The sequence below is a fragment of the Apium graveolens genome, chromosome 7 (genome assembly GCF_009905375.1).
Source record: "Apium graveolens cultivar Ventura chromosome 7, ASM990537v1, whole genome shotgun sequence".
NCBI lineage: Eukaryota > Viridiplantae > Streptophyta > Magnoliopsida > Apiales > Apiaceae > Apium > Apium graveolens.
The window spans coordinates 80,016,678-80,088,766 of record NC_133653.1 but is presented as its reverse complement, the minus strand read 5'-3'; the positions used below and the strand labels follow the sequence as shown (position 1 = coordinate 80,088,766).

Sequence of the window (72,089 nt, the reverse complement as noted above, 5' to 3'; positions counted from 1 at the left end):
GATTAAAGATGTAAAAGCTTAAAAGTTGAGTTCCATGTGTGTTTTCTTGAGGAAAGGCCGAATGGCCCTTGCTATTTTTTTTTAGAAAATCATGTTGATTTTGTTAAAATGAATGAGTTGTTGATTTGATGTTTGATTATGGGTTGATGTGTGATTTAAGGATTAAGAAGATCATTTGCATGTGTTGTTTATGAAAAACTCGAATGGAATCTTGGTTTTAAAAGATCAAAAATGATTTTAATGGTCATGACTTGTTAATGTTCATTCTTGGAAATTAGTAAAGATTGGATGATAAAAATTTCTTAATGTTTGCATGTACCAAAAAGGGCTATGTTCTTTTATGATTTAAGTATGATTCTATGATAATTGGACTTGTACATTTGTTTGGATGCAAAATTTGGGAATGCATGGTGAAGGTTTTGGTTCGACCTTGTGTTAGTAAAAAAAAATTTGACTTTTGTGACTTGATTTTTTGTATAATTAAGGTTTAACTAGAAAGTAATAAGATTGCATGTTGATTTAGAAAAGGACTTGTTAATGCATGATTTGATTTGATTGTGATTGTGGTTAAGGCTGAATAGGCCAAAGAAATTCAAAGTCAAAAATCTGATTTTTGGTAAATGATAGAATGATAGAATGTTTATGTGTGAAAACCTTTGAATTTTGCTTGTTGGATTGTGTTTTGGTTCGAATTATGGATAAAAGAAAAGGGAATTGAGTTAATAGAGGTTAAAAGCTATAAGTAATAGCCGTGCATATCATTGTGTGTTTATGCGAGTTATAAATATTTGATTTGGGGAAAATAGTCAAGGTTTGGCGAGTATATGTAAAGTGATATAAGGCTATGAGTAAAGAATGTGCTATGTGCTGTGGTTATATAAGCTATACTCATATAGTTCGAGTCAAAAGTATAATCGAGTTATCGTATTGAGTGATCGTTCTGGGAACGAGAGTTGAGAAACTGATTAAGGTTTTGGTTTTATTGTAGATTCGGAGCGTGAGGGCATTCAGGCTAGGAAAGGAAAGGATATACTAGGTGGCAGTAGTTCAACCTTCAGGAAAGCAAATTCAGGCAAGTAACTTTGATTACTTGTGTAAATAGTTATAAAGAGAATGTTGTTCATGCCATGTAGAGTATTGAACTGTTGAATTGTGAAACCTTGATATTGATTTGAGATACCCTGCCTTTGTTCTTGATAAACTGTTATTGATAAGCATAATGATTCAACCCTTTGATAATCTGTCCTTTCTGTTCCATTTATTTATTAAGCCATGAATTGTATTGAACCCTCTAATTATCCTTGTGAACCATGTTTAATGATACTTTATTTTCTGATCACCCTATTGATCCCTAAACAAATGTTGATCCTTTTAACTTAAATGCCTTGTTATCCTTGATCAAGAATCCTTAAGAATTGTTCCTTGTTTATCCTTGAATCATTCCCTGAACTTTGTTTTTCTTAAAATCTGACTTAAGAATGAGTTTCGACTCGAAAGAGTCTGAATGATTTCATATTCTTGGTAATGATAAAATGGATTTTAGAAAACCTATTTGTTTTTCCAACTCGAGGTTTTCCAAACGAATTCCTGATGAATTGGATTGGGACGTAAGAGGCTAGTGGGACTAGTCCAGTCATGGTAAGAGGCTAGCGGGGCTAGTCCAATTTAAGGCTGAAATTATGCCGATTGGTACCTTAAAGACAGGAATGGAGGTCGGTACGGGCTGATCACCCGTATTATAATAAAATGGAAAGATAAAGTGATCCAATCAAGGGTTCTAAATGATTATTTAAAAGGAAACTGAAACTTCTTGTTCAGTAAATTGATTCTTGAAAATGAGAATGGTTTATATTGTTTTGAAAAGAGTTGATATGAAGCTTAAAGCTCAAGAACCCTGATTCTTAAATCTGTTGATCATATGATTGATTCCATATATTGAAATACTGTTGTTTTCCTCTTTTTGAAAGATCTATTCTGATCCTTTGATGATTTGTGATGAATGTCGGCTTTCGACCTACGTTGAGCCTTGTTCCTTAAAAGCTCCATATTGTTCCTTCAAAACCTTTCCTTAACCCAAAAGCTGGAAATCTGCCACCTAGAACAAATAAAGTAGAATGCCCTGAGTTTGGTAAAGTATATTGTGAAATGACTGCTTTATAGTTACTTACTGAGTTTTATACTCATATGTTTTGTTTTAATCTAACCGTGGCAATTAAGCAAGAAGATGGCCAGGCTTAGGTGCACTGCTCGTAAGAGCGTACCTAGTGGTCCCTACCGTGTTGAGGGCTTCCGGTTGCCAGAGCAGGTAGTGGTATTTTTGGGTGAGCACGCGCCTAGAAGGAAATGTTTAAAGATACAATGGGTTATCTTTCGGTTCCCAGCCGGAATCGATATTGTTTATTTAATAATATTTTGGGTTTGTAAGTTATATTTTATGATTGGTAGTTGTAATCTTGTCTCATACTTTGTCCTGTTGATCCTGTTAGTAGTTAATAGGGGTTTATGCATATTTAATTATTAGATTAGAGGTGTGTGAGTCCTCATTTCCTAACCCTGAGATTGAGGGAGTCACACCCAATCAGCATCTTGAAGAGCTTCTTCCACTTTCTTTGGTTCAATCTAAGATAGAAAAGAATGATAGAGACATTCATTTGATTTAGCTGTTCTAGTTCTGACACCTGCATCAGGATTTCCAATAATTAAGTCAGGTGTATGTGCTTTAGTCCACTTCCTTGCAGATGGAAGGTTATCTCTAGAACTGGATGCTCCCCCATGATCCATGTTGTCTCCATCAACATTTTCTGATGTTCCCCCTGAAATTATGCTCTCTGAGTTGGATCCTTCAGAATTTGAGTTTCCAAAAATATCAGAACATGAGTTTCCAGAATTATCAGAACTTGGCCCATCAGAACTTGAAGAGCCTGTTGTAGGTTCTGATGCTTCTTGAGACGTGGTTGGATCTTCAATATGCTCCCCCTGCACAGGTGAATTTTCCTTAGGCGTAGTCACCACAGTTTCAATAACATCAGAGTTTAATCCATCAGAGTTTGCAGTATCAGGATTTACAGAATCAGAATTTAAAACTTCGTTTTCGAATCTCAGCTGATCATGTTCATTGAAATCTTCAAGTCCAGTAATTTTCTTATCATCAAAAGAGACATTGATAGATTCCATGACAACCCTTGTTCTTAAATTGTAGACTCTGAAGGCTTTTTTGGAAAGTGGATATCCAACAAAAATTCCTTCATCAGCTTTTAGATCAAATTTGGATAGCTGTTTAGGATCAATCTTAAGGACAAAATACTTGCATCCAAATACATGAAAATACTTCAGATTTGGCTTCTTTTTCTTCACCATCTTATATGGTGTTTTTCCATGCTTGTTAATGAGTGTAGCATTCTGAGTAAAATAAGCAGTCTGTACAGCTTCAGCCCAAAAGTAGGTTGGTAACTTTGCTTCATCAAGCATAGTTCATGCAGCTTCAATAAGAGTTCTATTCTTTCTTTCAACAACTCCATTTTGCTGTGGAGTTCCAGGAGCAGAGAATTCCTGCTTTATTCCATGGTTTTTGCAGAATTCTTCCATAATCAAATTCTTGAACTCAGTGTCATTATCACTCCTTATGATTTTCACAGAGTCTTTGACCAATTTATCCAGTTGTTTGACATGATCAATCAAGATAGATGCAGTTTCACTTTTTATGTGCAAGAAATACACCTATGTGTATCTGGTGAACTCATCCACTATGACCATAGCATATTTCTTCTTTGCAATAGACATGACATTTGATAAGTGGCATTTTATACCACTTAGAACGTCTTAAAATGGCTTAAATTGGTGTCTTGAAATCAAGTATTTTGTGTATTTGATGCGTTTTTCTAGTGTTTATGCATTTCAGGGTATTAGTTGCATTTCGGGGGAGGAATCATCAAGAATAAGCCTTGGCATGTGTTCACCATTGCGAGAGGAAAGGAATGGGCAGATTACGGCGAAGAAACGGAGCAAGCTTGGAATTTTTCCAGTAGGGTCCTGCGCGCCCGCGCAGCAATGCTGAGCGGCCGCGCAGCAGCCTGCGCGCCCGCGCAGAAATGCTGAGCGGCTGCGCAAGGTCGGGGAAAAAGCTGAATTATTTTAGACTTCTACTTCTGTGTAGCTTCCAACTTCTATGTAATCTGAGTTTTATGGGACTATTATATAGGTAGATTTGAGACGTTTTCATAGAGATTATTAAGGGGATTATGTTTTAGATTGTGTTTTACGCAAGAAGCAAAGGAGATAAGGAAGAAGACCGATTTAGCACACTGTAACGAAGAGGAAGCATATATTCTTGTGATTCTTGTTTCGTTGTAACGTTGGATGCTAGTTTTCTTGCTTTGACTTATTTACTCTTGTGACGTACTCTGTTTTAATATAATTAGTGTAGTTATTATTTTCTTGTGTTGATTGTCATGATTTCATATGAACCCATGATGGCGATAAGTTCTATTATGGGCTAATCGTGATCATGGGGTTACAACGGATTTATTATGGAATTCTTTAGTTAATTGTTTAATACTTTAGTGTGTGATGATTGCATGATATCTAGTATTGGTTGTGCGTATTCGTCTTATGTGCGTCGCGAACATATAAGATAGGGTGTTAATCTCTTGTGAAGCGACGGTGGATCTTGAGATTTAGAACTTGCCATGCTAGCATAGGTTCATGTACATTGTGCATGATTAGTGGGTAACTCTAACAGTTTTATTTGCCCTATGTAATCAAAAGGGATAACTTGTGCTTAAATCGTTGTGTTGTCAATTTCTGTAGACATATAGGAACTCAACATAATTGATGACTATTCAACTTCTATCTTAATTATGGATGTTTGGTAGAATGGTATTAGTACAATGAAAGTTGGCTTTTATCAGTTTTGTGTTATTCGATTAATATCATCACTGTCACATGCTAAAGGTAATAACAATGGCTATAGAAGGAAGTAATAATGAAGTTGTGATCTCATGAGTGTTTTATTATTGATAAATTGAAGTGTTAGTTAAGTGGTTAATTGAGTAGTTAATTATAGTTAATATTTAATCAACAATTTTAAGTGTTATTATCTTAACATTGAGAAGTAATCATACATTGGTGAGTGAGTTTAATTAGACAATAAATTAGTCTGAGTCTCTGAGGGAACGAACTAGAAAGTATTCTATATTACTTGCGAACGCGTATACTTGCGTGAATATTAGTGCGTGTTTTTGCCCTAACAAGTTTTTGGCGCCGCTGCCGGGGAACTCGGCGTATTTGTTTAGTTTATGTACTTACCATCATTGGTCATTAGGACTCAGTGATTAGGACGTAGTAGTTACTTACTCTTTTCGGTTGTGTTTCAGGTACTTTAGCAAGCGTTTATGCAAACTCGTTCTCATGCTCGTAAGAGGACTTTAGATACAGCTGAGGATACAGACGAAGTTCTTGATATTCCGGAGAAGTTAGATTTTGAGGATTCGGATTCAGAAGCTAAGCAGAAAGAACCAGTAAACATGGGAGATCGTATTGTTCAAGCTGATCCAGCTCTTATGGATTTTTCTCGGCCTAAAATTGATGATATTCAGTCAAGCATCCTTCATCCGGCTATTCAAGCTAACACCTTTGAAATCAAGCCGGGCACTATTCAGATGGTGCAGAATTCTGTTTCTTTTGGAGGAGCGGCAACTGAAGACCCCAACATGCACATAAGAAATTTTGTCGACATCTGCAGCACTTTTAAGTATAATGGCGTGACTGATGAGGCTATCAAGTTGAGGCTTTTCCCATTCTCACTGAGGGATAAGGCTAAAGACTGGTTACATTCTGAACCAGCTGGGTCCATCACTACGTGGCAAGATCTTGCGCAAAAGTTTCTGGTGAAGTTTTATCCAATGGCAAAGACTGCTGCTATGAGGAGTGCTCTTACTCAGTTTGCGCAGCAACCTACAGAATCTATGTGCGAGGCTTGGGAACGCTACAAGGAAATGTTGAGAAAATGTCCACATCATGGAATGCCGGATTGGATGGTGATCACTGGTTTTTATAATGGTTTGGGGGCCCAATCTCGGCCCATGCTCGATGCAGCAGCTGGAGGAGCCTTATGGGCTAAAAGCTATACTGAGGCGTATAATCTTATAGAGACGATGGTTGCAAATGAGCATCAAAACCCAACTCAGAGGATGACGTCAGGCAAGGTAGCAGGTATTCTGGAAGTTGATGCAGCCACTGCTATTGCAGCCCAGCTCCAAGCGCTATCAATGAAGGTCGATTCTCTGGCTACGTATGGAGTTAATCAAATAGCTATGGTTTGTGAGCTTTGTGCAGGTTCTCATGCTACGGATCAGTGTTCTCTTGTCAACGAATCTGTTCAGTATGTGAATAATTATCAGCGACAACAGCAGCCTGTGCCAGCGACCTATCATCCTAATAACAGAAATCATCCAAATTTCAGCTGGGGGAATAATCAGAATGCGATTCAGCCAACATATCAGCAAGGAGTGAGTAAACAGTTTAACCCACCTGGATTCCAGCAACCACAGCAGTATGCTACAAGGCAATCATATCCTCAACAGGGAAGTGCAGCTGCACCTACTAGTGCTAATTTTGAGGAACTTAAGCTGTTGTGCAAGAGTCAGGCGGTTTCTATCAAGACCTTGGAAAATCAAATCGGTCAATTAGCCAATGCAGTGCTCAATCGTCAACCTGGCACTCTTCCCAGTGACACGGAAGTACCAGGCAGGAAGGAAGCTAAAGAGCAAGTCAAGGCTATTACCTTAAGGTCTGGAAAAGTAGCTGATGCTGAAAAGGCAAAAGAAGTCGAAGCTGAAGTTAGAGATGAAGAATCTAAGCAAAAGGAGAAAGCGGCAGAACCAAGGAAGACTACTGTTGAACACACTCTGCCTGAGGCTAATACAGGGGAGAAACAGCTCTATCCTCCACCACCTTTTCCTAAGAGACTGCAGCAACAAAAGCTGGATAGACAGTTTGGGAAGTTTCTGGAGGTGTTCAAGAAACTTCACATCAATATACCTTTCGCTGAGGCTCTGGAACAAATGCCTAGTTATGCGAAGTTCATGAAGACTATTCTTTCAAGGAAGGTGAAACTGGATGACCTTGAAACCGTTGCTCTCACGGAAGAATGCAGCGCTGTTCTGCAGTAAAAGTTACCGCCAAAACTGAAAGATCCAGGATGCTTCACCATTCCTTGCACCATTGGCAATCTAACTTTTGACAAGTGCCTTTGTGATTTGGGAGCAAGCATTAATCTAATGCCTTTGTCGATCTTTAAAAAACTGGATCTGCCTGATCCAAAACCCACATACATGTCGCTACAATTGGTAGACCGTTCCATTACTTACCCAAGGGGCATAGTTGAGGATGTGCTCGTCAAGGTGGATAAGCTCTTCTTTCCTGCAGATTTTGTTATTCTGGATTTTGAGGAAGATAAGAAGATTCCCATAATCTTGGGGAGGCCTTTCTTGGCTACTGGCCGTACCTTGATAGATGTGCAAAAAGGGGAACTTACTATACGGGTCCAAGATCAGGATGTGACCTTCAACGTATTCAAGGCAATGAAATTCCCTACAGAAGATGAGGAGTGCTTAAAAGTGGATGTGATTGATTCCGCGGTTACTTCGGAACTCGAGCACATGCTAATGTCTGATGCATTAGAAAAGGCCTTAGTGGGGGAATTTGACAGTGATGATAAAGATAGCAACGAACAATTATAATATCTGAACGCTTCTCCCTGGAAGCGAAAGCTGGACATACCATTTGAATCTCTTGGTACTTCTGACCTCAAGAACGCTGAAGGGAAGCTCAAACCATCAATAGAGGAAGCACCTACCTTGGAGCTCAAACCATTACCTGAACACTTGAGGTATGCTTTTTTAGGTGATTCATCTACGTTACCTGTTATTATTTCAGCTGACCTTTCAGGTAGTGAGGAAGACAAGCTCTTAAGGATTTTGAGAGAATTCAAATCGGCTATAGGATGGACCATAGCAGACATCAAGGGGATAAGTCCTTCATATTGTATGCATAAAATTCTGTTAGAGGAAGGTAGTAAGCCAACTGTGGAACAGCAGCGAAGACTGAACCCGATCATGAAGGAGGTGGTAAAGAAAGAAATTCTGAAATGGCTAGATGCAGGCATCATTTATCCTATTTCTGACAGCTCGTGGGTGAGCCCCGTACAATGTGTACCTAAGAAAGGAGGTATCACTGTGGTCGCAAATGAAAAGAATGAGCTCATCCCTACTCGAACAGTTACAGGATGGAGAGTATGCATGGATTATAGGAAATTGAACAAAGCCACAAGGAAGGATCACTTTCCTCTTCCATTTATTGATCAAATGCTTGACAGATTGGCAGGACATGAGTATTTTTGTCTTCTGGATGGTTATTCCGGGTATAATCAGATTTGTATTGCACCAGAGGATCAGGAAAAGACTACCTTCACTTGTCCATTTGGCACATTTGCTTTTCGTAGAGTTTCGTTTGGGTTATGTGGTGCCCCGGCCACCTTTCAGAGATGTATGATGGTTATATTCTCTGACATGATTGGAAATAATGTCGAAGTGTTCATGGATGACTTCTCCGTCTTTGGACACTCATATGATGAATGTTTGAATAATCTGCGCGCCGTACTCAAAAGATGCGTGGAAACTAATTTGGTGCTTAATTGGGAGAAATGTCATTTTATGGTGCGTGAAGGCATTATCCTTGGGCATAAGGTCTCTAGCAAGGGTCTGGAGGTGGACAAGGCCAAGGTGGGAGTCATTGAAAATCTTCCCCCACCCAATTCTGTGAAAGGAATCCGTAGTTTTCTTGGTCATGCGGGTTTTTATCGGCGATTCATCAAGGACTTTTCAAAGATATCTAAGCCGTTGTGCAATTTGCTTGAGAAAGATGTGCCTTTCAAATTTGATGATGAATGTTTGGCAGCATTCGAGACTCTCAAGAAGAGTTTGATCACTGCACCAGTTATTACAGCACCAGATTGGACAGTACCGTTTGAGATGATGTGTGATGCAAGTGATTATGCGGTAGGTGCAGTTCTGGGACAGCGCAAGAAAAATATCTTCCATGTGGTCTACTATGCGAGTAAGACTTTAAATGGGGCCCAATTGAACTACACCACTACTGAGAAGGAGCTTTTGACTATAGTCTTTGGCTTTGAGAAATTTCGATCTTATCTGCTTGGTACGAAAGTAACAGTATTCACTGATCATGCAGCTATTCGCTATCTGGTTTCTAAGAAGGATTCGAAGCCGAGACTCATTCGTTGGGTGCTTTTACTTCAGGAATTTGAGTTAGAGATCAAAGATTGAAAAGGTACTGAGAATCAAGTAGCTGACCATCTCTCTAGGTTGGAGAATCCCGATTCTACTTCACAAGATAGGACGTTAATCAATGACTCTTTTCCGGATGAGCAGTTGTTTGCAATTCAGGAGGAAGAACCATGGTTTGCAGATATTGTAAACTATCTTATCAGCAATATAATGCCTCTTAATTTGACATCCGCTCAAAAGAAGAAGTTTCTGCATGAGGTGAAGTGGTATATGTGGGATGAACCATATTTGTTTAGACAGGGAGCTGACCAGATCATCAGGAGATGTATCCCGTTCTGTGAGACGGAGGGGATATTACGAGACTGCCATTCCACGGTTTATGGTGGACACTATGGAGGTGAGAAGACGGCAGCTCGTATTCTGCAAGCAGGTTTTTTCTGGCCTACTTTGTTCAAGGATGCTCACCAGTTTGTTTTAAGGTGTGATCGTTGCCAAAGAGTGGGAAATTTTTCAAGGAAGGATGAGATGCCATTAAATGTGATGCTTGAAGTCGAGGTCTTTGATGTGTGGGGAATCGATTTCATGGGGCCTTTTATCGTGTCTTGCAATAATCAGTACATCTTGCTGGCAGTTGATTATGTCTCAAAATGGGTCGAAGTTAAAGCTTTACCGACAAATGATGCAAAGGTAGTGCTAAATTTTCTTCATAAGCAAATTTTCACAAGGTTTGGAACACCTCGGGTAATCATAAGTGATGAAGGATCGCATTTTTGCAACCGTAAGTTCACTTCTATGATGCAGCGTTATAATGTGAATCATCGAGTAGCTACTGCTTATCATCCGCAAACAAATGGTCAAGCGGAAGTGTCTAACAGAGAGATAAAGCGCATTCTAGAGAAGGTTGTTTGTCCGTTAAGGAAGGATTGGTCTTTAAAGCTCGATGAAGCTGTTTGGGCTTACAGAACAGCATACAAAACTCCACTAGGGATGTCACCGTTTCAGTTGGTGTACGGTAAGGGATGTCATCTACCAGCGGAGCTTGAGCATAAGGCCTACTGGGCATTGAAGAAATTGAACCTGGATTTAGATGCAGCTGGTAAGAAAAGAATGTTTCAGCTTAATGAACTTGATGAATTTCGACTTCAAGCGTACGAGAATAACAAAATGTATAAGGAAAAGGTGAAGAGGTGGCACGATAGGAAGCTACATCCTAAGTTATTTGTGCCAGGGCAACAAGTTCTTTTGTTCAACTCTCGGCTCCGACTTTTTCCTGGGAAGTTAAAATCAAGGTGGTCTGGACCTTTTATTGTCAAAACTGTGTTTCCACATGGAGCGGTGGAAATTTTTGAGAATCATTCGGACAAAGCATTCAAGGTTAACGGTCAGCGGTTGAAGCACTACTATGGGGACATGGCAAACCGAGAGGTGGTTAGTGCCATTTTATTGACTACTTGAGAAAGGTACGGAACGTCAAGCTAATGACGAAAAAGAAGCGCTGAGTGGGAGGCAACCCATGAATTGTTGTTACAGGAACCCTTAGAAGTTAATAACCTATCCAAAAACACAAAAAAATCAGAAAACAGGGGCTGAAAAAAAAAATTCCATAGAAATGCTGAGCGGCCGCGCAGGGGTCGAGTTCCAGAAAAATTTTACAGTTCAGAAAAAAAAAAAACAAACAAAAACACAAAAACAGTTTTAGCCCATAAACCCACGAATTATTCCCACTACCCCATCATTTTATCCCTTAATTCCCAAACCCTAATCTAATCCACACCCTATATATACATACACCTATCCTACATATCTCTCACAAAACTTCCTACACTTAAACCCTCTCACAAACATCAAAAATCAGTTCTTACACACTTTTATTCACGAATCAATGGCACCCAAGAGAGCACGCACTATTGACAGCAGCAGCACAGTTCCTACTGCTGATTCATCGAGGGGTACTGCTGCAAGACCTCGGTTAACTGACAGAGCTGCAGAGGAGGAGTACACTAGGCTGTTGGGGAAGCCGATTCTGAAAGAGAGGGGGTTTTTACCATCAGGGAGGGATGGTGAGTTGTTGCCCATGATTGCAGAGAAGGGGTGGATAGCTTTTTGTGAGTCACCCGAAGCAGTACCGATGAGCGTTGTTCGCGAGTTCTACGCGAACGCGAAGGCTGAAAAGAATGGGTTTTCTGTAGTCCGTGGGCTGACGGTTGATTATCATCCTGCGGCGATTCGCCGTGTGATTGGACAGCGAGAGAGGAAGCCCGAGGAGGAGAACTGGAATGAAAAGACTGCTGAGGATTTTGACTTGGATTTGATTTGTGCGACTCTCTGTCGACCGGGCACAGTTTGGAACCGCAGTCCAGCCAATAATGAGTATCGTCACTTTCCGGTGATCACCATGAACAGGTATGCCCGTGCATGGAATGCATTTATATGTGCTAATATTTTGCCTTCTTCACATGCACACGAGGTCACAGTTGAGAGAGCACAGCTATTGTGGGGAATTCTGAATGAGGAATACTATGTGGACCTTGGTGAGTTTATCTACCAAGGAATTCTGAAGTTTTTGAGGGGAGCAAAGCATATGAACATCCCTTATGCATCCACGGTTACGAAGCTATGCCGAGCAGTGGGAGTTAACTGGCTGGCTCATGAGCAGTTGCAGTTGCCAGCAGCTCCGATAGATTCTGGCACTCTGAATGGGATGCAGGAGTGGACCGGTGGTGAGCCTGAGGAGCATGGGCTGGGTTATCGTCTTCCAGGAGGACGTCCAGCACGAGGTGCTACTATGGCTAGGCCAGGGCGTGGTGAGGCTGGTTCGTCGAGAGCTCAGGAGGGTGCTGGGATGGGTGATGCCCAGTATAGGAGGCTTTCACGGCGAATGGATGCCATGTATGAGACGCAGAGCAGGTTTGCTCAGGAGCTCACCCTTGCGTTAGGGACTGCTTTTCGAGGCCTTGGAGCTGATATCCAGTGGCCAGTTTTTGGTGAGGACTCTGCATATCCACCGCCTGATACTCCACCCACTGAGGGTGATAATGATGATGACTCCGAGTAGGTATACCCTGTGTTCCTTTCTACTACTTTCACTGAGGACAGTGAAGATTTTTAGTTTGGGGGTGGTAGTTAAGGAATATTGTGTGTGTGTCATTTAGTTGCATATTCATGATAGTTTAGTTCATATAGTTGCATAATTTATGCCATATAGTTTTTTTTATGAATGTCATGTAGCTCATGCATTTACTATGGTCCTTTTTGCAATGATTTATCGACTGAATTGTGATATTGATGCGAGTGTAGTGATAGCATTAAAGTGATATTAAGTTGTGTAGGTTGATATGCATGCTAGAAATAATTGTAAGTCCACTAAGTCTTAAAGAATGCGTAAGGGCTAGATTGTTGTTATGATTTGGTTGTTTTCAAGGTCAATCTATTTATTATGCTTAGAATTCGATTATAGGTTCTTAGTGATAAAAACATGAAAAGAAAAATTTTTGGAGAAAAAAATATGGAAGTTGTTGCTAGTTGTGGCTAGGCGTCAAATGGCTAGTAGCCGGCTCGCTTATGTTGCGAGTAGTCTAGGGTTGAGTAAGATGGAGCGAAACGCACTTGCTCAGAAGTTATAAAAAAAAAAAAAATTGCATAATTGATTAAGAGTGGGCTCTTTGGTATTCGAGTTATTAAGTTCTTAGGGGACTTTGTGCCTAGTGACCTAAGGCTTTTAGAGTCTGGGATCCGCTAACCTAACGCTCGTTACATGGATACCATTGTATAAGTCTTTTGTGGACCTCACTCATTGCACGGTCAAATAAGCATTTGAGTTGTAAATAAAAAGCACGATTCCGTAGTAAGCTCCAGAGTTCTTGTAGTGTTGTATATCATTTTGTGCCTAGAATTTTTATTCTTTGTATAATCGTAGGATTGCCTTAAGGATAGTCTAGTCATAGTAATTGGTCTAGTTCTGAAGCATATCTGTTAAGCATTTGCACACACCACGTTTCTGGCTGTATGTCCGGTTGCATGAGTTTATTGATCTTTAGTTGTCTAACTGCATTCGTTGAGATGTGACAATTTGGTTGGTTAATTGTAATAAGGGGGATCGTTGCATTTTCATATAGATTGCATTCATGCATATTTTTATTTGTTTTGAGTCTGTGACGCTTGAGGACAAGCATCGATTTAAGTTTGGGGGTGTGATAAGTGGCATTTTATACCACTTAGAACGTCTTAAAATGGCTTAAATTGGTGTCTTGAAATCAAGTATTTTGTGTATTTGATGCGTTTTTCTAGTGTTTATGCATTTCAGGGTATTAGTTGCATTTCGGGGGAGGAATCATCAAGAATAAGCCTTGGCATGTGTTCACCATTGCGAGAGGAAAGGAATGGGCAGATTACGGTGAAGAAACGGAGCAAGCTTGGAATTTTTCCAGTAGAGTCCTGCGCGCCCGCGCAACAATGCTGAGCGGCCGCGCAGCAGCCTGCGCGCCCGCGCAGAAATGCTGAGCGGCCGCGCAAGGTCGGGGAAAAAGCTGAATTATTTTAGACTTCTACTTCTGTGTGGCTTCCAACTTCTATGTAATCTGAGTTTTATGGGACTATTATATAGGTAGATTTGAGACGTTTTCATAGAGATTATTAAGGGGATTATGTTTTAGATTGTGTTTTACGCAAGAAGCGAAGGAGATAAGGAAGAAGATCGATTTAGCACACCGCAACGAAGAGGAAGCATATATTCTTGTGATTCTTGTTTCGTTGTAACGTTGGATGCTAGTTTTCTTGCTTTGACTTATTTACTCTTGTGACGTACTCTGTTTTAATATAATTAGTGTAGTTATTATTTTCTTGTGTTGATTGTCATGATTTCATATGAACCCATGATGGCGATAAGTTCTATTATGGGCTAATCGTGATCATGGGGTTACAACGGATTTATTATGGAATTCTTTAGTTAATTGTTTAATACTTTAGTGTGTGATGATTGCATGATATCTAGTATTGGTTGTGCGTATTCGTCTTATGTGCGTCGCGAACATATAAGATAGGGTGTTAATCTCTTGTGAAGCGACGGTGGATCTTGAGATTTAGAACTTGCCATGCTAGCATAGGTTCATGTACGTTGTGCATGATTAGTGGGTAACTCTAACAGTTTTATTTGCCCTATGTAATCAAAAGGGATAACTTGTACTTAAATCGTTGTGTTGTCAATTTCTGTAGACATATAGGAACTCAACATAATTGATGACTATTCAACTTCTATCTTAATTATGGATGTTTGGTAGAATGGTATTAGTACAATGAAAGTTGGCTTTTATCAGTTTTATGTTATTCGATTAATATTATCACTGTCACATGCTAAAGGTAATAACAATGGCTATAGAAGGAAGTAATAATGAAGTTGTGATCTCATGAGTGTTTTATTATTGATAAATTGAAGTGTTAGTTAAGTGGTTAATTGAGTAGTTAATTATAGTTAATATTTAATCAACAATTTTAAGTGTTATTATCTTAACATTGAGAAGTAATCATAAATTGGTGAGTGAGTTTAATTAGACAATAAATTAGTCTGAGTCTCTGAGGGAACGAACTAGAAAGTATTCTATATTACTTGCGAACGCGTATACTTGCGTGAATATTAGTGCGTGTTTTTGCCCTAACAACATTCACTGGACCCAATAGATCAACATGTAGTAGGTGATAAGGCTCAAGAATTGATAATTCAGTCTTGCTCTTGAATGAAGATTTTCTTTGTTTTGCCTTCTGACAAGAATCACAAAGGCCATCAGGAGCAAATACTGATTTTGGCAGTCATCTCACAAGATCTTTCTTGACTAGTTCATTTATATTGTTGAAATTTAAATGAGAGAGTTTCTTGTGCCAATTCCAGCTTTCTTCAATTGATGCTCTACTTAACAGACAAATTGCATAACCATCAGTACTTGTTGAAAGCTTGGCTTCATAAATGTTACCATGCCTGTATCCTTTCAGAACAACTTTGCATGTAGATTTGCTTACAACTTCACAGTGTTCTTCAAAGAAATCCACATGATAACCTCTGTCACAGATTTGACTCACACTCAGCAGATTGTGTTTAAGTCCTGAGACCAGAGCTACTTTTTCAATGATGACATTCCCAAGATTGATATTGCCATATCCCAAAGTTTTTCCCATATTTCCATCTCCATAAGAAACACCTGGGCCAGCTTTCTCCACAAAGTCTGATAGCAGGGCTTTATTTCCAGTCATATGTCCTGAACATCCACTGTCCAGAACTAGGATGTTCTTCCTGTTGCCCTGCAATTATAAAGATCACTAATGATTAGTTTTAAGGACCCGGACTTGCTTGGATCCTTTGGCCTTATTAAGTTTGTTAACATTTGCAGCGGATTTAGCATCAGAGTTTATGTTAACAGTTTTCTTATCAGAATTTGCAATATCAGACTTTGCATCAGAACTTACACTAGAAGGAATAATGCTAAATTTCTTTAAAGAAGGTTTTATTTGATAATAATCATAGTACAAACTATGATATTCCTTACAAGTATAAATGGAATGCCATAAACTACCACAATGAAAACAAGGATTTTGTGGCTTATATCTAACAGACTGACTCTTAACTCCTGACTTTGAGGGTAAGGTGTTTATGTTCTTATTCTTCCTGCAAAAAGAAGCCAGATGGTTAGAAATTCCACAGTTATGACATATTTTTCTAGGAGCATTAGGAACAGGCTTATAATTGTTACTTTTGTTCACACCTTCATTTTCATTCCTACTTTTCCTAGGTGGCTTTACCTTGTTTACATTTTTAACCTGTTTCAGCTTATGCTTAAACAGCTTTTTAGTCATTAAGCTTATGTTAACTTTAGTTGGCTTATCCTGTTTAGGTTTGTCAGAAGTTAATTTCTCCTTAACTTCTGATTTCTCAATATCAGACTTTGCAGTTACAAACTTAACAGGATTTATCTTTGGTTTTTGTTTAACAACTATAGACTCAGTTTCTACAGTTCCCTTACTGTTCTTATCATCTCCATAACCCAAGCCCTCTTTCCAGTTTCCACTACTAAGAATATCCTGAGTTGCTTTACCAGAGTTAGTCCAAGTCCTGATAATCTCTCTTTCCTTTTCTAACTCAGTTTTTAGAGACTCATTCATTTTTAGCACTTCATCCCTAACATAAAAGGCATCATCTCTATCTTTCTGAGTTTGATGGAACATGACTAACTCTTTTTCCAAATAATCATTCCTCTTTTTATAAGCAAGATTTTCAGAAGTTAATCTTTCACATGTTAAAGTTTGATCTTTATAACTAATGAACCTGGTTTTAAGATATCTTCTCAACTCAGTAATATCATCAGTATGTAAGGCATAAGTAGTTTGAGGTACCTTTATGTCAGCAGTATCAGAACTGCTATCATCATTTGCCATCAAGGCATAGTTTTCCTCATCCTTAGAATCTGAAGCATCTGACCAGCTTTTCTTCTTTGTGACAAGAGCCTTGCCTTTGTCACTTTTCCCTTTTCTGCAATCAGGAGATATGTGGCCTTTCTCACCACCGTTGTAGCATTTAATATTTGAGTAATCTCCTATGTCAGACTTTCCTCCTTTGCCTTCAGATTTTCTGAAACCTTTCTTATCAGAACTTGCACCTTTCCTGAAGATTTCTTTCCTCTCCTGAATTTCCTGTATGCAATCTTTGTGATTCCTTTCACCATGAGAGCACACAGCTTCATCATCTCTTCATCAGGGTCCATCTCAGGTATACCTTCAGTTTCTGAGTCATCATCATTATCCGAACTTGATGACTCGGTATCAGATTTTGTGATGAGAGCCTTTCCACTGCATTTCCTTGAGGCAGCTTCTTTGAGAATTTCCTCCTCAGCCACAAAAGCAATTGTCCTTGACTTTCTTCCATTCCTCTTGCTTCTTTGTTCCATCTCAAGTTCATGAGTCTTGAGCATCCCATAAATTTCATCAAGAGTTGTTTCTTCAAGATTATAGTTGTCTCTTATTATTGTGGCCTTCAAATCCCATCTTTCAGGAAGAGGTAACAGGAATTTAAGATTTGAATCTTCAATATCATATTCCTTGTCCACTAGTGACAAGTCATTCAAGAGTTTGACAAATCTGTCATATAAATCAGTTAATGACTCATCAGGTTTTGAGTCAAAGTGCTCATACTCTTGAGTGAGTATAGTCTTCATGTTCTTCTTGATTGAATCAGTTCCCTGACACCTTATTTCCAAAGCATCCCATATCTCATTTGCAGTCTTGCATTGAATTATCCTGTTTGACATGACATTATCAAGGGCACTATGCAGCAAATGTCTTACCTTTGCATCCTTTGCAATCGATGAGATATCTTCAGCAGTGTAATCACTTTTCTCCTTTGGTACAGACTTTGCTGGCTGACCTGCAACTTCCACAGAGAGTTTGGTTGGCATATGGGGTCCTTCATTAACCCTGTCTATATATTCTGGATTTGTAGCTTCCAGAAACATAGCCATTTTCACTTTCCATATGGGATACTCAGAAGGTTTCAACATGGGAACTCTTATAGTCTCATATCGACTATGGGTTATGGTTTTTGGAGGTTCTTCAGTTTTGGTGGGCTTGGTTGGAGTTTCCGTTTCAGACATGATTGTTTTTGGATCTTACACTGTATGTGTGTTAACAGATCGGCTCTGATACCACTTGTTAGGTCACACACACTATAGAAGGGGGTTGAATACAGTGTTTACTACAATCAAATAGAATTAAAGAACACAAGTAACAGAACACAGATTTTATTCAATATAATAAACTATGTTACAATATGGAACTGTCCTCTCTCAGTGATGAACAAATTATCACGAGAGCTGCTAGGGTTACAAAGAATAATAACTTCGATTAAGATAACACATATAGTGTAAACCCTATGTCTGTATTTATAAATGGGATATATTTATAAATACAATTATGAATGGGATATATCTATAAATGAGTTTTTAGAATGGGACATGTCACTAGAAAAACCCAAAAAATAAAGAAAAGTGGTTACTTTTGTGGGGTCCCTAGATTGATAGACAACGTTGAAAATCCATGAACTAATTGATGAATTGAGGGAGGGGGGATAATTGATTGAGTGAAAAAGGATTAAGTGCATACTATTTTATCAAAATAAAATGGAAAGAGCCCTTGAATCAATTTTTTTTGCTCGTGCATATGCTCTTATAAATCGTAATTTAAAAAATAAAACTAATTATACCGATACGAAAGAAGAGCAAATAGCCACCACGGGAAAGCGTGGACAGTCGCTGTCTCTAATATACTAATTTAATCTATTATTCCAATTATCTTATCTATTTATTATCTAATATATTGATTCTAAGCAGAGTTCTCTTGTTCTCATTTTAAGTGTTCTCCATAGAGACCGACTAACGTCATATAAGTTGTAGATATGATTGTTCCTAGCTTTTTCCAAAAAGGTGGGCTCATTCTCGTTTATCATTTAAGCTAAATGGAGATCCTTCTAAAACGAAGCTCACCTCCGTTTATAATTTAAGAAGACCCCTTTTAAGACGGATCAAGCATACACTTTATAAAATTTATTTTTTATGAAACTTTATCATAAAAGTACAATGTTACCTAAACTTATTGATCTCAAAATCAGACAATAAATTGATGTCTATAGGTGACGTTAAGCGATGTTAAACAATCTATATTTTGTGAAACTCGATCATAGAATATTTTTGTAAAAATTCATTGTAAAATATTTTTGTTGAAATTGTTGATTAACCGGATTTAGACGAGTTCAGGTGGTCTAAACGAAATTATTTTGTCAATTTTAAGTGGGTTTAATCAGTAAAACCTGGAAAAATGGTGAAATCAAGAATAAAAATGTTGTGCAGGACATGTTTGTACATAACAACACTAAGTCACTTTAACAACCCTAAGAATAGGTTGTAAGATAATCTAATTTTGTATTTTGTAATTGTATTCCTTGAGTCTGTAAAAATGTTAAGTGGATTAGACTGGAGGATTTTTCTGTGAACAGCCTTCAAACTAAGGAATAAACTTTGGAATAAAATAAATCTTGATCATGCCTCAGAGAGAAGTGTAGCAGCTTGGATGTGAATAATATTGTTCGAAAAAAAATGTTCTAAGTCAGATATCGACAAGTCACAGATCAAGGGATATCGAGAAGTATGTCGAGAAGTCCAAAATGACTTGTAGAGAAGTCCCAACAGATATCGATAAGTCAACAAGCATGTAGAGATCTCAGATATCGACAATTCAAAAAAACATGTAGAGAACAGAAGATATCGACAAGTTATTTCTTCATGTAGAGATCTATAAATATTGACAAGCCAAATCTTCATTTAGAGAACTAGAGATATCAACAAGTTAAAAGCCTATGTAGAAAACTGGAGATATCGACAAGTCATTATGCATGTAAAGAACTGGAGACCTCGATAAGTCAAAAATACATGTAGAGAACTCGAGATATCGATAAGTCATTATACTTATCGATATGTGACATCTCTACAGAACAAAAGAAATCTCAACAAATCATCTCATAATTCAGAATGCAGACAAATTCAAATATTCAAGATTATCAGTCAACAAATAATATCACTGAATTGAAAAGACTACAAATGCAGTTTGAAGAATTCAAGATCAAGGGTCAAGATTCACTGGACAAAGGAGGGTCATAGACCTACAAGATTTTGCACAGATTTGCTAACACTGGAAATGGAAATAGACAAGATAATTTTAGAAATTTTGTTACTACATTTTAGTGCAAATTTTGTAAACCCGTGTTGTTAGTCTATAAAACATGCCGGGTACTTAGTTTAGCAGTATCAAACAAATTTAGAAAAATATCTTAAATTTTCTCTCTAGAATTGTAACTGAGTTCTTATTTCTAAGAACACGGATTTATAGCAAAACAAATTTGATTAATACAATCAAATGAGTTTTTGATAATTTGTTTGTGTGCTTGCAGTTAAATATTTTATCACTACAAGTTCATACCCCACTATGTGTTATATTTCAATGCACTCAATATCTAATAAAAAATTAATATACATAGAATGAAATTTCTTTAAATATTGTGAGCAATATATATATAATGAACATAAATTGGGTGAGGTGTAAAACGGTTACAAAAAGGAAATAACTGCATATATTCATTTCTAAGCACTTGCAGAATTATGTACAAATTTGTCATAAAAGGCTCATCTGCAGCTTAAATAAGAATGTTTTACACTTCGAAATGAAAAGATTGACCGGAGAGATTGGAGATGAGTTGCGTGAACAGCTTGTAATACATACCATGATTCCAATTTTCCATGAACATCATCCATGCAAGCAAGAGCGTGCAAGCATGCATCCCAATTACTGTTGCAACATTATGGTAACTTGATCTCGGTAAGTGGTAACATTGGATATATTGCATGATTTTGATGCACCATTTCCCTGCCCTAGCCAACAATGTATGTATTCAATTTAATTGCACCCATCCCCCGAGACGCGCAAAAAAGCAAAATCCGGATTTTAAAAAATCTAATTTTTCTTTAAACATATCAGGCCGGGTTTTTCTAAAAAACGAACCAAATTGGACCGGATTTTGACAAAAATTTGAGATCCGTTTTAGGCCCGCGGGCCGGGCCAGATCAGAACAACCGGGTTTTTTTATTTATGTATTAAATATTACTTTATATTGTAAATTGACTTAGGATTAGTTTAAAAATCGACAAATTAATATCTATGATTAATATGGAAAATAAATTGACAAAATTTGCACAGGCGGCAGATAGCAAGCCAAAATATTATTGTCTTCCCTGTGATTGTCCTGAATTTGCATTACACGGTGATAGCACGCTATTTCAAAGATTTGTCTTTCCTGTGTGTATGTGCATAATTTATAAAAAGTGCAAAGATTTTAAGTGAAAAATAAAATTTGGTGACATAATTTAAAAAATTTAGGAGGAGACAAATCTGAGCCTATGGTATTATTAACATATGACTTACCTAATTTCAAATACATTTAACATTTTTCAAATACTTGGACATACATAACCGGATCAAGCGCTTTTTGTTGAAGGTAATGAGAAGCAGTTCCAAAAATCAAAACCAACTTTTATCAAAGCAACAGTATGTGTTAGAGAAGAAAATCAATCGAAATAAACTGTTATCTATCTTATTCCTAATAAATTTCCTGTTTTCTCTTCCGACTGTCACCACCCATGTTTCTTCTTCCACGATAAAAACAGCTCACTCCATCTTCTCCCGTAAGCCACCATTTTTATGGCCCTAATTTTCTCTACCCAAAAACGACTAAAAAACAAGGATATATAAGTGTAATATCACGAAGATTTACAATATCCCAGTTATTGATGATCCGATCTCACCTGTATCGATCAAAGGATATATACAGATGGATTTCTCTGCCAAATGATACTCAGGTGAGCCACGAGAGTGTTTTTATAAAATTTTGATAACGAAGTTGACTTAAAAATACAATAATAGTAGTAATAATTAGATCATCTCCTACTTATCACACTATTCTGATTGAAAAATGTTACTATAGATAACTATATATCTATAACGTCATTTTGATTCTTGGCACATTTAACTTAGACTTAAATAAAATAAGAGGTATTTGCAAAATGCATCCCCGTGATTTGGCCAAAATGCATTTTTTTACCTATATTTTAGATAACTGTACTTTGCATCCTCTTACTATTTCGGCGCGACAAATTGCACCTTTTTCGTTAAATTTGTTAAAATTCTCAGGGGCATTTTAGGAAATTAAAATATTTAATTATAATTAGATCATTATTTAAGTTTTTTGACCCTCTAAATGATATTTTTCGAAAAAAATTAAAGAACGGAAGTTGTAGAGAATAAAAAGATCTTCTCGAAATAAAAAGGTTCAAAATTGAAATATTTTTTTTATAATTGTTTTTAATAAATTCAATAAGTATATGTTTTTTTTAATTTTGGCTTCGTAAATTTTTTGATAATTTTGAATGTTATTGTTTTGAAAATATTTTTTCGTTCTTTATAATTTTCGTTCTTTAAATTTTTTCGAAAAGTATCATTTAGAGGGTCAAAAAACTTAAATAATGATCTAATTATAATTAAATATTTTAATTTCCTAAAATACCCCTGAGAATTTTAACAAATTTAACGAAAATGGTGCAATTTGTCGCGCCGAAATAGTAAGGGGATGCAAAGTGCAGTTATCTAAAGTATATGTAAAAAAATGCATTTTGGCCAAATCACGGGGATGCAATTTGCAAATAACTCATAAAACAATTACTAATGGATATTTATTATTAACCTAACATTTTAACTATTGTTATTCAATATATTAATTTTATAAATCAACTAAATATATCTTAATTACTTCTAATAATATAATATACTTTACAACAATTTATTAAAAATATTAAATATGTTCAAATTTAATATAAAAATTTGTATTTCTATCCGGAATTTATGAAAAACCCGGGGTTTTATCCGAATTTTTTCAAATTCGAGTTTTTTAAGATTTTAGGTTGGGCTCGATTTTCAAGAAAAAAGGAGGCCTGTGTAAGACAATTGGGGCGGGCAAAACCGAGCCGGGCTTTTCCCGGATCGGAGTTTTTAGGCTTTTTTTTCAAGATCAGATTTCGTGTGTCGGACTAATTACTTTTTCAATTTAAACAAAATAAATACGCCGTCCCCGGTACCCCAAATTACTCGGTCCCTTTTACCTTTGCATCATAGTTTTTTTAACTTTCTTTTCTAAATCAAAAACTGATAATAATTGGTAAAACAATCAATTTTGTTAACTTAATATACGCACAAAAAGCAGAAATTATGATTAATTAAATACACACAAAATATAAAAATTCTACAAAAAAAATACTTTAAAATTCAATTTATAGCATGAATAGTTAGCTTATTAAATTACTTTTAGTGTTTTAGGGAATCAAAAAACACTTCTGTAGCATTATTTTGTAGTAAATTTCCTAATTCTAATTTATAAACTCAAATAGGGAAGTTAATTATTTAAGAAACGAATAGTTATACATGTACTAAATTACTAATATCTAATATTTTATAAATTTTAAGGAATGTGGTATGAACAAACAATTCCAATAGATCTTTCAAACAAACTTTTAAATCAAAATATAAAAAGTATATCAAAAAATCAAGCTCCAACAAGGCTCCTAGTGGTTCTTAAAATTCTTAAAATTCTTAAAAATCTTAAAAATCTCTTCTCTCTACTCTCTTTTAGGAGCAAGAGACACTAGATAGCTCTTAATTTATTTTATTAATATAAAATTCACATTTACGTATATCATTTCAAACATTTGTCATGCACAATTTAAATATGAATAAAATAGAACTTAAAAGGAAAAATAAAAAATATTAATGGAGTTGACATAAAAATCTGTCATAACTTCTCAAAATCACATTGTTTATATTATATTTAAGTGTCTGCTAAAAAGACTGTTGGAGATGCTCTGATACTCTTATCTCAAATGAACAGGTTCTCTAATTTTGCTGAGAATGAAAATTAAAATACAATACTAAAGTATCCGACAGTATAATTGGCAATAACAGAGGATTACACCATACAACCTTGACCTAGGAATCCATCCAACCCACAAACTCCAATACATGGCCTCAACAAGTGCTTAGGCAAGCAACCGGTCGCCCCATTCCCGAAGTGTACACAGATAACTATGCTGTCAAAGTTTCTAACCATGACTGGATACCATGAAAACTTGTGCATGAACTAATACAATCTGTAACAAACTAACTTAGACGAGACGAGCATTTTTAGAGCACAAGGTAAGGAAAGCAGGTGACATAGCGAGGTATGGGGGATTTGGGATTTGTAGACTCAAACCAAACATGCTCTGCATAGATTCTCAGTTTCACATAAACTGGACATTTCTCAGCTTAATAAATCATACTTGGGAAATGAAAGTAGACTACAAAAAAAATCTGCTAGACTATGTTCTTAAATTTAACATCATCCAGGCATGACTGAGCTTAGTAAGAAAGTCAGATATAACAAGCAAATGTATCTGATACAAAACATATTTAGCCTTCTCATAGGAATTATACGGTAATGGTAATTTCAATCTTTCATTTTCAGTGATGATGGTTTCTCACTTTTTCCCACCACTAGTCACATTGAACTTGAAAAAGATGATGTCTCCATCTTGGACCACATACATCTTCCCTTCTTGTCTATACTTCCCAGCAGCCTGGAATGCAAAGAATTATGTTATGCAAAATTTCATAAAGAATGATCGAGGACGTGTGGGTGGAAGGTATAATGTAAGTATCACATTAACATTTATTCTTTCGTAAAATAATTCTAATAAAAGCAGCAAAAGATATATGAATTAATCCAGCCGTAAATTAATATTTTACCAGTAACTTTTACCAAGTGATATCTCGGATTTTTCAATGTTAAATGTCTTTTTTCGGATGCAGTATAAATCACAAGAAAAGATACCTTCACTGCCGCTTCACTACCAAGTTCTTTAAGATCGTCGAATTTCATAACCTGCCAACAGTTACCACATGTAGTCAGCAATGTAACATATGGTCATAACTTAATACTTGCGTACTTCTGTACAGAATTTGCTATGTTCTTCAAGATTAAAATAAGATCCACTTAAAAAAATAATATTGCTATGTTCTTCAAGACTAAAATAAAATCCACTTTAAAAAATGATATTTGGCAGATGATGATGATGCTCCAAAAACTGTTGCAAAAGAATTATAAACAAGAAGTTCTACGGTGGGAAAGAGACTTCAATCAAAGGGCAATGTCAGAATGTTACTCTGGTCTTTGGCAAATGCTATGAAGCAAGAACATAAATTTGAATTATCTTCATGTCACATCTCTTATTTCAGTTAAATTCAGATTCACAAAGAAAATCACACAAACACAACCATTTTACCTCAGCACATATAAAACCTCTCTCGAAATCTGTATGAATTGTTCCTGCAGCCTGAGGTGCCTTTGATAGACGCCGAATTTGCCAGCACTTTACCTGGAAAGATATTAATCATTTTCATTGTCATCATCCAATGAATAGATACAGTTGAGATTATATGAAACGCAAGAGAACTTGTCAATGTAAGTAATGGTCCGGTAAATCATTTACTAAATATCATTTGATAGAAACATTCAATTTGGTAGTATTTGCAAGAACGAAAACCAAAATATCAAATGCAAATATTTAACACAACAATTAATAAAATAAATTTCAAAATATCTGAACAATTATGGAGAGATGTCATACCTCATCGGGACCTGCTGTAAAAAAGTATATGAGATTGATAGCTGAGAATCCAGTCTTAATGATCTTTGGGAGCGCGCTGTATTCCAAATTGATGTCAATTTGACAATTCACAATCACGTTTATGGCTATTCCAATATTAAAATTCACAAGCCACTATAAATTCTCAATAGCGAGCAGCATGCTGAACTAACCTTTGCAACTCTTTCTCCTCACAGTATTTTGCAGCTTCATCTGCAGGCATATCAGCAAGATTCCTCTCTAGCACACAACTGAAAGGAATCAAACTTCCACCCCCATGCTCCTGCACCCTAAATTATTTACACAAAGAAGTTGTAACCGGACAGAAACCAGTATCAAACTAATTAAATATTTTTGTCCACCACAAGGACCTTATAATTTGATAGAACATGGTGATAACAAAAGTATAGAGAATCTGTTTAGACCGAGTTTCTATGTACATCCAAGGGATTCCACTCTCTCTCATAGTAACAATCCAAGCTTAAATATATTTACCAGGGAATCTTCTAATCTCAAGTCGTATTAAAGTTTAATATCTACAGATTGACACTCAGAAAACAAAATTAATTTAGCTTGACAACTAACACTTCTCCAAACACCTAACACAATCACATGAAAGATGAGATATAAGCAAAGTATTTATCCTATACATATATTATGAATGGCTGCTAAAAAAATAAGCCTAAACCTCGCACTGTGACAAACAAAACAAAATCATTTTTCAGAAGCGTTCTACCAAAAATTCATCTAAAATCAACGAAAACCAAACATCTTGGCCTTGTTCCCAATCAGTGGTCCCCGAGAAATAACAAAACAAGCCCACATCAGGATAGCAAGAAACTGTTATTCCTGCTACAAAATATGGGCCAACAAAAGAGGAAAATGTTTTCTATTCAATTCGATACTTTCTAATAACTTGTATTTATTGTAGAATAATAGTTAAACAGGTGAGTGACACATTGTAAAAGAGCACAACCATAATTGAAGAATTGTATGCCAAGAAATTAGACATACCAAGTATGAATCTTCGGAAGAAATTTGTTTTTCTTTCTCTGATAATCTCTCTCATTCATGTTTACCTGCAAATTAACTAGATTATTTTTGTTTGTGTGATCATAGAAAAGCAATAAAGCAAATTAGAACAAGAAATAATTTTTTTGAAATAACTTTAAATGATCTTGACGATTTTATTAGATAAGTGATTATCAGCTAATAAAAACTTCCAATACTGGCCTACTTGACATGCCTAATGCTTGCCAAAGCTATCATATATAAGTCTATATTCACGATACGTGTATACCAGAGTACAAAGGTAAACTATCAGCAAGCAGTATATACATAAGTCTACAGTAACAAAACATCTATACCAAACACAAACTATTAGCTAATCTGTATATATGAGCAACAACTCCAGCTCACTGCTAAAGTTACTCAGGTAATCTGGCAATAGAGAACTCACCAAGTAAACAACAGGTTTCGCAGTGAGCAACTGAAAAGTATTCAATATCTCTATTTCAGCCGCTTTCCATTCTCCTATTCTCACATCCTTTCCCTGATCAAGCCAGGCTTTGACCTGAAATATTATCGAATTCAAAATTTTAAGCTAAATCTGCATAATATAATCGAATAACATAAATCTGAACTAAATTAATGATTGATTATTGTTACAGAAATATCACTTGTATACACATCACGAAGTTGGGGGTTGGATTGCCGTGTTATAGATCTTAGCAGAGAAAGTACATAATAACTTAATAAAATGATGAGTAAATAATATTAAAGAGAAAGAATATGTCTGTACCGAGTTAACTAAACTGTACAAGTCAGATTTATCAGAAAGATAAAATTGCTTAAATATGACAATCATGAAGTAAAAGTACTATCACAGTAACATATCTAAAACTCAAATCGCAGATAATTCCAAAAACTTGTTAACTAAACATATGCTACCTATACGTAAATTAAACTTTTACAATAACAGAATAAAATCATTAGGACCATACGAAAAATAAATTATTAGGCATGTCACTAATAAACATTTTGACGAATGTCAGTTCTACATACCTTGACACACAACTCATGCTCTATCTTTAATTGCTTGTCATTGCTCCTCTTCATGCTCTTCTCAACATCCTCTATAGTTCTTGCCATGAACTCGAGATCCTAAGTTGCAAAAATAAGAAAATGTCAGGATCAACTTTTACATATGGAACACAAATGATATTCACAAGTATTTGAAAAAAAAAATCAATTAAGGATCCGGTATAACAATTTTAACAGATAGGTCGAAAATAAGTGCTTTGAGTCAACAAAGGTCGCCTGATGGAAATTTCAATTATCAAACTACCCTTTTCCGAAACAATAGAACAGTTTTAAAAAACAATTGTTAGAAGTGGGTCTGGACACAAGATTGGACCTTGTTTTGAGAGCATGCTATTGATTTAGATAAAAAATCTGGATGTAAGATCCATGTGAAATGAAAGTTTACGGCCCTGTTTGGTTAATTTTATATTCAGAAACAAAGAGCTGATCTTCCAAAAATAATACCTACCTAGTTAGTATGTGCCGAGATTCTATAAATGAAAAACAAAGAAAGCATTCTAATAAACACAAAATAAATCCTAACATCTTTATGAACATACACTTTTTGCCCAATATGAATGGTAATTCAGATTGAACTAGTCAGCAAAAATGTGGCAGTCAACTTAAATGGTTAAATTACAACCTAATTGTAATTTATGAATTAAAGAAAAAAAAATTAATATTTAATGCATAGTTACTCATCCTATAGATTTTTCTCACTCTTGTGTAATATCCAGTATCAAATTGTAGGTACTAATTAAAGTAAATAATATTAAAATAATTTTGCAATTAATTAAATTGAAACAGTACACACATTGATAATTTTGAAGGAAACAATTCTACTGTTTTGAAAAAGAGCTTGTTTCTGATAATTTAATCACCATAACTAATTCCTGACAACATCCATTAGTCTTTAAATAACATAAAAAGACCCATAGCACAATAACCGTTATAGAATATTTTCTTGTGTACTTCGGGCCATCTATAACAGGCTTCTGGGTAGAGCTTTATTTGGAAAAAAAACTAACTAGCACGTAACAAGTAAATGTAAGCATCAAAGTTTCTGACAATACAAACATACCTTGAGGCGCAGCTCTTCACTTATAGTCTCTAGATCCCTCACGGGATCCACAGTGTCATCAACATGGGTAATTTCAGGATCATCAAAAGCACCTAATACAAAAGTAACATAAATGTAGAGAAAAATACCAATTAGAAGCAGGGGTAAAAATTTGGCAAGTAGCCCAACTATAAGATTTATATAATTTTAATTATAGTTTTGTCAGTCTACCAATTTCCCTAATTGATCACCTCTTCTTTTCTTCCTTTTAGGTTACAATGCTGTTCTGTATCCACAGAAAAATTATTATCATTGTTCAGATTCCATATATCCATGTCATTTATGCAATAAATTATCTTTTACTTTTTACATATGCAGCTTCATTTGCACGATATATATCTTATTCATCGAGAGAAAATTAAGTAACCCAGTATAACAGTGTTGGCATAACGGCAATCAGTTAATTAAAGGGAGAACCAAAAGAGGAAAACCAAACACAAGAAGTGAGTTTCTACACGTGCAATTATCATACCTGAACAGAAATAACTAGATAATTATAACAATTGCATGCTACTTGTGAAAGCACAAACTCAAAAACAAAAAGGAACATAGAGTAATGTTGCTCATTAAAGTGAAGAGTGATTAAAAGAAGTTTGCATCTATTTTAAACCGATATCAGGCATGTAACTGGATAAATAACATATTCTAATTCGTATTGACCTGACAAAAGATACACTTGACGATTTCTGAATAATACTTTATTTATTACATACCTGATCCAGTCCACATCTTTCAATGCTTATTCTTTCAGATATGATCGTGAAGATATATAATTCTAACTGAAGGTCAATTAATAAAAAGGTTGGAATTATTTACATATTCCAAGTAGTGGCTAAAAGGGTAATGCTAAGAAAATAGCAATCTTACGTAAGACATGGAAAATGCCATCAACTGCACGGATGTGAGACAAAAAATTGTTTCCAAGTCCTTGACCTTCATGAGCACCTTTAACCAGTCCAGCAATATCATGGATTTCTAGAAAAGCAGCTACCTGACCAAACAAAAAAAAGTTAATTCAATGACCACATGGAACCTCTGCTACAATTACAGGCTAATAACACAGCTGACAAATAGGAATCTTGTTTGCATTTGAAAATTTTATTTGGTTGATTGGTTACAATCAAATCAAATGTAATTCAAATTCATCAACTAAACCATGATATATCATTGCATTACTGTATTTACATATTGCATTACATAATGCGCATTAAAATCACAAACCTCACTCTTTGGCTTAAACATTTGGCAAAGCCATTCAAAACGCTCATCTGGAATGTAAACTCGTGCCTCATTGGGTTCTATTGTACAGAAAGGGTAGTTCTCTGCTGGTAATGACAATTTTGTGAGCGTGTTAAAAAGAGTAGATTTGCCAACATTTGGCATTCCAACCTGAAATTCAAGCAAAATGATCACGACTCACAATTAACTTAAAAGAGCAATCAAGAAATAATGGATGATTATTACTACACATTAATAAGTCCAAATAGAATACGAGTTAGCATTGAAAGGAACCATGATAATTTGCTCAAATTTAATTAATATTAGTGTAACATTATCCGCAACGTTTTAGGGAACTAACTGCAATTCTTATGAAACTGGAAAATAAACCTAGTTGCCAGCTAAAATAATACTGATATCTGTACTGCCATTCAATTCAATCTAGTCAAAAAATCTAATCACACACATTTTCTTCAGCATTTTTTGTTCTATTAAGTGCAGCAAGTCATTGGTATCACATACTGAATTTTGGAAGGATATTCAATGTGTTAAAACTTAACAGTAATAAACTTTCCGGTTGAAAAGAAAATTCATTAAGTTACTCATGTTTCCAGAAACTACTAGTATTAGCAAAAAATTTCTGCAATGCCTTTATCAACTTCGAAATCCATAATTTTGGGGGGAAATTTATATAAATTGGCATACAGTCACATGATTTTATCTTCTTCCAATTTTCATTGATTAAGTATTGCAATAAAAATCAGAGACTATAATCATCACATATGCGTATCTAACTGACAAATCAAGAAATTTTAGATGTAACAGACAATCGACAGTTCCTTAGTAAAGCAAAGACTCCGAGTATTCTGCAAAAATCCAGATTGTTAAAACTTTATGTTCCTTTCAATATTAACAGCTACCAAGTTAAAGCAAAACTTTTTTTCATCAAAACTGAACCTTAAATAAAATAACAAGATTACAAACATCAATATCACCATGATAGGCATAGAAAAACATATGGCTATGAAACTGGGTTGGTCCAGAAGATGGTGAAATAATTGTTCAAATTCCATATATTAATTATGAGTCCAGTTTAGTATCAAATTTTTCATTTCAACATCAAATATCTTAAAAGTATAAATTGCATATGTTATCTGTTACATAAACACAGATCATAGCTAAATTATTTTATATAAAAATCAAACAGACTATTGAAGTTTTATGTTCGTTTCAACAGCCACCGAATACGAATAAGATTCCGAAACTAGTCTTGCATATCCCATAGCAACATTTAATTAAAAAAAAATGAGATTACAAACTTCAGCCAAAAATAAAAAAACACACATACACATCTAGCTCTAAACTATGTCACCAGCAACCAAATAAAATTATTGTCCAAATCTCCTAGATTAGTACAACCGAACAAGTGAAGAAAACAATGCATTCCAATCTTCACAGTTCACAGTTCACACAGTCACTTAGTTACAACGAGTAGAATCACATATATATAGCTATATAACCGAGCCAGTTATTGTAACTGAATTGAAATAATCGTTCGAGTTTCATATTAAACTAAATCAAAAGCGAACAAAGCCCGCGGTCGCAATCACTTCAGTCCACACAATTAAAGTCACAAATCTAGCTATAAGGCTACTGATTGTGTTACTTACAGTAATTGAATTAAAATGATAGTTGGAATCACTTATATATCTAAATCTATAAAATACACACAAATAAATCTACACATATTTAATCAAAACGAATTCATTTCAATCATACAAAGACATTTATATATGTAGAAATGTGCGAGACTGAGATGTGCACGACGGAGAGAGAGGGAGGAAGGGAGGGAGAGAGGGAGGGAAGGAGGGAGATAGAGAGAGAGAGAGAGAGGAGCATACGATTCCAATTTTGAGATGAGATGAGAAGCGACCGAGAATCGGCTTCTCGACAGGTGCAGATTTAGCTGCTTTAGGAGGCATCTTCAGATGATATTCAACGAAAATGAGATTTGAGAGAGAGAGAACTTCACTAGGGTTTTGGTGTTTGTGTTGATTAGCGTTGGGCTGGGGGTGAAGCTGAGTCTGACTCGACACAGACTCAATGTATTTATACCCGCTCATTTTTTAGGCCATCTATCGAAAAATTTATCTAATTAGTTTTCCTAAAACAAAGTATGATTATGAGCTCGGAGTTTCCAAATACCATAATCGAAAATTTTTATATTAGTGTCGTTTAAAATTATATTTATCGAAACTTTTTACATGATTTAATCGCACAAATGTTAAAATATATTTAAGTTATAAATTTTAAATAATTTAAATATTAATAAAATTAATATTTTAATTATTTTTGAGTTATTAATTTAATTTGTATTTAAAAATTTCACTTAATTGTGTAGTAAATGAAATTTATATTTGATTATTGGTACCTAAGTTTCATATTCACCTCCCCGTGGGTATCAAGAATCCATTCTTGGTGGGTTTTGTTAAGTAAGATTGAAAGTGTACATATAACTCAATAATACTGGTTTGGATAACTCAATACGGAACAAAGAATTTTGAATTAATCTATGTTTCACTAGAATTAGTACAAACTGTTTATTGGGCATATATACAATGGTTTTGGTAGCTACAGTGAAAAAGACATCAAGAGAGATTCGTATAAAATTCATTAATATGTTCAGGCAACAGAATAATAAAATTGTAGTCATTCGAAACAGTTATTGAGATCAGTGTGAAGACCTCAAGAATTCTTAGTGAAGTTGTTTATATATGGTAAAAGACTTGACAATAATTTGAGAAGATATAGTACGAAGGCCCTATGAATCAGACCATTGCACTAGGTGTCAGTGATTCGTGAAAGGAAACTGAGTATTATCATTAGGAAAATTGTCAAGTGAGAATTCGTATCGGGTAATAAAGGTTTTATGGTTCATACAAAAACTCAAGAAAGAAGACTTGAAGATAGGACAACTGTGGGATTGTAGTGTTCTACAGAAATTAAGTCGAAGTGATCACTACCTTGTAGGGGTCACCATGATCGGTACATTGATTATCAGAAGCAACATCTTGGAAATATAATTCAAATTATTAGTACAAGAACTGGTCTTGACTTGATACGAGCCTCAGGGAATAAACTAAGGCAAATATCAATACATTTTGTTGAAATAATATATTATTTATTTAAGGTAATGAGGCAGATCTTATTGGACGTGATTGATTATTCTTAATCACCAATTTATGATTTTGTTCAACATGAAGAAAAGTTCAAAGAAAATTCTAGAACTTGGTAAATGTGTGCTCCATATACATCTATACTAAGTTAATATAATTGGAGTAAAAAGTTGCAGTATTTTATCAATTTTTCTTTTCTCGGTAATTTTTTCACCATACATAATGATCCTAGAACATATTTTAAATAAAGTGCAGCTACATGTTCAGATACTCTTAAAATCCCAAAATCTTATATTAGTCCAAATTTTCAGCTATAGGTAGATAAATTAGTTTCTAGTAATCAAATCTATCTTTTAGATTTTCTCATAAAATATAAGGATCCTAGACTTCTGGGTAGAGGTGGCCAAATAAACGGGACGGACGTGCCGTGCCGGTTTTCAAGATGGGCCAGGCTGCCTAACTCATGATTCGTGAATGGCACGTCTGACTATAAGGGTCGTGCCGGGTTCAGGCCGAATCACGAAACCCGAGCTTGCGTATAGCTTGCTATTTATACTAGTTACACGAGTCATACTTGCAAAAAGCAAAAGTGCAAAAATAATCGGCGCGGTTGGATGGATGCGGGTTGACGCAGGTTCAATAAAGTTGACCTTATTTTTTGTGCTTTTATCTTGTTATTTTTTTGGGATAATATATTTTGGTGTTGTAATTTCACTTTAGTGACGCTGAAATTTTTTAAAAGTTAACTTAAAGATTATTATTGATTTGTTGTTATTAGTGCGAATTTTAGTTTCTTTTTTATTTTATACACTTCATGTTGTGTAGAATTTTTGTTTTAATTTAGCTCGACAACTTTTCACTTGTTTAGTTAAATGATAGCATTTTTTCTAGTATCATGTTGTTATTAGTGCTAGTAACATGTACAGTAGAAATGTTTTTTTTTGTATTGCAAAATGCTAATAATCAAGGAACTTACATTAGTTTCAGTTTTGTTTTTCTAATATATTTTTTATCAATAACTTTGGTACTGTTCCCTATGCATTGACATACAGAAGTCGTCAGATACTACCATAGGTTATGCAGGTTGGCGTGGGTTGGAGGAGTCAGATTGACGTGCCGAACCGGTTTGAACGTGTCATACGGTCTCATATCGTACCATTTTTCCGATCTGTGCCGTGTCGAATCGATCCGCAAATTGGATATATTGGACCCGTATTTGTCTCGTTACTAGAGGTGAGCAGAAAAAACCAAAACCGAAAATACGGATAAACCAAACCGAAAAAAAACAAACCGCTAAAAAACCCGAAGAAAATCGAACCAACAAAAACTGAATTAGCGGAGCGGTTTCGGTTCCGATTTTCAATCAAAACTGAACCGAAATTAATCGCACTGATATTATATATATATTATGTATATACACATGTATATATTATCATAACTCGGTTCTAATATCTTATTAGTTAAATATTTACTTAACATTAGTATAATTGTATAGTACAATACCATAAATTAATTAAGATTAATATGTAAATACTCTTAAATCATAATTTTTTTAATATTTATATAATCAATTTTATCATATGTTTTGATATATACTCTTTTTTTCATTTTTGTGAACATATATATTTATCATTTTTTTATCGTAGGTAACCCGCAGCCACTACCCTTCGGGTGCGCACTAGGTAAACCCTACGGGCTCACGCAATAGCCTGCAAATCACGTGAATCAAGGTAAACCGCATTTAAGCGACAGGCTCTGACTCAGGAGGCATAATCATAAATTCTCCTTCCGTGGGATTCGAACATGTGACCAAAAGAATACTTTTCCCTCTTTAACCAACTGAGTCAACCCTTACGGACTATTTTTTATCATATTTCGTATCTATTATTTATGATAATATGAATTATACATTCAAAAAATAACTTTATGAAATATATCAATTTTATTTAACGAATTCTAAAGTGATAAATATTTGGTGATTAATGTAATATTATCATTTAACTTTATGTTATTTTTTATCCATCACATTATCAACAAAAAATTGTACAAATAAAAAAATGTACAAAAACCGAATAAAAATCAAAACCGATGAATGGTTAACCGAAACCGAAAACCGTTTTAAATGGTTTGGGGCGGTTAATAGCAATCAATCGAACCGTACCACTTATATTGGTTTTGTTATGAAATGAATAACACAGAGGGGGGCGAATGTGTTTTACTGTTTTTGAACTTTTCTTGAATGTTTATGGTTGAACAAAGTAAATTAATTCTTGCAGTGAAATGTGTTCATGCAGAATTTAAACTTGCAGAAATATAAAGAACACGGATCTTCAAAACTCACTTAATTTTATATTAAAATTAAGACTGTTTTGCTACAAAATTTATAGGCTCTTTGTTGATAAAGAGCTTAGCTTCTCCTTGAGAGTGTTACAAGAAATTTGATCTAAATTGTTACAACTGACTAAAGGACCAGTGTTAACTTTATAACTTAGTTAACTGTTGGTTTACACAGTGGATAATAAAACATGCTATTAGCTTTTCTAAACTATCACTTGTCATTTCTATTTATAAAAAAGCAGATCTTCCATTTCTGGCTTAGCATATCTTTAGCATCTCGTGTTCACTTTAATCTTACTCTGTCAGTTAATCTTTGCCATTGATCTTGCACATTCTTCAAGCTGCTTTTTGTAGACTTGTCAACCCAGCTGTTGGATTGTATTTTGATTGTTTATCTTGGATACTCAATTGATCTGCAATTTTGTACTTTGAGATTGTACCTCGAGATCTCTAGTTTAGGTTTATAAAACACTTGACATCTCAATAAGTATATTGAATTATCGAGCTCTCTAGTATTCTATATTTAGTTTGGCTTGTAGAGGTCTTCAATTCTCTATAAGAGATTTTAGGCTTGTCGAGATCTCTAGTATTCACATCTTCACTTTGACTTATCGATAACTCTTAGTTCTCTAGTGACTTCTTGACTTGTCGATATCTCAGAGTTCTCTAGTGAATTTTGACTTGTCGATATCTCTGAGTTCTCTAGTGGAACTTGACTTATCGATAACCCAGAGTTCTCTACTGAATATAGACTTGTCGATAACTCTGAGTTCTCTAGTGAAGTAATGACTTGTCGATATCTCCAATATTCAATTCTTCAATTTGGCTTGTCGATATCTTCCTGAGTTCTCTAGTAGCTATCCTGACTTCTCGATAAGCCATTCTGGAGTTCTCAAATGACTTCTCTATAACATTAAATCTGTGACTTGTAGAGATCTTGACCTATATTATTTTTTTCCAAACAGATTTATTCAACTCCAAGCTTCTTCAAAATTCTTCTGAGGCATGATCTTCTTGATCTTCTTCCAGATAGAATCCTTAGGCTTGATACTGTTTCAGGAAAAAGACTCCAGCCTGCTCCTTTGCATTTTTCAGACTTTAAGTGTTACAAGTACAAATTATAAATTAAGATAACAATACAACTTTAGGGTTGGACCCAAGTTTAACTGATTACCAAAAATAACAGTTCATTAATCTCATCCTTAGATCAGATTTCCATCTGGCTTGCTTCATACTTTGATTAGAGACACTAATGATATTGTTATCTTTAGTGATCTTTGACATCATCACGTATATATTACGATCTCCCCCAACTTGTTCATTATGGAATTATGCACAAGTTCTGATTGATGATGTCAAAAACTCTAGCTAAATGCAGAATTCAATATTCCCATCTGGTCTTCTTTTGTGAGTTGCATTTAGATTTATTCTTCTCTCCCCCTATGAAGAATAGAATTTTATTATCTGGCAACATCCATCAGCTATTTTGGCATTTAGACATATTCTCCCCCTTTTTGACATTATCTCCAGGTAGAAAGATCCAGCTAGATGTACATTGTTCAAGATGCTGTCATTGTCCATTTAGAACACAGTCTGTAGCTTCAAGCTTCAGTGAGATCTGTGGTGATGAGTTTCTCAAGTAGAATAGGAGTTTAACTTAGGTCTGCAGAAGAAGTCTGTTAGTAATAAAAGTTCTAAACTCTCTGTTCTTTTGACTAAATAGTCCCACTACTTCTCACTGCACTAGTCTCATGACTTTTGAGAGTCAGAGTTTCCTCACAAGGATTAATAAATCCAGACACTCATCTGCCTCTCCTTTTTCCAGGAAGGATCATGCCTCTCTTATTTTCTGTTTTTCTCTCAATCTTTTCTCTCATTCTCACATGAAAGGCTTAATTTGTTGTTTGACTTACAGAAATAAGAGGTGGTTAAGAAGAGTTGTCTGTGATCATATGATTAGGGGTAATCCATATAGGTCTAATCATACTCATTTCATCAAAAGCGTGAATACCAGTTTGAGATTGTGAGGTGAATGAGTCATTAGAAACAGCCGTGACTAGGGTCACGGTTTAGCTCACAGATTGCTCTGTGGTTTTGACAGCATGTTGTCCTCCACTTATAGTGGGAATCTCCAATTGAATTGGAGGGAATTTGACTGGGTTACTGCCATGTGCACCAGCCTCAAACCCTTGTGTGTCTTGCAACACACTAGCATTTAAATGTGCTATACTTGCCTTTCTCATGACATTGTCATAGGTAAGTGTACGTCTAGATTTGACTGTTAAGGCAGCTTCTGCTAGAGTTATGAGGGGAGTTGTTCCTTTTTGAGGAACCTCCAATTGAATTGGAGAGAATTTAGATAGCTCCCCCTAAGGAGTACTATCCTCAAACCTTTCAGTCTATGAAGACTGTTTTGCACGTGAAGGTGCATTAGAGATATTCATGGAAAAACTGATGAATTTCCATGTTTGTGGAGGTTTCTTTTCTCAAACAACAAAACAATTGAAGAACATTTTGAGGATTCTGTCCTTTTATAAAACAGGTTTCTTTTGAGAGTCACCTGGGTGGGATTGTGTTTGAGTTTGTGTTTGTGTTATCGTGACTGGGTGAACTGTAGTTTGATTCTTAAATGTTGTAGCTACATTTTAGCACAAATACCTGTTGATTGATTATCTGTATTTCCTGTTGTTGTCTGAATAGATTGTGTTGGACCTGTAATGCATTGAACATATTTATCTTTTTGGAGTTTTAATTAGACATATGCATTGAGATATATAGTTGCGAGCACTATGACAGGAAGGATAATAATCAAATGAGTTGTAAACACAAGACAATCATGACATAAACAACAAGCAACAAAAACAAATTGATAGAGAAGAAGAGAATTTTCATTAATAATAAAAAAAACATAGTATATTAAGATATAGATTACACCAAGTGAATCCTAATCCTAACTACTCTAGTTTTGGCTTCTTCTTCTCGGCCTCTATCCTCCTTGCCCGGCGCTGGTAAGCTCTGGACATGGTTTGTGCAAGAGAGATGATCCTCTCCTGCAACTCCAAAGTAGCAAGGCGTTACTGCTCAGCCACCCTGTCACGTCTCTCCGGCTCCAGAGAGACTTCTCCCTCAAAGAAAAGGAAGTTTATCTGATCGTCCCACGAGAGTTCGTCAAAGACATCAAGTGGAACACCAAAGGGGCTGCAAACAACCCCTTGATACGGACACAAAGTCTGATAGGGTCAAAGTAAACCTTGTTGTCATCCAAGTGATGAACGGGTTGATAAACTCCATTGAAAAGCTTGTAGAAGACTGGGGCATCCATTGGAGAGAGAGGTGAATATGAAGTGAGTTTTGAGATTAGGGTGTTTGATGAGAAAGAAAGTAGTAATGAATAATGAAGAGTGAAAGGTTTGATTTTATAGAGGGAGAAAAGAGAGAAATTAAGAGACTCTTGAATTGCCCGGTTAATAAGTGTAATAATCACACAAGCATACTTTACGAGAAACTAGACAGTTAGAAATGACTAGTTACTATTTCACATGCAAGTACTCAAGAATCTTAGTTCACTTTCTAGGATAACTATTTCCCATACAAATAAACAAGTACTCCTTACACAAAAAGTGACCCCTCCTATCAGCAAAGTATTACACTAGCTAACTCATCAAAAAAAATATTGATAAGGAATCATTCAAAACACATAATTAGCATATAATCAAATAAATTTAACTATTATCAGCATTCTCAAAACATCACATATAATGTACTAGTCTACTTACATTAGACTAACATATTCCACATTAAAAAAAACATAAGCAAGTAAATGTGTCAATAAGTCTGAGTAAATATAGACAAAATATGTCAAAAGTATTTTGCTGAACATATTTTATGAATTAAATTATTTCAGTTTTTCATACTTTTTGCTTCTTTTGAACTGTTATTTATGGAATTCATATATTTAGAATATGAAATAATAAATATTCAGTTTGCTTAGAATTTTGAGAAATTCCAAGATAAAATATGTATTCGAGAAGTTTGGGTATTTATAGTAAAAGTAAATGATTTGTTGAGAACTCAAAAATAGACATTTCGAGTTAGTCTATCGAGAAGTCATTTTGAGAAAAGAAGTACATATCGAGAAGTCATTTTAAATTACTCTTGTAGAGAACTCAAACTTGACTTATCGAGATGTCAAATAAATACCCAGTTTGTCCAAGAAGAGGACTGAACTAATTCTAACTTTTATTTGAATAAATTCACAATAAGGTTAGAGTAGATTTTCAAAAGTATTATACCGAAATAATTTAATAATTTAAATTATCTCAGTTCTGAATTATTGATAAGTCAAAATTTGTACTTGTAGAGAACTCTGTGAATAAACACTACTAGAGAACTCTACAAGGACTTTATCGATAAGTCATTTTTAAGCCTATCGAGAAGTCACTCGAGAAGTCAATAAATTGACTTATCGAGGACTCACTCGAGAAGTCCTAAAATGACTTGTCGAGAAGTCAATTTATACTTATCGAGAACTCAGTTCTCTATATACTTTTGGTTTATGTAATTCTGCCTTGTGTTAATTTTACATATTAAGAATGTAAATTAACAACTGAGCAGTTTACTTAGAATTTGAAAAACTCCAAGTAGAATTTGAATTTGAAATACAAATATGCAGAGATTTCTGAAATATTTATAATTCATACTTCAGTTAACTTCCAATAAAATCAAATTACTATTGATTTACTAGAGATTAGTCTACTGCAAAACATTAGCTGAGTTCTTGCCTTATGATGAAGAATTGAGCATTCCAATTTCACCTACGAGTCTAGTAAAAGTTTCTTCATCCAAAGGTTTAGTAAAAATGTTAGCCAATTATTTGTCTGTTGGTACAAAAATGAGCTCAATAGTACCATTTGTAGCATGCTCTCTAATAAAATGGTACCTAACATCAATGTGCTTTGTCCTGGAATGATTAACTGAATTAGCTGTTAGATATGAATAAAACACAAAGAGGGGGTGAATGTGTTTTGGCTTAAATGTTTACTTTTTGATCGACTTTGGGTTTAGCAGTTGGTTGTTATCAATGATTTTATAGAATAGATGTTAAACATAAATAACAATGCAAATATGTAAAATAAAGATCTTCAAAACTCACTTAATTTTATATTAAAAATCAAGCAGTGTTTTGCTACAAAATCTTTAAGTTCTTGGTTTAGAACTTAGCTTCTTTCTTGAGAGAGAATACAATTTCTAATCTGAATTCTTACAAATGACTAAGGACCAGTGTTAACTTTATAACTCAGTTAACTACTAGTTTACACAGTGTGTAATAAGACATGCTATTAGTTTTTCTAAACTGTCACTTGTCATTTCTATTTATAGAAAAAAACAGATCTTCCATTTCTGGCTTAGCATATCTTTAGCATCTCGTGTTCACTTTAGTCTTCCTTTGTCAGTTAATCTTTACCATTAATCTTGCACATCTCTCAAGCTGCTTTCTATAGACTTGTCAATTCAGCTGTGTGAATTGTTTGTTGATATGCAACCTTGGATATTGAACTGTTCTGCAATTCTATACTTAGAGAAATTTCTTCACTTCGAGATCTCCAATTAAGCTGTAGAGAACTCGACATCTCGATAGGCATGTTGGCTTGTCGATATCTCTGAAACTTCATTGTTGACTTGACTTATCGACAACTATGAGTTCTCCAGTGAATTTTGGTTTATCGATAACTCAGAGTTCTCTAATGGACTTTGGCTGATCGATAACTCAGAGTTCTCTAATGAATGTATACTTGTCGATATCTCTGAGTTCTCGAATGGGTATTTGACTTGTCGATATCTCCAATAGCATTTCCTGAGTTCTCGATAGACAATTCCTGTGTTCTCGAAAGGTCTTTCTGAGTTCTCGATAGGTCTTTCTGAGTTCTCGAATGACTTCTCTATAACACTAACTGTGACTTGTAGAGATCTTGACTTAGAATGCTTTTCACCAAATAGAATTATTCAACTCCAAGCTTCTTCATAATTCTTCTGAGGCATGACCTTCTTGATCTTCTTCTAGATATAATTCTTAGGCTTGACACTGTTTAGGGAAAAATGCTCTAGTATGCTCCATTTACATTTTACAGACATTAAGTGTTACAAGTATAAATTACAGATTAAGGTTACAATACAACTTACTTAGGGTTGGCCCCAAGCTTAACTGATTTCTAATGACATTGTCAGCATCAGTAATCTTTGATATCATCTATTATATAACTGATTGTTAATGACATTGTCAGCATCAGTAATCTTTGACATCATCTATTATATAACTGATTGCTAATGACATTGTCAGCATCAGTAATCTTTGACATCATCCATTATATATTACATTAGCTACTATAGATATAGCACTAGTATTGTCACACATAATGAGAATTTTGTGTAACACTAGGCCATAATCCATTAGCTGATTTCTAATCCAAAGCACTTGAGCACAACAACTTCCTGCAACTATGTATTCAGCTCCAGCTGTAGAAGTTTATACAGATTATTGTTTCTTGTTATACCAGGATACAAGTCTTTATCCAAGAAATTGACAGCTTCCACTGGTACTCTTTCTGTCAACCCTGCATCCAGCAAAATTTGCATCTGTGTAACCAACGGCTACAAAACCAGTTCCCTTAGGATACCATAGTCCCAAGTTTGGAGTTCCCTTCAAGTATCTGAAAATCCTCTTTACAACCATCAAATGTGATTCTTTTGGATTGGCTTGAAATTTTGCAGATAAACATGTTGCAAACATGATGTCTGGTCTACTTGTTGTTAAATAAAGCAATGATCCAATCATCCCTCTATAGCTTGAGATAACTACACCCTTGCCCTTCTTATCTTCATCCAACTTAGTAGCAGTAGACATAGGTGTAAATGCAGGTGAACAATAAAGCATTCTAAACTTTTCAATAGATCCTTGACATATTTAGTTTGGATGATGAAGATACCATCACTTATTTGATTGACTTGAAGTCCAATAAAGTAACTTAGATCCCCCATCATACTCATTTCATATTCACTTTGCATAAGCTTGGAGAATCTTTGGCAAAGCTTCTCATTATTAGAATCAAAGATGATATCATCCACATAAATCTGAACAAGGATCATATCTTCACGATATTTCTTGTAAAAGAGAGTCTTGTCTATGGTTTCTCTAATAAAACCATGCTTCAGTAGGAAATCTGATAGTGTGTCATACCAAGCTCTAGGTGCCTGTTTTAGTCCATATAGAGCCTTGAGTAACTTGTACACGAAATTTGGAAATTTTGGCTCTTCAAAGACAGGTGGATGTTGCACATACACTTCTTCAAGCTCATCATTCAAAAAGACACTTTTGACATCCATTTGATACACTTTGAAGTTTGAATGTGCAGCAAATGCTAGGAAAATTCTTATATCTTCAAGTCTTGCAACTGGAGAAAAAGTTTCATCATAATCAATTCCTTCTTCTTGTGAGTAGCCTTTTGCAACTAACCTTGCTTTGATTCTAGTAACTATACCATATTCATCCATCTTCTTCCTAAACACCCATTTTGTTCCAATGATGCTTCTATTCTTTGGTGCAGGAACTAATTCCCAGACTTTGCTTCTTTCAAACTGATTCAGTTTTTCCTGCATGGCAGATATCCAGTCAGAACAAACCTAATGCATGAATGCAACTACGTGAATGCAACTAAATGATAATGCAATCGATCCCCTAAGAATAACCATAACCAAATGAATAAGCCAATGCCTCTAAGAATACAATAACTTGAAACAGAGTTCGAATAAATCCCACAAACCAACTCACAAACCAGAAACGCGCGAGTGTGGATGCTTAACAGATATACTCTCGATACCAGCTCAATAACCATAACTTATCTATCATCGAAATAATCAAAAGTTTATAAACAGAATAGACAATAAACGCATTATGACTCACAACACCTCCTTTCTACTAGAGTTATACAAGGATTCACGCTATTATTGAACACATAGCAAAGATGCTTATTTGACCGTACAATGAATGAAGTCCCAAAAGAGTTATGCAATAATACCCATATAGCGAGCGTTAGGTTAGCGGATCACAGACTATAAAAGCATTAGGTCACTAGGCACAAAGTCCCCTAGAACTTAATAACTCGATTATTAAAGAGCTCACTCTTGATCAATTATGCATAAACACATACTTTTTTTCTTTTTTTTTTCTTTTTTTTTCAATAATTTCTGAATGAGTACGTTTCGCTCTGTCTCATTCAACCCTAGACTACTCATAAAAATATGAGGCGGCTACTAGCCATTTGAAGCCTAGCCTTACAACAACTAGCAATGAAATCCAAGTTTTTCTCCAGATAAAAAAAATCAGTGTTTTTACGTCATTACGAGAATATCACAAATTCTAAATATAACCAAGTGATTAAATCTCAACAACAAACAAGTATGATCATGATCTAGATCAAAAGCAACCCTATAAGACTTTGTGAAAATATTTGTTTTTGGCATGCAAATCAATTCATTAAGACTTAAACATCCCTCTATTCGTCATCACCACACTGAAATGAACATCAACTTATCAAATATCATAGTTCATCTTAAGGGATCATGCTAAATATGCATGTAAATGCAACTATATGAAATCACATAAAAATAAATAAATATGTCCTAAATGAACAATCATGCAAAAATATGAATGAACTACAACTAAACATGCAATATGAATCTATATGAATCTATATAGACACACACACTACTAATCCTTACATTATCACCCCCAAACTTAAAATTTTCAATGTTCTCATTGAAGGTAATAATAAGGATTTCAGGTATACCTAATTAGCGGGAGAATCACCCTCATCGGGTGGAGGATCAGGTGTCCAATCAACCTCGCCACCAGTATCTCGGACAACAGTACCGAAAGCGTGTGTCAAATCTTCAGTAAAACGATGGTGAATGTCGTGCATGGCCTCCATATACCTAGTCACTCGCCTGTACTGCTTATCACCAAGACCAAACCTATCAACTGTCTGTGGCGCATGAGAAGAACCCTCTGTAGGTACTGGAAGATCCGTCCAGCCACTCTCTACATCATCAAAAATATATCCTAACCCCTTATCATGGGGTGCACCTAAGAATAAATAACTCAAGTGATCTGGTAGTGGGTGAAGCTTAAGTGTGGAAACATCTTCAATAGATGGCTCGAGACGGTCTTGAGAAAATTTCAGCTCTGCTAACCCAAGAGAATCGAATGGCATATCTAACTTCCTCTTCCACGGAGGTGCATTCAAAACCTGGAGTTGCTCTACTTTAAAGCACTCCTCTTTAGCTGTGGGTAACTTTATTTCCTTGAACACATTAAAAGTGACCTTTTGATCATAAACCTTCATCGAAAGCTCTCCTTTTTGCACATCGATCATAGTTCGGCCTGTAGCCAAGAATGGTCTTCCCAAGATGAAGGGAATCTTCTTACCTTCCTCGAAATCAAGAATTATAAAGTCAGCAGGGAAGAAGAGTTTATCCACCTTGACCAAGACATCCTCCACTATACCTCGTAGATAAGCGATGGAACGGTCAGCTAGTTGCAATGACATGTATGTTGGTTTCAGATCAGGCAGACCAAGCTTCTTGAAGATAGATAAGGGCATCAGATTGATGCTAGCTACTAAATCACATAAACACTTGTCGAATGACAAGTTTCCGATGGTGCAAGGAATAGTGAAGCTTCCAGGATCTTTAAGCTTCGGAGGCAACTTCTGTTGCAGCACAACACTGCATTCCTCCGTTAGAGTAACAGTCTCTAAGTCATCGAGCTTCATTTTCCGAGAGAGAATACCTTTCATAAACCTCGCATAGCTAGGCATCTGTTCAAGAGCTTCAGCGAAAGGTATGTTGAAATGAAGTTTCTTGAACACCTCCAAAAACTTCTCAAACTGCTTATCCGGCTTTTTCTTCTACAGCCTCTTAGGAAAAGGAGGTGGAGGATAGATCTGTTTCTCCCTTGTATTACCCTCAGGAGGAGTGTGTTCCACAGTAGTCTTCCTTGGTTCCACCTCTACTTCCTTCTGCACATCTTCTTCAGCCAAAACTTCAGATTCTAGAACTTGAGACTTTTCAGGCTCTTCGTCTTGCTGAATTTTGGGGCTTGCAACCTTTCCAGACCTTAAGGTGATGGCGTTCACCTGTTCTTCAACTTCCCTCTTGCCTGGATTGGCTTCTGTATCACTAGGAAGCATTCCTGGTGGCCGATTCAATAAGGCATTAGCAATTTGCCCTATTTGGTTCTCCAGATTCTTGATAGAAATAGCCCGACTTTAACATATAAGTGCCTGGTTTTTGCACATAAGCTGTAACTCCTCCAATTCAGATTTTTCATTCGAAGATAGACCTGCATCATGATTTTGTTGTTGAATTTGGAGTTGTTGTTTTTGAAAGGAATATGTCCTAAGTCCAATCGTGTATTAGGATTTAGGAATAACTTTTATGTAATCTGTTTTGATTTCATTGATATTAATAAAGACTTGTTTTATTTTTATTATGGACTCTATCTATTTAAGTGTTTAAATAAGATATACCATAGTTTAGAGTAAAGCTTTTTATGGATTATGATGAGATCATAATAGTGAGACCTAAAAAGATGATAACTCTAAACTTAAATAGTTCCTGGTCATAGGATTACTAATTGGTAATTAATAATCTGCAAAGATCGGTACATACTATGCTTGCTTCATTATGAAGGATGTCTGTTCTCATAGACATTTGTGTGGTGACACTATAGCTAGTATGTAGGTGCTTATTATAGAATAAGTTCACTGAACATGACTCGCCCAGCTGAACAACTGATGGAGTTCACTCACGTGTCAGCAGTTGTTCGCTTAGTGATAGTTGTACAAGTATCCTTAGACTTGAGGTCATCATAGTCATCTTGTGTACACTGAACTATGCTTTGGTTTAGTTCTTAGTCTCCAGGGACAACTATTAGGGCTCTTCTGGGTATAGGAATTTGTACACGAAGATAGTGTATGATCAATAATGGATCTACCCCTTCCAGTGAAGGAAGCGAATGTTCAAGGCTGATCCACTTATGCTAGTTCAGGAATCTCTGGCCAGAGTGAATGAAATTAGAAAGGAGTTTCTAATTTGCATAGAACTACGCATAGTAAATGGTAAGCAAGTGACTGAATTAGATAGGCTTGACACGAGATCCATGCCTTGTATTTAATCGGGACATTGTAGGGTAGAAGGAGTTTATTGTACGGTAACTATTCACTGACAGGTTCTTGGTATTCTAAGCAGTGAATTCATATTATCCGGATAGTCGCGATATGTTGAGAAGCATCACTCACGATGTAGAATAAATGTGATTAATTAATTAATCATATTTAATAAATTAGAGAATTTATATAAATAATGATAAAATAGTTTTATTATTATTTATTTCTACTACCGGCTTAATATTGAACCTACAGGGTCACACCATAAAAAGAGAATGATTTTATGGTGGAGGAATTAATTAATAATGGCTAATAATTATTTATTTGTGAAATAAATAATTAATTGGCAAATTTAATAATTGATTAAATGAGATTTAATTGATTATAAATTAATTAAGAAAAGTTCTTAATATTATTAATTAAGGATTTAATTTTTGGAAATTAAATCAAGAGAGAGAATTATTTCTAAAGTGTTTAGAAAAAGGATTAATAATTAAAAGGTGTTTTAATTATTAATGAGAATAATAAATGGGATAATAATAATAATATTTATGGAAAAATTTCAGCTGAAAATTTTGCCTATAAATACACTATTATAGACCCTATTTTTATTCTAACCCCAGAAACCCAAAAGTTTCAGAAAACCAAATTCTCTCCACCTCCTCCTCCTCCTAAAAGTCGTTTTCTTGGTGGATACCGGTGGAGTGCTTCACACTTGAGGAGCAACTGCTAAGGATCTCTGATCGTTGTCTCCGAATTATTTTAAAAGGTTAGATTCGATCCCTCGAATTTTTATTCACGATTTATATGCTTTTATTTGGATTTTGTATGTGTAAAAGTGTTTTTCCATGCCCCGCTGCGTTTAAAAATCCAACAATGGTATCAGAGCATAGGTCGTATGCATATAGATCTGTGGTAAAAATTTCAGAATTTTATGTGCTTGTATGAATTAATTATGATTTTTACAAGTTATATTATGGATTAATTTTGTCTGATGAGAAATCGTTTCTCAGAATAATTTTTAATGTTGATCTGGGTTCTACAAGTGTTGTAGATCGTCTGGGTATTTTTTTCATAATTTTAGGATGTATAGATTTTTTATTATGAATTTTTGAAGTTCTTGTAATTAAATTCGTAATTAAATAATTATATATATATATATATATATGAATTGTATGTATATATATATATTGCATTTGCATATATCCTGCATCTCTGTTTGTCATCTGCTGTCTGCTGTTGGCACGGAGTAAGAAGACAGAGTCTGACACGCTGTTCGAGGAGAGAGAAAAACGGCGGCTGACTGAAAAGGACGAAGAACCGCGTGTCGACCACGCGCGCGTGGGGCTCATGTGCTGGCGTGCCACGCGCGGCGCGTGGAAGACACGCGCTGGTGACGACATGCTGACGTCATGCTGACGTCATGCTGATGTCAGCATAGGGGTTAGGGCGCGTGAGGCGCGTGGCGGAGTTCAGACACGCGCCTGACAGCGCGTGTGCGCGTGTCGGCGCGTGGGGAAACTTCTTTCGGCGCGTGAGGGCGCGTGCGAGGTCAGATTAGGGCGATTTTGGTGCTGTTGGATTCGTCTTTTCGAGACGCTTCTAATGGTATATTATATGATATTTTATGAAATTGTTTCAAACTGTTTATAGCTAACAGAAGTGTTTTTAAGCTGTTTTTAACTGTTTAAATTGCTTTTAAATGCTTCATGTGATACATAGAGATGTATAATGCTTAGACTAATGTGCTAGATGATATAACATGCCTACCTTGATGTTTATTCATGTTGATATATGTGATATATGCTTAGTTTATCATACAATGATAGATTTAGGTGAACTTAAATAAACATAAGGCGTTTGTTAGACAACCTAGTATAGTGAAATTGTTTCATAACCTTAATAACAATATTATGAATACAATCATGAGATTCTTGTGTTTGTGAAACACGTAATTGAATATGAATTTTCGATATGAGAGAAAGGATGATTCTGTCAACAACAGATTTCTATCTGTAAGAAAGGGTTATTAAGTAACGCCTCTTGACAATGCTCCACCCGATCTGGGAATCATCTGATTATTGATTATTGATTTGAAATATTTAATTTAAAAGGAAGAATTTCTTTATAATATGATTATGATTGTAACGTAATATAATCCCTCTAAAATTAAATAATATCAAGTAGTAATTGGCCAATGACACAACGGGCTTGTGTCGGTCATAGCCTTCCGACATGATAGAAAGTAGTTCTTATTTTTGAATCATTGTCGTTTCGTGCCACAGCCGAGGGCTTTGATTTCGAAATAAGAAATACTTGTCTATTACATAGAGATGTGTACATTGAATAAGAATCTAAAGGTCATTACGTGCCACAGCCGTGGGCCTTTGGGGACTGATTCAATTGTACGGAATGTTGGGTTTGACTTGACTTAGAATATTGAGTTTGTCGTGCCACAGCCGTGACTCAATTATTCAAGAGGCTAAAGTTTGATTAGGGAATAACATTAGATGTAATTGACAAGAGTTGTCTGCCTATTGAACATTACATGGCGTTTCGTGCCACAGCTGGGGTTGTGTGATGGAATGTAGGATCCCTATTCCCACTAGCATTATGAATGCTTAATTTTTCACGTAGAGGGTTGAATAAATTAGATAAACTAGTGGGAGCCACTTATGAATAAAGACCCGATTCATATAGTGTTTTGAAATGAAATCGAATATTTGCTAAGTGTTGTTATGTGTTTATCATTTACAGATTTACTTTGTACGTTATGTCTTCTGCACTATCACTCAGGAGCATACTAGATACTCACAAATTGACTGGTCCTAATTATGCTGACTGGCTTCGAAACTTGAGAATTGTTCTCAGGATTGAGAAGCTGGAATACGTGATTGACTCACCTAAGCCTACTGAACCTGCTAGTTATGCACATAATGATGAACATGTTGTGTATCGTAAGTGGATAGATGATGCAAATGTTGCTCAATGCATCATGCTAGCTTCCATGAACATTGAGCTACAGAAGCAACATGAGCATATGGATGCTCACACTATCCTCGTGCATCTACAAGAGTTGTATGATGTGGCTGGGAGGACAACTCAATATGAGATATCGAAGGAGTTGTTCGGTTGTAGGATGTCTGAGGGATCATCTGTGAATGACCATGTACTCAAGATGATCAATTTGATTGAACGTCTTGGACAACTTGGTTTTGCCATGGATGGGGAGCTGAGCCAAGACTTGGTCTTGCAATCGCTTCCGAGTTCGTTCTCGCAGTTTGTTGTGAACTTTCACATGAATAAGTTGGATGTCAGCCTGCCTGAACTCCACAACATGTTGAAGACTGCGGAATCGAATTTTCCCCCTAAGAAGAGTTCTGTTCTTCTAATTGGTGAAGGTTCCAATCCTAAGAAAAGGAAGAGGAACTCTTCCAAGAAGAAGAAAGTAGGTGAGAAAACGCCGGTTCTACCAAAAGCTGAAGACCCCAAGAGCAAAGTTGTTTGCTTTTACTGTAACAAGGTGGGGCACTGGAAGAGGAACTGCAAGGTTTACCTTGCAGAATTGAAGAAGAAGAAGGGTAGTGAGACTACCGCTTCTGATTCAGGTATGTTCATGATAGAAGTGAATATGTCATTAAGCCAAATTTCTACTTGGGTATTAGATACCGCCTATGGTTCTGACATCTGCAATTTGTTGCAGGGACCAAGGAGAAGTAGGACTCTTGAGGAAGAGGAGGTGATTCTACTGATGGAAATGGAGCAAGAGTTGCTGCTGAAGATGTAGAATCATTTCATTTACATAAGCCTACGGGCAAGCCTATTGTTTTAAATAATTGTTATTTTGTTCCCTCGATTGTGAGGAATATTATTCCCAAGTTAGACTTGGCTGGATTTTCATTTATTATTGAGAATAATGAATGTTCTATTCTTAGAGATAATATTCTTTATGGACGTGGTACTTTAAATAATGGTCTGTATGAATGTGACATAATTTACTTCAGATTGAACAAACTAATAAAAGAAAAGGGATGATGAAAATCTCACTTTATAGTGGCACTACAGTCTCCATTTAGTAGACATGGAGAGAGGACTGCAAATTTGCTAGGAATGGTACACACAGATGTATGTGGACCAATATCTAAGCAAGCCATGGGTGGATTTTCATACTTCATTACTTTCATAGATGATAGATCTGGATTCGGATATGTGTTTGATGAAACACAAGTCTGAGGCCTTTGAAAGGTTCAAAGAATATAAGTATGAAGTGGAGAAACAACCAAACATAGTATTATAACTCTTCGATCAGATCAAGGTGGTGAATACTTTAATGGAGTGTTTCTAGATTATCTCAAAGTAAATGGTATAGTCTCCCAGTGGACTCCTCCAGATTGGTATCTGAAAGGAGAAATCGAACTTTGTTAGACATAGTTCGGTCCATGATGAGCTATGCAAATCTTCCAGTATTCCTATGGGGTTATGCATTGGAAACCTCAGCATATTTACTGAATAAGGTGCTTTCCAAAATCTGTTCCTCAAACTTCGTATGAGATATGGAAAGAAAGGAAACCGAGTCTTAAACACGTTAAGATTTGGGGATGTCCAGCTTATGTCAAGTAAGTTGACCCAGACAAGCTGGAATATCGATCCGAAAATGTAGTATTGTGGGATATCCTAAAGAGACTTTAGGGTATTACTTTTGCACCGATCATCGGGTGTTTGTCTCCAGACATGCTACCTTCTTGGAAAAGGAGTTTATCCTTGAAGGAAACAGTGGGAGCAAAATTGAACTTGATGAAGTTCAAGAAGCACAAACTACTACGGATCAAGTGGAAACACCTGTTCTGACTGAACAACCTTTTGTGGAACAACCCATTCATAGATCAGGGAGAGTGTCTCGCCAACCTGAGAGGTAATATGGCCTTGTCATTGAGAATGATAATGAGTTGTCAATCATTTGATGATGACGACCCTGTGACCTATAATGAGGCTATGAGTAGTGTTGACTCAGAGAAATGGCATAGTGCCATGAAATCCAGAATGGAATCTATGTATATGGTATACAAAAGATAGATTATAGCAGATGGTTAGGTGGAGACCTATAAGGCCAGGCTTGTGGCAAAAGAATTCAAACAAAGGCAATGGATTGACTTTGATGAAGCCTTTTACCTGTAGCCCTGTTAATCAATTCGGATTTTGCTTGCGAATGCTGCTTACTACTACTATGAGATCTGGCAAATAACCATATGGTTTTCTTTCCAAGGGAAATGAAAACCTAGTGTGTAAGCTGCTGAGAACCATATGTGGTTTAAAGCAAGCTTCTCGTAGATGGAACATCCGTTTTGATGAGACAATCAAAGAGTTTGATTTTATCAAAAACGTGGATGAACCATGCGTCTACAAAAGGGTTAGTGGGAGTGCGATAACATTTATTGTATTGTATTGAAATAGAGTTGACACACATAACAACATAGCAGACCCACTCACAAAGCTACTTTATGAAAGTCACTTTGATCGTCAAGATGGGTATTAGATACCAGAGTGATTGGCTTTAGTACAAGTGGGAGATTGAAAGGAATATGTCCTAAGTCCAATCGTGTATTAGGATTTAGGAATAACTTTTATGTAATCTGTTTTGATTTCATTGATATTAATAAAGACTTGTTTTATTTTTATTACGGGCTCTATCTATTTAAGTGTTTAAATAAGATATACCATAGTTTAGAGTAAAGCTTTTTATGGATTATGATGAGATCATAATAGTGAGACCTAAAAAGATGATAGCTCTAAACTTAAATAGTTCCTGGTCATAGGATTACTAATTGGTAATTAATAATCCGCAAAGATCGGTACATATAATGCTTGCTTCATTATGAAGGATGTCTGTTCTCATAGACATTTATGTGGTGACACTATAGCTAGTATGTAGGTGCTTATTATAGAATAAGTTCACTGAACATGACTCGCCCAGCGGAACAACTGATGGAGTTCACTCACGTGTCAGCAGTTGTTCGCTTAGTGATAGTTGTACAAGTATCCTTAGACTTGAGGTCATCATAGTCATCTTGTGTACACTGAACTATGCTTTGGTTTAGTTCTTAGTCTCCAGGGACAATTATTAGGGCTCTTCTGGGTATAGGAATTTGTACACGAAGATAGTGTATGATCAATAATGGATCTACCCCTTCCAGTGAAGGAAGCGAATGTTCAAGGCTGATCCACTTATGCTAGTTCAGGAATCTCTGGCCAGAGTGAATGAAATTAGAAAGGAGTTTCTAATTTGCATAGAACTACGCATAGTAAATGGTAAGCAAGTGATTGAATTAGATAGGCTTGACACGAGATCCATGCCTTGTATTTAATCAGGACATTGTAGGGTAGAAGGAGTTTATTGTACGGTAACTATTCACTGACAGGTTCTTGGTATTCTAAGCAGTGAATTCATATTATCCGGATAGTCGCGATATGTTGAGAAGCATCACTCACGATGTAGAATAAATGTGATTAATTAATTAATCATATTTAATAAATTAGAGAATTTATATAAATAATGATAAAATAGTTTTATTATTATTTATTTCTACTACCGGCTTAATATTGAACCTACAGGGTCACACCATAAAAAGAGAATGATTTTATGGTGGAGGAATTAATTAATAATGGCTAATAATTATTTATTTGTGAAATAAATAATTAATTGACAAATTTAATAATTGATTAAATGAGATTTAATTGATTATAAATTAATTAAGAAAAGTTCTTAATATTATTAATTAAGGATTTAATTTTTGGAAATTAAATCAAGAGAGAGAATTATTTCTAAAGTGTTTAGAAAAAGGATTAATAATTAAAAGGTGTTTTAATTATTAATGAGAATAATAAATGGGATAATAATAATAATATTTATGGAAAAATTTCAGCTGAAAATTTTGCCTATAAATACACTATTATAGACCCTATTTTTATTCTAACCCCAGAAACCCAAAAGTTTCAGAAAACCAAATTCTCTCCACCTCCTCCTCCTCCTAAAAGTCGTTTTCTTGGTGGATACCGGTGGAGTGCTTCACACTTGAGGAGCAACTGCTAAGGATCTCTGATCGTTGTCTCCGAATTATTTTAAAAGGTTAGATTCGATCCCTCGAATTTTTAGTCACGATTTATATGCTTTTATTTGGATTTTGTATGTGTAAAAGTGTTTTTCCACGCCCCGCTGCGTTTAAAAATCCAACAGTTTTGGTGCAATTTGTTGCTGAAAACCAGGAGGGTTGAATAGCTTATTTCCAAACTGCTGGACAGCCGTTGCATCACATTCTGATTGTTGCTCCAGCTGAAGTTAGGATGATTCCAGTTGTCAGGATGATAAGTGTCTGGAACTGGTTGCTGCAATCTCTGAAAGTTGCTCACAAACTGAGCTGATTCACTAGATATAGCGCATTGCTCTGTCACATGTGGACCTGCACACAGCTCACAAATACTAATTATCTGCTTAACACCATAGTTAGCCAGAGAATCGTTCTTCATAGACAACGCCTTTAGTTGAGCAGTGATAGCCGTAGCTGAATCCACCTCAAGAACTCCTGCTACCTTTCTATGTGGCAATCTCTGGGCTGGATACTGATATTCATTAGCAGTCATCAGTTCAATTAGATCATAAGCTTCCTCATAGCTTTTTGCCATAATGCTCCACCTTCTGCTGCATCGAGCATGGGTCTGGACTGTGCTCCCAACCCATTGTAAAAAAAATTGATGATCATCCAATCAGGAATTCCATGATGAGGACACTTCCTAAGCATCTCCTTGTAGCGCTCCCAAGCTTCAAATAAAGATTCTCCTGATTGCTGCGCAAATTGAGTAAGAGCATTCCTGAGTGCAGCTGTCTTCGCCATAGGGAAGAATTTAGTAAGAAACTTCTGAGCAAGATCTTCCCAAGTAGTAATCAAACCAGCTGGTAGAGAGTGTAACCAGCTCTTAGCCTTGTCCCTCAGAGAGAATGGGAACAGTCTCAGCTTCACAGCATCTTGAGAAACACCATCAAACCTGAAGGTGTCACAGATCTCTATGAAATCCCTAATGTGTGTATTGGGATCTTTCATTGGAGAACCCCCAAACTGGACTGAAGTCTGTACCCATTGAATTATGACAGGCTTGATCTCAAAGGTATTAGCTGTGATAGCTGGCCATATAATGCTAGATTGAATGTCATTGATCTTGGGTTGAGAAAAATCCATCAAGGCTTTCGTTCGTGCAGCTGGATCTCCCATTATAATGAGTACCTGAAACACAAACAAATAAACCGTGAAAGTAAAAGAATTCGAGTCAGTGAACTTTAACGACCACTGATGATAAGCACATAAACTAAAAATTAACACCGAGTCCCCGGCAGCGGCGCCAAAAACTTGTTAGGGCGAAAACACGCGCTAATATTCACGCAAGTATACGCGTTCGTATGTAGTATAAGATATAAATCAGATTCGTTCCCACATAGAATGGTTTAGGTTAAGTTCAATTTATGCACCTATGCAATAATGTATGGTTATCGCTCAATGCTAAGACAATTAACAAATTGGGTTTTTATTAAACTAAGAGATTATACTAAATAATATTAACTAAGAGAATTGAGGTTGAATTAATATATATGACAAATATGGGATTTTAACTTCATTAAATACTTCATTCAATAGCCTTATTGTTCTTAACCTTAGCATGTGATGGTGATGACACTAATCAGATAACACGAAACTGATAAACTCCAACTTTCGTTGCACGAGTACCATTCTACCAGACATCCACAAAAGAGATAGAAGCTGAATAGGCACCAATTATATTGAGACCCTATATGTCTATAGAATTTGACAACATAACGGTTTAAGCACAAGTTATCCATCTTGATTACATAGGGCAAGTAAAACGGTTAGAGTTACCTATGAATCATGCATACAATAACATGAACCTATGCTAGCATGGCAAGTTCTAAACCTCTATATTAACTGTCGCTTCAATAGAGATTAACACGTTATCTTATATGTTAGCTACGCACATAAGACGAATAAGCACAACCAATACTAGGATATCAATCAATCACCACACACCTAGATATCGAAACAAATAACTATTAAAATCCATAAGTAAATCCGCTAGAATCCCATGACAACGATTATCCCATAATCGAACTCATCGTCACCATGGGTTCCAATGAGAGCATGGTATAAAACAAGGTCTTAATAAACTGAATAATAATTAGAGTACGAATAAACGAGATCTAGGTTCAACTAGAACGAAAACGAGCATCCAAAGTTACAACTAGTTTAAAGAATCAAAAGTTGAAAACAAGATCTTCTTTTTCGGAGTTGTTATGTGCTTCTAGGTCTTCTCCTTGGTATCCCAATCTTCCCGGATGATGAAAACCTTTTTTTTAAGTATATATACGCCCCTAGTGGACCTGGACCCTCAAAATCGTCAAATTCCACTCAAAAAGGGTTTTTTCAGCGAAATCAGCGACCGGCCGCACCTTGGGTGGCCGCTCAGCTCTCCGGGCGGGCGCTCAGCTCCTGTCTGGAAAAATTTCTGATGAATCTTGTTTTGGCCATAACTTGAGTTCTACTCGTCAGAATTAGGCGATTCAACTGCCTAGGCGAAGCTATTGAGATTCTCTAAAACTTGACAATGGTCTTGACTTCCAATTCTGATCACTTTTTATCATATTTCCTTTAAAAGCTCTTTTTTTCATATAACTGATACTTGAAATGCAATAACACAAAACACATCAAATACCAACAACTTGAGTCCAAAACACCAATTTAAGCTTGTAATAAAGCGTCCCAAGTGGATATAAAATCCACTTATCATCTGCAAATTGGCTAACACTGAGAAGATTCACTTCAAGACCAACTACTAGTGCTACATCATCAATGACAATATTTTCAGAAACAATCTTGCCATATCCCATTATGAATCCTTTGCTGTTGTCTCCAAAGGTCACCAATGGGCCAGCTTTCTCCTCAAATTGTGATAACAGAGCCTTATCACCTGTCATATGTCTGGAGCATCCACTGTCAATGATCCATATGACTTTCTTCACTTTGCCCTGCATACAATGAGATTCAGGTATGTTTAGTGACCCAAGCAGTGTTGGGTACTTTCTTTTTGTTAACTGATTTAGCAGAAGTAGAGTGAGTTGCTTCCGATAAAATAGAGTACAATGATTGTTGTGCATTTTCCCTTTCTGATGTAGACTAAATTTTTGTTTCTTTAATGTCTACTCTCAGTTTGTGGCAACTTTTCATCACTTTCAATTTGCAAGGGATGCAGTCAAACTTATCACTGAATGAGTAGGGATCATTTAAATCTGCTTCATTGTATTTGCAAGCTCCTTCAGTTGGCTTACTAACACCATTTTTACAAAGGTGAGTTAGATGATTTGCAGAGCCATATTTTTCAAACTTCTTTCCAGGAGCATATGCAACATAAGCTAGATCATTGATTTTGTTTATCCCTATTTTCCCATTTATATTTTTCTTCTTCTTTCCTGTATCTTCAATCTTTGTTCCTTTGACAGGAGTCTCGGTGCTTTGATTGTCCATGAGAATTTTTTCAGCCATAGAAGATTGAGTTGAGTTTGCATTTTTCTTTTCATTATCCTCATCTGCAATTTCTTGCTTGATAATCAATTCTTCTTCACTGAAGTCTACTTCACTGAAGTCTATTTCATAAGCCTTGGACATAGGTGACCCAACCTTTTTCCGCATTGCTGGAATATTTTCATTCTCTGTTGCTTTCTCTTTGTCCCTTATGTTCTTCTTTTTGCTGTTCAAATCTTCATAATCAAGACCAATAGAAATATTTGCACATGGTTTGATTTTCTCATGGTACTGATCAACCAATTCAGATACATTATTGAAAGACTTCAACTTTACTTCATTTTTCTTCAGTTTTTCCCTTAACACAGCCTCAATCTCATTTGAACACTTGAGCTTGTTCTTCAGATAACCATTTTCTTGTTTCAAAGCTTCAAGCTCCATTGTCAACAATTTAGTTCCTTGTTTTTCATTCTCAAGCTTCTCATTCAACTTTGTTAATCTGCTAACTTATTCATTAGCAGCAACCATGCTTGTGTGGATGTGAAATATTTATGTGCTCATCTTCTCAACAGTTTCCTTATATTGATTTACATTTAAATCAGTGGTGGTAAGAGTTGGTACCTGTGATTTAGATGAGGATGATTCTCCTTGCTCCAAAGCCAAGAGTGCATAGTTTCCAAGTTCTTCATCAATTTCATAGTCATCCCAACTTTTACCTTCTGCAATATAAGCTTTGGTTTGTTGTTTCTTCAGAAGAGCTTCATACTTTGCTTCAAGTTCAAGATAAGCTTTATCTTTTGTTACCTTCTTGGGTTTCCTGCATTCTGTAGCAAAGTGACCAAGTTCATCACAATTGAAGCACCTTATCTTAGATCTGTCAACAGATCCAGTTTTGTAGCCATTCTTGCTATCAAAATTGTACTTCCCCTTTTCCTTCCAGTTGTTGTCTTTGCTGAAAGATTGTCCTTTATTCTTGAAGTATCTTGGCTTCTTTACTCTAATATTAAAGAATTTTCTATCCAAATAAGCCATTGACTGATCTAGCTCATCCAGTTCTTCAAGAGTATAGAACTCATCTTTTTCCATTTCCAGAATGACTTGTTCATATGAATCATTTGTTCTTTGCTCTCTTGTCGAGGCAACTGGAGTTTGAGATCTTGGTTCATCATTGGATGTTTGACTTTCATTTACAATTAAAGCAATTGAGCCATCCACAACATGTCCTTGACCAGATCTCAATGATTGTCTTTGAATCATCTCTAGTTCATATGTTTTGAGAATTCCTTATAGAAATTCCAGTGTTATTCTGCTTAAGTCTCTCCCTTCCCTGATTGCTGAGATTTTCTGTTCCAAATGATCAGGGAGAGTAAACAGGAACTTTAGATTCACTTCTTCAGTTTCATAGTATTTGTCATGAAGTTACAAGTCATTTATCAGCTTATTGAATCTTTCAAACACATCAGTAATGCTTTTCTTTGGCTTAGCCATGAAACCCTCATACTGTGAAATCAGTATCCTTCTTTGGTTTGACCTAACTTCTTCAGTTCTTTCACAGAGTATCTCAATCTTTTCCCATATTTGCTTGGCAGTGTCACAGTTGACAATGTTGTTGTACATCACATTGTCAAGTGACTCAATCAATATTAATTGCAAGCTACTATCCAGGGAGACTTTCTCTTTTTAAGGATCAGTATACTCAGTAGGATCTTTTGGAGCATAAAGAGCTGGGATAATCCTGTCTCCATCTATAGATTCCTCAATTCTAGCCGTAGGAATGAAAGGTCCATCCTTGAGGATCTGAGTGTAGAGTGGATTGGAAATCTTGATGAACAACATCATTTTCTTTTTCCAAATAGTGTAGTTAGCTTTGTCAAATGTAGGAATTTTGATATACTGATTTTCTGTGTATTCATTCTTCCAAGATCTTAAATCTGTTTACTTTTAGATTTTGCTCTGATACCACTTGTTAGGAAATGATTAACACACAGATGGGGGGGGGGTGAATGTGTTTTACTGTTTTTAAACTTTTCTTGAATGTTTATGGTTGAACAAACTAAATTAATTCTTGTAGTGAAATGTGTTCATGCAGAATTTAAACTTGCAGAAATAGAAAGAACACAGATTTTCAAAACTCACTTAATTTTATATTAAAATTAAGACTAGTTTGCTACAAAATTTCTAGGCTCTTTGTTGATAGAGAGCTTAGCTTCTCCTTGAGAGTACTACAATAAATTTGATCTAAATTGTTACAACTGACTAAAGGACCAGTGACTTCTTGACTTGTTGACTTGTCAAGAGCTCTAGTGACTTCTTGACTTGTCGATATCTCAGAGTTCTCTAGTGAATTTTGACTTACCGATATCTTTGAGTTCTCTAGTGGAACTTGACTTATCGATAACTCAGAGTTCTGTACTAAATGTAGACTTGTCAATAACTCTGAGTTCTCTAGTGAAGGAATGACTTGTCGATATCTCCAATCTTCAATTCTTCAATTTGGCTTGTCGATATCTTCCTGAGTTCTTTAGTAGCTGTCTAGACTTCTCGATAAGTCATTATGGAGTTCTCGAATGACTTCTCTATAACATTAAATCTGTGACTTGTAGAGATCCTGACTTAGAGTATTTTTCTCCAAACAAATTTATTCAACTCTAAGCTTCTTCAAAATTCTTCTCAGGCATGATCTTCTTGATCTTCTTCCAGATAGAATCCTTAGGCTTGATACTGTTTCAGGAAAAAGACTCCAGTCTGCTCCTTTGCATTTTTACAGACTTTAAGTGTTACAAGTACAAATTACTAATTAAGATAATAATACAACTTACTTAGGGTTGACCCCCAGTTTAACTGAATACTAAAAATAACAATTCATTAATCTCCTCCTTAGATCAGATGTCCATCTGGCTTGCTTCATACTTTTATCAGAGACACTAATGATATTATTATCTACAGTGATCTTTGACATCATCACTTATATATTACAGGTTTGGCCACAGTTAATGCTAAAAATCGCACCATGCACACCCTTACTCGTTACTATTCACAGTCCATGCCGGGTTCAATTCGATCCGATACGAATCGAATTTATACGCATAAAGAGGCGAGTCAAGGTGAGTCCGGGTCGGTCAACCCACCCGTTTGGCCCCTCTTACTTCTATGTACTTAGATTTTTAATTAGCATGCATGTAATGTTAGAAAAAGTTATATAGGTAAAGTTGACCTCAATAATGGTTGTATTTTTGCCTTTATTATATCGCTTAATTTCTTTGAATTCATAATTGCTTAATTCTTTGAATTCAGGTGCAATTTTATATTTAATATCCACAACAAAAATTATTATCGCGAGAAATATTAAAGACAACTAACGACAAATTTATAAATTTTTTCATACGAAATTTAAATTAACACAAAAAATATTAAACTAAAATTATCAATATTAATATTACAAAATCTTAAATAATCGTGTGTGTTAACAAATACACGATATTAAATATATGCATCATTATTATCATTTGAACATATAAAATATAACTCAGGCATATATTTTTTATTTTTAACAACGACGCGGTGAAAATGACGGATTTGATTAAAAAATGACATTTCAAATCACTTTGCTTCCATTACTCGCCTGCACAGCAGATTGGTCACAACTCACAAGTCATAAGTTAACTGCCACAAACACAACCAAATAATGGAATGCAATTTCCATAACAACAGCGTTATCTAATCATACGTCTATTTTGTATTCACTCCTTCACACTTTAATTTTGATCCTCCCCCTTTTCACTTACACAACTCTATAAACACACACACACACGCACAGTCACCTGAATTGAGACAGTGAGAGAAGTAATTGACACAATGATGACGAGTGATAAGCAAAACAATGGTGTAATTACAACCAATGGAGTGGTTAATAACGATGAATTGGGTGTGATTTTGGGTTTAGATGGTGGTACTACTTCTACTATTTGTGTTTGTATTCCTTTTTCGGATCATCTTTCTGACCCTGTTCCGGTTCTCGCCCGGGCCGTTGCTGGATGCTCTAATCACAACAGTGTTGGAGGTACTTCTTCTCTTTTTCGGAGATAACCTGTAAATTATATATTTGTTTTTTTATGTGTGTGGGTTGCTCATATGATATATGGTGTTGAAGTTAGAGGTGTTAGTTTTCGGTTTTAGGTGTTTGTAAGCGCGGTAATTACTTGTCGTACAATTTTGTTAAATGTGATGAAGAATGGATATTGTGATATGTGAGGCATTTGTCGGGCCATAGAGTGGTGGTAGTGTCGTTTTGGGGTTTTTTCTATGTGAATAGGTGATGATTGGGTCGGGTTTGAGTTATGTTTAGGATAGTGAGGGACTGATGGTAGGGATTATATTTTTGTTTCGTAAAGATGTGTTAGTGTTGTAATGGAATTGAGTAAGGCTTAGTTCGGAAAGTGATGAATGCTGAGTAGATAAATAGCTACAATGCTATATAGAATGTACCTAATTTGTTTGATTTTGCATAAATGGTACTTGTGGTCGAGTTGAAATTTACGGTTAAGGAAGCTTAATTAGGATTTTTTAACTGTTTATGCTTACAGAAACAGCAGCAAGAGATACATTGGTACAGGTTATGACAGAGGCTCTTTTGAAATCAGGGTCAAAGAAATCAGCTGTTCGAGCTGTTTGTTTAGGTGTATCTGGTGTCAATCATCCAGACGATCAGGAAAGGATATTAATTTGGCTGAGGTTGGTTCTACCTAATTATTGAGCTGTAGATAAATAGTTTTTTTTATCTGTGAAGTATTTCTTACAAGTCCTTTCAGCTTCTTGACTGTAATTAGGTTGTTTCGTTAAAAGTAAAAAGTATTTATGTTCAGATTCTCGAAGTTCAGTTATTAACATTTTTTATCGAGTTTGGTCAATCTAACCTTAATTATGTTCTTCGTGAATATTTAGTTGATTTGACAAGTGAGAAATCATATGCATATGCTATTATATTTAAAAGCTATTTAGGTTTGATACCTTGTTTACTAACTTCTATTTGAGCTGGTCAAGAGTTTACATAACGAAATTCCTCTTTGTCAAGTTCGGATCGATGATAGTTTGGAGCTCGAAATTGCAGCTAGACGGACATGTAACATGGTAGCAAGATGTGCTTTGCCAAATAATTCCCAAATCATACTACAAAATTGTTAAATAATTTTTTTTTGGAAAATTCAGACTTCTATTTGGCAATTGGGTTATAATTATTATACTCATCGAATTTGTATACGTATTAAATTCTGGAGAAAACCGCCATGAGATATAGTTAGCACAAGTTTTTATCTTATAAGATAAATAAGCTAAACCAGTTGTACAATTTTAGGTATGAGGGCATCTCTACCATTTTAAATAGCTTCAGATGATCAACCTTCCTACATTGTATTACTAAAATTGATATTCTTATACGGCCTTCTTGTTCTTTGTACCATAGATGGCCACACATGGAAGAAAGTATCTTATGTTTTATCAAATCTGCCATACTTACATGTGACCTTAATTACATAAGATACATCATACATGTAATTCGTGGAAGATTGGCTGCCATCTGCTTTAGTTGATGACATTCAATCAATTTTGCTTTTGACAGAAACATATTTCCAAGCCATGTTAAGCTATATGTTCAGAATGATGCTGTGGCAGCTCTTGCTAGCGGGACTATGGGGAAACTTCATGGCTGCGTTTTAATAGCAGGAACGGGGACCATTTCTTATGGTTTCACTGAAGGTGGACTAGAAGCTCGCGCTGCTGGTGCGGGTCCTGTATTGGGTGATTGGGGCAGGTTAGAACATATGTAGTTTATTGCAGTACCTTGCATGTCCAACACTTAATTGTTTATAATGTCTTCTTTTTCTGTACTGATGATGATTTCTATTATTTGGTTTTGACATAATTGTTAATTCACTTTTTCTAAATCTTTTTTAAGACTACCAGAATACCACTGAACTTCTTACATTTAGATTTCTGCTTCAAAGATTGTGCCTGTTAATGAAAACGTACATAACTCTGAGTGTTAGTGGGACTAAAGATTTCAATGGTAATCTATGTTAATCAGAATCTTCTGTTTTGGTTGTGGTATATGTCAGACACTTAGACACTCTACACTCGGACAAGACACTTATTTTGTGTCGGATCCTTTGATGGAAATGCGGAAACTTTGACGAACTTAAAGATCACATTCGACTTGAACTTCAGATGCAAAAAAAAAAGAGAGAAAGAGATAAGCAGAAATGAGAAATAATTGGAGAAGACACTTAATTGCAAAGTCACTTACAAAATCATATTTCATCTAACTTTTATACTTTTAAGGAATTTGTTTACCATGCTTGTTTGATAATATATATTATGTCGCGTCTCCGTGTCCACAGTTAGATTTTCAAGTCAAACACTGGTACCTGAGTAGGAGTGATGTAGATATTAGATTAGCCCGTTTTAAGCCTATTATGTAATACGTTTCTGGGAAACTTCAGATCGATCTTTCCATTAGTTATTTACCTAATCAGTCTTGATAGTTGATACAATATTTACATTGCATTCTGTAAGATTCAGGTGTATACATGCTTTCAATGATACATCTGATTACATCTGATTCATGTGTAAAGTTTGATTTTGCTTCATCTGTTGACAGTTGACACAATAAACTAGATAATTCAGTACATACTGTGTGTGAGTTTGAGGGCAAATGTAATCAAATGGACTAATGAACTACTTCACTTTACATTACAGTGGATATGGAATTGCGGCAAAAGCCTTGACTGCAGTAATTAGGGCTCATGATGGCCGCGATTCACAGACAATGCTCACAGACAGGATTTTACAGTCTCTTGGTCTTCCTTCTCCGGATGAGCTCATAGGGTATGTATAGGTATTATCCATTCTGGGAGAACTCTCTCCTATCCTATGTAATTTCTGGTTACACATTAATGCATATACAATAGGGCTTATGGAAAGGAATCACTGGATAAACCCTTGTTCCTGTAACCATGTGTTTCCTTATATTTCTGGTGGGTGCCATCCTAATAATATTGTTCTTAAATAAATAAATGCCTCCTTTATTGGCGTTTGTGGTTTATTTCAGTTAATGAGTTGCTATTTACAGTGAGAAGAAACACAGCTATTGGCGTGTATAGCAATATAGTGCATATAATACAACAACTTGGTAAACTAAATTCTTCAGAAAGTTTTTTTGCACATGAATATTTATATGGCCACGCTATTGGTGTTTGACCAACCCCATAAAGTTGGATATTTAACAACTTTATTAATGATTCACTAGAAAAAGTAGTTTATGTTATATAATTGGCACCATATTACACATAAATTTGATAATGAGCATGTAAAAGCACACTAGCCCGACTCGGTTTTTTGGATACACATGCCCGAATCATTTTGCTTATCTGATAACAAATTTAACGAGCTTACTTTGTCAATTGATTTTGTACAACCAAAATTGAGCTGAAACTGGAATTTGACAGCTTATAATTCTATTAATTTTATGAGCTCCTCTTTTCATTCTGGTTTATGCTTGTTGCTGAAAAATATCTAGTTTATAGCTGCTACCTTCTTGCTTTCAGTTTTTTACCTCCTTAACCCATTTTCATGTATAGATTTGTTATTCTTGATGTCTTCTTATTGGTTGTTATATGTATATTGGACAATATCTTTTTCATGATTCATCAGGAGTAGTGGACCAAAAATTAATTTAATGATTGTGTAAACGCATAATTCACTATTTTTTTTTATCTTTTTTTTTTCTCATCTGGATCTAGGTGGACTTATGCAGACCAATCTTGGGCACGAATTGCAGCACTCGTTCCAGTAGTTGTATCTTGTGCTGAAGCTGGTGATGAGATTGCACATCAAATTTTAAATGACGCGGTGCAAGAATTGGCTTCAAGCGTGATTGCTGTTGTCAAACGACTTGGCTTGGGCGGGGAAGGTATTACATTAAACCTATATAATATTTGCACTGGTGTTTTTGTTTTGCAAGGAAAATACAAAATGTCAATATTTTGGTCTGCCAGCAGTTGTACTGTGGATATGAAGTTCGAACTTAAGTTTAAAAGTTCTATGATGTCGGTGCTGCTGCAAAATATTAGGAAACATCATGTTTTGAAAACCTACCATCTGCTGTGTTGGCCCTTAGAATATTATAAACTCAATTCACATCTTTAATTGACTTGTAGATGGAAATTCGTATTTTCCTATTGTTATGGTTGGCGGGGTCCTGGAAGCTAACAGAAGGTGGGACATAGGTAGAGAAGTTATCAACTGTGTGTTGAGGACGTACCCTGGTGCAACTCCAGTTAGACCAAAGGTTAGCATCCATGCTTCAAATTTCACAACTTCTTATAACAAAGAGCCTAAGATATTCGTTTATCAAATTTCTGTAATTAGTTGTACTTTGCACTTGATTGACTGTCATATTTAGAGAACCATGACCATGATATAAACTGTGCTTAATTTTAATAGTTTTTTTAGTATCTTAGAAATTGAAAATGTATCTGGATTCTGGTGAGGACAGGATCTATATATTATTTCCTTACCCTTGTTTGAACCTTGAACTGACAGTAATGTTGATGGTGCTTTCCACTATATTTATAATTTTCTAAAGTATGTTATGTAATGCGCTTATAATTAAAAAACATTATTTTACGATAACATTATATTTTTCTGTAATAACCCTTTCTCCATTGTAGATGCTCCTGTTATTCATCCTTCACAATCTCACGAAACTCTTACCAAAGGATCTGACAGCGTGGTTCTTGCACTGTTTTGTGTTTCAAATGTTTAGTATGTATTTTGTTATACAATCATTAGTCTCCTGATTGTTTTATATGGTGTTTCTCTGTCACAATAAATTAGTAATGAAGTTTTACTACCAGTGAACATTGTATAAATGATGTTGTAACTGTATTGATTAGTTGCTAACAGAAATTATTATTATTTAGGTTGATCCTGCAGTTGGGGCAGCTTTACTGGCTTGGAATTACTTAAAGAAAGAAACAAATGGGGAAGTCCAAACACAAACGTAGTATGATATATGACTTGGAAGTGTATAGTTTTATAGGACAAAAAATTGACATCGATTTGCAGCACATATAATGTTAGGTACTTGCAGTAATATTATGAAAATAGGTATTCTGGTGTGTAAACAAAGGGAAGTCATACACAAGCCAAAGAATGCATGTTCTGAGAATTACTTGAAGCCTTAAAGGCAACATATATCAACTTGTTTGTGAATCTCGGTGGCGCATGTATCATCACTTGTAAGCCTTGAGCAGTTTCGCAGTCAGAGTGAACTTATTTAACATCTCAATATAGCAGTTTCTCCATACTTTACCTTTCCTAAATCGTAGTACCCCATGTCTCCTAATGGTTTGTTCCCCAGTAATTGTAAGGTTACTGACAAATCAATTAAAAATTTTAGCATATGGTATTTTTAGTTGAAATGTGTTTTAGCGGAAAAACTTATTACATCGTCATGACAAGATTCGAGGGTTATAACCCAGACACCTGAGCCCAGTGTTCTACAAATTGGTCTACGATTAATTTGCGCCTAGCTCTGGGTGTAGGCGGATTAAAAATGTTCAATTTTTAAAAAAATTCGGGTAAAATTTGCTTTTTTAAAAAAATGTTGATTAATCGGATTTTGGTGGAGCTAGTCTTATTTAGAATGGATTATTATCAGTCAAAAAATCAAGTGGGATATATTGGGATCGATGGGTAAAAACAGGAAAAATAATTAAGGGTAAAATTGTAAAAGTACAAAGTGTTTATGAAAAAGATCCGTCTGTTATAGCAGCTCTGGACCCCTTCCAGGAATGCCCATGTCAAAGGCAAAATTGCAACTAGCAACAATTGGATTTGGAGTACACTGTGAACATTTAATTGCCTTGAAGCAGCTAATGAGGATATTTAATTTGAAATTATCTAAAGAGAGTACATAATTTTGCAGGAAACATCAGTACATAAACAAATTAGATAATACTAGAAATTGTCTAACAATTCTACAAGGATCTTCCTTGCAAGATCCTTCCTTTCGGTGATGGATGGAGTTGGTGCCCAGATTTTGCTATATATATCTGTTTGCTTCCCCTTATATGAACTGGTGTTCGACGGTTTTACAACCTGTAGTAATGATTACAAGCCCCACCCCAAAGAACAATTCACCATTCTGTTTGTGTCCCCTGATATGAACCCGGCCAAATTAGGGTTGGATTTTTTTAATCCGTTTGGGTCATTTTAAAAGGGTTGTTTTATAAAAAAATTACAATAATAACATCGTAAGAGATGTCCACGGGAAGTTGCAAGCATCACACTATTTGCACCGAGTTTCAAGTAATTCCATCTAAATTATTGTAGGCCACTTTTAACTGTAATCAAGGTACGGTTTTTCTATGAGGCACCTATCACTATGAGTACATAATAAAGCGCTGCAGAAACTGAAGGAGGAGAAGAGGTCCCATGATGATTTGACTATTACCTCCCCGTTTACTAAGCTCGTCTGAGAAGTCACCCTTGCCCCAAAAATGTGGTACCGGAGACAGAGACACTGGGGCGGAACTACAAATATTTACTTAGAGGAGCACCGAGTAAATTGTGGCAGGCACCCTCTTGCCTTTTAAATTTTATGGAGGCACTTTTATATTCTTTTTCAAAAAATTTAATGATGAAAAAATGTAAAGAAAAATTTATGAGGGACAAGTGTTTCCGGTATACTTTACTAGAGACTCCCCTAGGGAGACATGAAATTCGACGGAACGGCTGATCCAATGGAATATGTGAGTAGGTTAAACACTCTTATTCCCCAAGTCCATCATATAATAATCTAGTTATATGCCGACTAGAAATAGTTGATGAAACAAGTGACATTATAGGAGTGGTGAAATCCGACGAATTCAGTCAAACAGATTCAAAACCCTCAATATTGGATTGTGCATCACAGAAACAAATCTAGAAATTCCTGCTCTTTTCGTACTTGACAATTCTCTGCTAAAACATGGCATTTGTTTTTTTGCTTCATATGCTTAAAATTGTTTTCTTTGAGAATTTTTAACATCTAACGTTCTATTATTCAAAGTGATAATAAAAGCCAAAAAGGTATAGTTCTCTTTGATAATCTTTTTCAACTTACTGACTAAATCTCCCTTGTATTGTTCGACTCACCAGTTTTCTAAAGAAAAAGCAATATTTAGCAAGTAGGGATGGCAATCGGGTCGGATCGGGTATTGCAGAATCCATATCCAAACCCGAAAATTTTATCCAAACCCGAACCCGACCCGAACCCGAAAAATACCCGAAAATGAATACCCGAACCCGATCCATTGGATTTCGGATCGGATTCGGGTATACCCGAACAATGGATCGGATTCGGGTATACCCGAAACCCGAAATTTTTTTAAATTGGATATTCATACCCGAACCCGAAATCTGAAAATTTATATAATTATTGATATTGCAAGTGCTTGGGATCGAACACGTGACTTATAGAGAAAGAGTTTTAACATGTCATCTTCAACCACTCCACCACATCATTAATTGTGTTATTATATGGATAGCTAATATTTAAAAAATCAACTCTATTGATACCTAGTTTTTAGATTTATTACTAAAAATGTTTTGTTAACCTTATAAAACTTATCAACCGTTTAAATGATTGAATAATTATATTTCATTAAACTTTATAATTAGTTAATTTTTAACATAAATATAAAAAATATGTTCTAAAATTATATAATAATATGTATAATATGTTCTAAAATTATATAATAATATGTATAATGTATAATATATATATATATATTATAATATTATAATGTGTAATATATAAAATTCTAATATTATATATATATAATTAATATATATATATATATAATAATTCGGGGTTTTTTCAAATTTCGGGTTCGGATCGGGTTCGGATAGAGTTTCGGATTTCGGATCGGTATACCTAATATCCAAATCCAAATCCATATATTTTCGGGTTTAAAAATTAAATGCATATCCAAATCCAAATCCAAAAAATCGGGTTCGTTAAATCCAAAAGTTCGGGTTTCGGATCGGATATCCGTCGGATCCGATTATTTTGCCATAATAGCAAGCGAACCAGACAAAAAATTATCAAATGACTTGCTACTTGCTAGTATCTCAACTCAACTCTCTTTCCACCATCAGGAATTCAATAATCTGTGTGAGTAAGAAATCCAAAACCATAAATGATGTCGAAATCAGTTAATCTTTACAAAATTAAAATCTGAAATATTCCTAGAGATTTTAAACTACTAATTTATACATTATTAGAGGTCTAAATACATTATTAGCATCAGTTTCTAGAGTTTAAAAAGAGTATTTACCGAAACAATATTATGCAAATAGCAATTACTGAATGTAATTTTTTTGGACTTGACGTGGAGTAAATAACTTCTTTTTGCCTATTTTCATGCCATGATTTCATTAAGAAAGAGAAAAGAAAAAATTTGTCAGGGAGAGTCATTCTTTCACTGAGAATCTCAACTTGTTCTATGAATCAGAACTTAATTAAACTTCAATCGACCCTTATCCCAAATCTAGACACATCATTTATCGTAATTAATGTTAATTAGATCACTAAAATCTTATTTTGGTATAAGCAAGAGAAAACCATGAGTATTAGCTGACAGCCGACAAGTGAAAATGCATCTTACTCCAGGATAATGTTGCAAGACTGGAGAATAATGACCTGAATGCAAAAAATCCAATGTGATTCACATGTTTCACTATTTATTTAAGATAAATATGATAAAGTTGTAATATATTTCACTTCCATATAATAAGATTACACAATAGCATAAGTTCCTAGTCTTCCCTCTGCTATAGTTATTTCTGTTATGATACTGAAAATACTGTGCAAGGCAGTATATACTCTTAAGGAATCAAATTTGTTACCGAGGCATAAGTTGTTCCCACAAGCACCATACAGCCGAATGTTTTCTAGGAATAATGGCAGAGGATTGATATAGAACCCGATCACATTGTTCACACATCATACACAAAATGAATAATAGCTTGCTTCAATGAATAGAAGAAACAAAACAGTCACTTTTACCGAGCAAAATGCTACCGTAAATTTGTAATAAACATAAAAATTGGCAACAACGTGCTCCGGTCACTGCATATAAATATGCAATCATCAGCGGAGCCAACATGTAAAGTGTCTTTCATTATGCAATTTTTATTAAAAAAAACATCTATCAGATTCACCATGCCGAACAAACACATCGAAAGAGTGTTTTTACAACCATTATCCGGCACATTAAGGGAAATATCAGTTTGTAATATAGTCTGTAACTTCAGGCTAGTGCCCTTGGAAGTACTACAATAAGTTGAATTTTAAGCGCACTAACCGCGTGTAATCATAGGAAACCTCTATTAGGTAATAATTTTTACAGGTCCTTATTATTAAATTCCAGAAAGAGGCACCAATATATATCATTAGACCTAAATAAGTTGTGTATAAACAAAAACTGGAAGGGTACTGGAAATTCACAGTTTGCAGCTTAGTGGTAATTCTGCAATCTATACTGCTATAAATCCATCGATTTATTGCATGAGAAGATAAGTTCAGCAATTTTAAGATCAAAACATCTCCTTTTAAGATTTTGTGTGTACTGCAACCCCAATTTTGTAAGTATGATAAGCTTTCTTGACAAGACAGTTCAGCTGATAATTTGAGTACACCAACCGAAAAATTACAAACATTATCTTTTTAAGACACAATATGTATATATATCTATATATATAAAAGAAAGACAATATAATGGAACATATCCAAAATTTTATAGCCATAGAATAGTGAATGTTCCAAGAAAATTAGTTTACAGGCCAATGCACATCTAAGAAAGCAAATATAAAAAACTAAATACCTTGAATTGTTTAACTCGATATCCTTTCTGTTCCAAATGAGTACACTGCTTTGGTTCCTCGGGACCTTCCTCTCTAATTTACAGGGTCATTTATGACGTGGCAACTCAGCATCGTTAGAAGACATTTATATATCCCTTCACCAACAAAATTTCATTGCTTGCATCTTCCATTAAGGATTTTCTTTGTTTATTATTTTTTAATAATATCTTCCTTTAAGGAACTTAAATTTGCTAACAACTAATAAAGATTTTAGATGATGCATGTTGCAGGATTTTCTCAGCAGCAACACTTAAGACCACAGAGAGTTGAATTCATTATTCTTCTCAGTTAGGAATTCTTTAAGTTCTAGAATTCTAAAAGAAGCTTGTCAACGCTATCTTTAAAATAGTTACAAATTTTATGGCAAAAAAGAATGATCTAACTTCTGCAATCAAATTTTTCATTGTTTGCAAACATACCATCTATTTTTAATATAACTTCTAAAAACCTATCTCTTCACTATGTCAAATTCTTTATCCTTCCTTATCGGTAAAGATGCCCCCATTTTGTTCAACTATTTACCCTTCAAATTGAAGGGTAAAATAAATTACTAATTTTGATTAATAAAATTAAAAGGTCTGTAAAACTAAATATCCAGGAATCGGTACTTGGCAACTCGAAAAAAATTAATATTTAAGTCTTTTCTGCTAAATTATATGATATATTAAGATATAAATGGAAATAAGGGCCGGACTCAATTTTTTTGGCCAAGCCACGAGGAGAGTATCTTTCCACAATCGAAAATACAACCATGACCAAGTCAACAAACATTGGGAA

The 72,089-nt window shown here is 35.3% G+C and overlaps 2 protein-coding genes and 2 non-coding genes across 5 annotated transcripts; 2 read left to right on the top strand and 2 right to left on the bottom strand.

The window, feature by feature from the left end:
* Positions 1–5,915: 5,915 nt before the first annotated feature.
* LOC141675555 (small nucleolar RNA R71) lies at positions 5,916–6,022 on the bottom strand. The gene has a single exon (XR_012556202.1). It is a non-coding gene; the product is annotated as a small nucleolar RNA R71 (small nucleolar RNA).
* Positions 6,023–24,177: 18,155 nt separating this feature from the next.
* On the bottom strand, positions 24,178–32,137 carry LOC141671481 (obg-like ATPase 1). Its single transcript, XM_074477756.1, has 12 exons — positions 31,937–32,137; positions 30,039–30,206; positions 29,685–29,808; positions 28,779–28,870; positions 27,680–27,778; positions 27,075–27,188; positions 26,630–26,694; positions 25,789–25,905; positions 25,598–25,673; positions 25,253–25,345; positions 24,802–24,852; positions 24,178–24,547 (listed from the first exon to the last, which is right to left on the bottom strand). Exons 1-12 carry the CDS (start codon positions 32,015–32,017, stop codon positions 24,449–24,451), a joined length of 1,179 nt encoding a protein of 392 aa, XP_074333857.1. The 5' UTR covers positions 32,018–32,137; the 3' UTR covers positions 24,178–24,448.
* Positions 32,138–54,534: 22,397 nt separating this feature from the next.
* Positions 54,535–54,641, top strand: LOC141676343 (small nucleolar RNA R71). Its single transcript, XR_012556939.1, has one exon. It is a non-coding gene; the product is annotated as a small nucleolar RNA R71 (small nucleolar RNA).
* A 6,312-nt stretch (positions 54,642–60,953) lies between these two features.
* LOC141673067 (uncharacterized) lies at positions 60,954–66,708 on the top strand. Of its 2 annotated transcripts, none has more exons than XM_074479802.1 (7): positions 60,954–61,407; positions 61,931–62,078; positions 62,962–63,153; positions 64,098–64,226; positions 65,141–65,310; positions 65,558–65,688; positions 66,071–66,273. In XM_074479802.1, the coding sequence occupies exons 1-7, from the start codon at positions 61,203–61,205 to the stop codon at positions 66,197–66,199; spliced, it is 1,104 nt and encodes a 367-aa protein (XP_074335903.1). In that variant the 5' UTR covers positions 60,954–61,202; the 3' UTR covers positions 66,200–66,273. The 2 variants fall into 2 exon arrangements, with proteins under 2 accessions (XP_074335903.1, XP_074335904.1); XM_074479803.1 differs by lacking the exon at positions 66,071–66,273 and adding an exon at positions 66,323–66,708 and having other exon boundaries at positions 60,955–61,407.
* The last annotated feature ends 5,381 nt before the right edge of the window (positions 66,709–72,089 follow it).

Coding starts and splice junctions, on each gene's coding strand:
- LOC141673067 (XM_074479802.1), top strand. CDS start 61,203: ATGATGACGAGTGATAAGCAAAACAATGGTGTAATTACAACCAATGGA. Junction 61,408..61,930: donor TAATCACAACAGTGTTGGAG/GTACTTCTTCTC, acceptor TTATGCTTACAG/AAACAGCAGCAAGAGATACA. Junction 65,689..66,070: donor CAACTCCAGTTAGACCAAAG/GTTAGCATCCAT, acceptor TCTCCATTGTAG/ATGCTCCTGTTATTCATCCT.
- LOC141671481 (XM_074477756.1), bottom strand. CDS start 32,017: ATGCCTCCTAAAGCAGCTAAATCTGCACCTGTCGAGAAGCCGATTCTC. Junction 30,207..31,936: donor CTCATCTCAAAATTGGAATC/GTATGCTCCTCT, acceptor CTTGAATTTCAG/GTTGGAATGCCAAATGTTGG. Junction 26,695..27,074: donor CGAAACCTGTTGTTTACTTG/GTGAGTTCTCTA, acceptor GTTAATTTGCAG/GTAAACATGAATGAGAGAGA.